We start from the raw sequence: 71,931 nt of genomic DNA, 5'->3' as shown, positions 1-71,931 counted from the left end.
AAAAATAAGTTTTAAATTTCCGATTATTGACTAATCTGGATCGAGACATAATCGTTCGAGAGAGAGTTGCGATGCATCTAAGAATCAAGTTTTTCTCCCACCCATATTTGACACACAGCCAAAACAGCTCATGCCTCCACTTTAACCTTTAAAAAATGATAATGGACACCTTGTCAGGAATCATCACATACTTAAGGGCTCGTATGACCTGCAGACATTTGTCACTTTAACAAGTGAAAGAGAGAAAAGGTTTAAGATGCAACAACACATCAGATGGTATCAGTTCTCACATGCACTAGAACCAAAATCATGTTTCACGCTGCAGAGCAACATTGGCAAACTGAGGTGGACAAAACAGTAGGGTTCATAAACGGTCGTCATTTGATCATCTGATATTGATCCACTGAAATATGACACATCAGCCTGATCTGTACCGCCTCCTTCTCTCCTTCCCATCTCCCTCCTTCTCGTCTTCAGCTTCATTTCAATTTGTTTTTCAAACCACTCATGTTCCCTCTTCTGCCTCCTCTCTGGCACAAGCTTCAAACCAAATCCTCCATTTTCTCTCCTTCCTTTGATCAGTAGACTTCCATTCTCCTCCTCCTCCTCCTCCTCTTCCTCTCGCTGCCTCTTGTTTCACCCTGTTCCCCTCCTCTACACCTGCTTCCATCTCATCCTCTTCTTTTTTTTCCTAGTCCTTGTTTCCCCTCTCTACCCTGTCTTATTCCTCCTCATGTTTTCCCCCACTCCCCACAACCTGCTCATCTTCCTTTCCGTCATATTTCTCCTGCCTCCTTCACCAACATCTCCTCCTCACAGCCTTTGTCTCCTTATTCCAAAATAATGCCCTTGCTTTGCTCCTTAGAATCCTCCCCTCACCTCCTCCTCCATCTCACACATTGTTTCATTCATCCCCCTCTTATTTTCTATCTTCTCAGTTCACTCCTCCTCCATCTGTTCTCCACTGTCCTCCTTCACCTCCTCCTCCTCCTTCATCATCCTCTGCTCTGCACCAAAGACAGCTGTGATATTTAGTGAGCATTCATCAGCAGTAAACCCGTCCCTCTTCAGGGCTTGTTAGAAATCTGTGGTATTGTTCAGTTTGTGCACCACGCTGTGAAGCAAGTCGCCTCTCTGCTTGGGGTGACATTTGAGAGGAAAGCAACTTCAAAGCTTTCTTGATTCAGAGAATGTCTCCCACTGTCTGTGTTTACTTCTCCTGACCCATTCACAAATGTACGTCTTCTTGTTTACGTCCAGATGAGATCTCCATCAGGGAACATGTGAGGTCTGTTGGAATGCAGCCTCATCTTCCCTCCTTTATCATGAGGTCTCACCTGTAGGGTGTAATTTCACTAGCAGATGGAGGTGACAAGTCTACTGACCTTTAGTTTCAAGTTCATTTGTTTTTTTGTTTTGTTTTTTACTCAGCGTACAATCACAAGGAACTAGTCCATACCCGTTGAGTGCACAGTTGCCCACGTACAGTTTCACATGGTGTGTGTTTGGGATACAGCTCATAGGAAACTGCAGATTAAATAGTCAACTGAACCCATTAAGAAGAGCAATGTATTCAGACAGAGTGTTTGTGAATTTGATAGTACGATTGCTTTATTGAAAGTACAGCAGTACCATTGCCAATAGTGGGATAGTTAGTGGGCTAAAACTGCACATTAGTAGTTGAGGTAGCACGTTGAAAGGCAGATAGTTAAAGTGTTTATATGTTGCATTGACTTAAAAGTGCACTGGTAGTTCACATGGGAAAGGTGCAGCTAGCCCTTGTTGCAGCAGCATACCATACCATGACTTAGTCATAGCAAACATTAGACATTGGTCCACAGGGGGAGCCACAGCGATCGGTCGCATTTTAGCCATTTTGAAGCATTTTTCTGTTGTTATAGCGCCACCCAGTTGCCAATTAGAGTTAAATTTCTCCAGTCACCTTGAGGCGTCCTGTTCTACATATCTACCAAGTTTAGTAAAAATCCATATGGCGGTTAGGCCTAGATAAGAAATGAGCTCTCTAGCGCCCCCATTTTGTTTGATGGGGTCAATAATGGAGGGGTCCCCTCAGATTATGTGTGGTCATATGCCTACAAAGTTGCATGGTGATGGGTGAAACCCTTGAGATGTTCTACACCTTTATGTGATGAGCCACGCCCTCCGCAATATTCATTGCCTTATAGAAGCTCAGTTTTAGGAAGTTTTCCAACTTTTGCCAAGAGGGAACTTTAGATATTGCTCCCTAGATTATGTTCACCCAGTTTCATGCAGATCGCTCAAACTTCCTAGGAAGAGATCCATTTGAAGTGTTTTTCAAACAATTCAAAATGGCGGAAAATCTATATAAGCGGAAGTTATGGGTTCTTGAGGCAAATGTGTTCCTCATGAGGAGAGGCATCTCTGTGCAAAGTTTCATGTCTCTTGAAATCAGCGAGTGAAACCAAGGATTCACCTCTCAGGGTACAAACAGGCTGCACTTTGTTGTTGGGGTGGAGCCTCAGAGTTAAAAAAAATAAAAGTCATTAAGGTCAGTGCTCTTTGTGCCCAACTTGATGATATGATATGAATGTAATGATGAAATGATATATTTTGGTGGTTTGAGTTGAAGGTGTGAGAAAGAATAGTATCAGTAACATTGTTAACACTGTGCTACATTACAGAGAAATACAAACCGTACTAATGAACCTTCATTAATATAGGCCTATATTTTATCTCCAAGTGCACGTCACACACTGAGCGAGCCGCCTGTTAATGACGCTGTGGGCTAATGGGCATGTAGCTACTTCCATGTTTCACATGATACGTCATGTTTGTAGTCGACCAATGAAGATGAGTTTACATATCACCTTGGGTTCATCCTTCACCTTCTCAAAATGATCCCACACTTTGGATTTCCTGCCCGACATGTTATTAACTAGCCTGTGGAATAATCGCAGGTACCAGCCCTGGAGATTAACCTGACTCCTGTCTGACTGCTGAGCGTGGACACTTCCTGTGTCTGTCCTTTCAAAGTAAACTCACACATGGTCCACTCATATAGGTTTGGGCTTATTTTGACAAGGTGCAGCTCCTGATAGTTTCACTATTGTTTGTTTTTCTGCGACTAAGTGACCAATGAAATCTTGCCGACTAATGACCTTTCTGGTCGACTAATGCTTGGTCGACTATCAGGGAGCAGCCCTAGCTTAAAGTCCTGCATATTAAAGGGCGTGGCTGCTTTGAGTGACAGGCTGTCTGTGAGGTGGCACCACAGTCTGAGTCAGATCCACCCCTCACTCCTCCACAGCTCCACCCTCTGGCCCAAGTATGGTCACTTTTGACAGTGATGACCGAAAATACCAAACACGAGGCTTCAAAACAGAAGTCCAGAAACCAGTCGGTGACTTCACAGTGGTTATATTCATTATTTTTATCTAGTCTGTGGTTCTGGCCTGCAGGTTGTGGAACAGCTTGACTGGTTATTTCAAACAAGGTTTTTTTTTAACCACTTTTATGAAACTGTGAGTGAAGCAGCAGACTCACAAGACTTGTTAGAGAGAGTGGAAGCATTCAGATATTTCATTAGAGCTCAAAGAGGCACTATTACATGAAATATTCATTTGAATATTTCATTTAATTTAAAAGCTGTGTAACTGGTAATATTAATTCAAAACACTTTGCTTTTATAAAAGACGAGAGAGCAGCAGCAGTGTCTCTGTGTTTCATTTCTTAATGTCGTGTCCACTATGGACACTCTATATTTCCACTCTCATCGTGGTCATTTGTGGAGGAAATCTGGAATTGCTCACTCCTCTCATTGATTTGAACCTCTTAATGGATTTCATTGGACCACCCATGATTCCACATTAATATTTCATCATCCCTCCATTTCCTGCCTATATGGCTGTCAAAACCTCAGCCCCACCACCACCGCTGCTCATGCTGCTGTCAGATTACTGCAAACAGTAAGGCTGTGTGTGTTAGAGAGACTACGCTGTAACACAGAGGAGGGGAGAGATGGAGAAAGATAATGAGAGGGAAAGGCAGATAGTTTTCATAACCAAAGACCACACACCGCGGAAACTCTCAATCACCCATTGAGCCTCTAATGAGGTGAATTTAGTCCACCAGATCCTGGTTCTTCACTGCAGGGACAAGCTGGATAACACACTAACACAAAGTCGGTCAGGAAAAATCTGCGATCACAAGAAATCTTGTTGCTTAACTGTGAAAAAGAAGGCGCCACGTCGCAACCCTTGGTCCTCCACCTGGGTTTTAGACGCCTCCTGCACTTTTCATTTCAACATGGCTGCCTCTGAAGGAAGACTGGCTGAGCAGGTTCACCTGTGCCAACTCTTCAGTGAGAGACCACGGGGACAGTCAGATATTAAAGTCTTGGAAAAACTACTATTACCCAGGAATTTATTTTTCCTGTTCTTCCATTAACACTCGTTGCCTTTTTCCTCACGCACAGAATATTGTTTGTACGCCACCTGGCATTTCAGAGCATAGTGCAACAAACAATGTGTTCTGCATAAACGCCTCTGTGCATGCTCATAGCTCATGTGCCCTCTACTGACGCCCGAGCCACAGTGTCTGGCATGAGTATAGGCAAAGCTTTATTAAAAGCTGCCCTTCCTGTAGAGAAAACATGATGATGTGCTCTCTATGCTGTCCTTCCTGTGGAGAAAACACTATGAAGTACCCACTACAGTGCCTTTCCAGTGGAGAAAACCTGATGCATTGTCCTTTGTAGTGTCCTTACAGTTAAGAAAACATGACGATAGGTCCTCTAGGGTGTCCTTCCAGTGGAGATAATGTAAAGTGCCCTTTGGGGTATCCTTCCAGTCAAGAAAACATGATGTAGTGGCCTATGGGATGTCCCTCTAGTGATGAAATGTGATTAAATTTCCTCTAGGGTGTCCTTCCAGTGGAGAAAACATGATGTCCTTCACGTCAAGTAAACATGATGAAAGGTCCTACATGGCTTCCTCCAGGCAAGAAAACATGACACAGTGCCTTCTAGTGTGTCTCTCCCAGTGTTGTGCTAGTTACTGAAAAATAGTAACTAGTTACCGTTACTAGTTACTTCATTAAAAAGTAACTCAGTAACTCAATTACTTAAAAAGTAATGCTTTGATGGTGTTCATTATGTCTTTAGTTAATGATAATGACTTTAATTGTTCTTTTATCTCAGACATGTTAGGATGTTACATACTCCAACTTGTTGGTTCAGGAAAGGGGTGTGCCCCAAGGATCAACCTTGGGACCCCTTCTTTTTTCTTTATACGTTAATGATTTGCCTTCCATCCTCATTAACTCCTGTGCACAACTGTATGCAGATGACACCATCATTTACACATCGAAATCTGACTTATCTGAAGCTCAAGCCACCCTTCAATATGACTTCAATATTCTTGAAGATTGGCTCTTGTACAACAAACTACTTCTCAACAAAAACAAATCTTTCACCATGATCTTTGGCACAAATTCCAAATTGAAATCCACTGCAGGCCCTTGTGTCATATCTTGTAAAGACGGTACTCCTCTGCAGAAGGTTGATAAAATCAAATATCTTGGTGTATGGCTAGATCCCACCTTATCATTTAAAACGCACATTGATCATTCTGTACGTAAGGTTAATTGTCGAATTAATATACTACATAGGTCAAGAAACTGCTTTACTCGTAGTGTCCGAAAGAAACTTGTTAATCAACTTATTCTTCCAATATTAGATTACTGTGATGTTGTGTGTATTTCTGCATCTAAATGTGTGCTAGCTCCCCTTTTCAAAGTGTATAATAGAATCTGTAGATTTATACTTGAATGTCCCTATCATACTCATCATTGTTCAATGTACCAGGCTCTTCAATTTCCATCTTTACATATAAGATGACAGATTCACTGGCTGCAATTTATATTTAAATGTATTTACTTCAACTACCCCCCTTATCTTAAACAATATTTTGTCCAACTTACCTCTAATTATCAAACCAGACACTCCACTCAACCTTATTTTTCTGTTCCACGTACTAGTAAATCAATCGGTAGAAAAGCATTTATGTTTAAAGCTCCAAATGATTGGAATCACTTACCTGTGGTTATTAGATCTTCTTCACCCCTAAGCTAAACAAGCCCCGTCTTTCTATTTGGAAACAACTTGTTCATGCTTTCGTTGAATCTGTCACCATATCTTATTCAACATCTGTCCAAACTGTGGTTGCAACTTGTTTGAATGACTTATGTTTGTTTGTCCTGTCTTGTTATATTATTTTCCACTGCACTGTTTGTATTTTATTTTATTGTATTGTGTTGTCTCTTATTCTGTTGTGCTGTGCTGAGTTGTGTTGTATTGTTTAAATGATGTGTGTGGGACCCCCTCCAAAACGAGTTGTGACAACTCAAGGGGTTTAGCCCATGAATAAACAAACTTCAAACCAAAGTGATGTATTAGCTGGTGAGTAGATAATGGCTTCGAAACAACTTTTTATGTCGGGGCTTCAGGACACTTGGATCACTACAACAATATCTCCAACAATATTTCTTGTCACCCCTGTTCCCCTGATATCTCATGGTCCTCCATTCCCAGAATATTCATATGATTTTACTGAATCATATTTTAACTCCTCCACCACATTCACCCCATGTTTAAACAATGTTTGAATATAAATGGAACTGTTGCAATGTCCTGATGAACACCATCAGTCTACATCAGCAATGATTCAGTACGTGTAATATGTGAAGGAACAGGAAGTAGCAGAGGAAGTGTAACAAACCTCCACCCCTCACAAGACTCACCCGCGACAAACCAGGAAACCGAAAGTTATTCTTCCTCACTGCAGAGAGACACACAGACTGAAGAACAGACGATCAGATTCACCTTTAGACCAAACTAACAACTTCCTCTAAGTGAGTTCAGCTAAAACTCCAACACTGCTGCTTCAACCTGCTGACACTCCACACACTGAAGGTGAGTTTGACTTAGAGCTTAGATTCTCTGCCTGAGCCCGAGCCCGGCCCGCGGGCCCAAGCCGGTTCAGGCCGGGGTTTTTTTTAAAGCTATGATTTGATAATGTTATAGGCTATGTATTGTAGCGACCCTGCAGTAATGTCAATGTTCTGTGAGTTAATGGCATGTTTGGGATTGAATGAGGTGCGGGGTGCGAGTGTGAGGGGGATGAGGCGGGCTGTGTGAGTGCGCGTGCTGGTGTGTGTATGAGCGAGCTCGAGGAGAGAGCAGAGGGGTATTCCAGAAAGCGGTTATGTGAAAACTCAGAGTAAGTTAACCCTGAGATGAGGGAAACTCTGAGTTATCCGTTCCAGACAGAGAAGTAACTGAAACTCTGAGTCAGTCACCATGGTAACAGACTCTGTGAACATAACCTGCTCGCTGACAGGTTTTCTTCAATAAACCCTGAGTGTTTCTCTGTCTCCTCCCTCTTACACGCTGTTTCATTTCCTCATTCATTCAGTCCGTGTCAAAGCTTGTATCGAAGCGCATTCATTAGCGGAGATTTACCGTCTGTCACAGTCTAAATCCTGCTGGATATTAGTTTGTTACTCAGGACTGTCTGAAGTTACTGAATTTATGCACATCAGTCATTTCTTTGGACATCAGCTTTTGTCTTTACATTCAAATATTACACAGCGAGAATTCACCCTCAGCTCAGAATCAAACCTCTGTCCTTTTTATATTTATTATTTTTATAACACTGTGCACAAGGATCAGACTGTCAGTCTGTCAGAGCAGCTCCCACATGTTTATTGCACATAATGTGTAGGTCTAATTATTTAAATGTTAAAATGGGTATGAAGCTTTAGACACGTAGTATCAGTGACTAATGATCTCTGTCACTGATGTCACTGGTCGCACTGATGGAACATAACTCCTATAGCCTAATATTGGGGATTATATGTTCATATTTCTGAGTGAGCAATGGTGCAGCATTTCACTGTCTTTACATTTACTACATTTGTAGCTGAAATAAAGTCACTGAGTGCTGTTGAGTCAAGATACAAATAGATGTGCAACATTTTCAAATATACTGTATTTTAACCTCAACGTCTTTTCAGGTGCAAATCACCAAACATATTATTACTGGGTCAGACTGTGAGTTTACAGTCATGTCTTTATGTCTTTGATCTATAGCCTAGCCTATATGTTTGAAATCTTCTGCCTCCTGTGTTTTTCCCCATCAGATTAAACCTGAACAAATATATTATGATATATTATATTAATAATGTAATGTATCTACAGCCTGATACACAGTCAGATTCCACCACTTTATCTTCATTAAGGAAATGTAAGTCTGATAAATGATGAATAAACTTTTTTATTAACTTTATGGTTAACTTATTGACACTTTCCTCGCTCTGACTCAGGCTCTTCTTTTAAAGATAAACGTGCACCGTCTGCCACACATGCATTAATATCTCTACATCCACTGGATTAAAATGGAGGCGCTGTCTTTTATTTACCTGTTGCCATGGTGAATCGTGGAGTCGGAGCTCCATTGATGATGGCTTTTTATTGTCGGCTTAACTCAGAGTGAACATACTCAGAGTTGACTGAACTAACTCAGATCAGCTGTTCTGGAACCGGATACTCAGAGTTTCCCATCTCAGGGTAAATCAACTCAGAGTTCAGGGTTAGACTCAGAGTTTGTTGAACCTCCTGCCTGGAATACCCCTCTGGAGTGCACAGATGGAGTTACAGCTAAGTTGTTGTTTGTTGGTTGTTTTGGCGTGGTAACGGCCAACAGTAACGTGTAGCCTACTGTTCAGTAATAAACGGTGGTTTAATTGCCGAATAACTGCGTCATCCTTTCCACACGTCCAATGTTGCAACATTGTGCGCGCACAGCCCTTCACCACCTGGATCCTAAAATAAACACCTGTGTTATTACATAATCATGCTTCTGTGTTGTGCCATTTATTAAGATCCTATATTTCTGTCATTCAAATAACAAGAATTGTGGTTTAATACTCTTAATTAGGGTGAATATGGTTAAAGTGGGACAATGGGCAAACTGGGGCAGTTAAGCTCAATCATATTTATCTTTACATGTGTATACTTGTAGTACTAAAAATCATCATTGAGCTCATCATAGGTAAGTATGAGATTAAAAAACATTGGTTCTGTGTCGATGACATCACTTCTGGGGGCGTGGCTCACCATATTCAACTCTGCAGTGAACCAAGATGGTAAGTAAAATGACATAGCGTTCTCAGGTTAAAGATGTTAGTGTTCTAGAAATAAGAAAACTGGTGGATAGTTTGTTATTGTGATATATTTTGTTAAGGGGTGTAATGGTGATTCATAATTTTCAAAAATCACATCCATGTGAATCTTACTCTTTTTTTAAAATGCCATTTTGTTGCTGTCCCACTTTAACAATATGCTAATGTTAAAGTGGGACAGTGTGTTATTGGCAAACTGGGACAACCATTCAAGTCATTCTAAAGGTGGAAATAAGTTCCCTTTTTATTCATCCCTCATAAATTTAGCTATAGCTAGCTAGATATATCAACAAATTTACTTAAATTGCACAAATTAAGGTAGTTTGTGTAATTGTGATGCTTATGCTAGCTAGCAAGCTCTTGCCCTGCCACCCTACACATTTTGCATACTACTGTTTAAATTGATCTAAAACAAAAACTACAGTAGCTAGAACATTATTTTTTTTGTAGGTGAAAGCTAAGACTTATGTCTTTTACATTATTATGTTGCACACTTAGAGTAGGCCTACCAGTGATTATATTAATGATGTTGCAAGTGTCCCAGTTTGCCAATAGCGCCTGGAAATTTTGGTTGTGGGTCAGTGTGTTTTTGGTGAAGGGTCATCCATCCTGTGTTTATTGTTTCTTTGTTTTTTCTTCTACATAGTATAGTAGAGATCACAAGCTATTGAGAATGGTATGATATGATGGGCTAAGACATTTGGTTCATAACTAGAAATTATGTTGAAGGTAAATTTTCAGAAAGTGTCCCAATTTACCCATATTCACCCCTATAACAGCCAACTTATTGAAAAATGTTGGGTTTAAATCGGGCCCATAATTACAGTTAATTGGACGGGACGGGACGGGCCACATAACGTGCACAGGCTTGGGCTGGGTCGGGCTGGATTTTTTGGGCCCGATCTAAGCTCTAGTTTGACTAAAAACACCACTCAAAGTCAAAGTACATTTCAGTGAAGTTAGTAGAGGAGGGAGGGGAGCCATGACTGACTGTACTTTCTGTCTGCTGTGTTTTCAGCTTCACTCAGAGACTAAATGGCTTCCAGATCAGAGGAGGATCTCTGCTGTCCGGTCTGTCAGGACGTCTTTAGAGATCCTGTTGTTCTGTCATGTAGCCACAGCTTCTGTAAAGACTGTCTGAAGAGATGGTGGAGACAGAAACCAACACGTGAGTGTCCAGTTTGTAAGACAGTATCTTCAACTGCAAAGCCACCTGTTAGTCTGGTGTTAAAGAACCTGTGTGAGGCCTTCTTATTGGAGAGAGATCAGAGAGCTTCAGAGGCTCTCTGCAGTCTGCACTCTGAGAAACTCAAACTCTTCTGTCTGGACCATCAGCAGCCAGTGTGTGTCATCTGCAGAGATTCAGAAAAACACACCAAGCACAGATTCAGACCCGTCGATGAAGCTGCACGACAACACAAGAAGGAACTTGAGGAAACTCTGAAGCCCTTAAAGGAGAAGTTAAAGGTTTGTAAACAAGTTAAAGTGAAGTGTGAACAAACAGCACAACACATGAAGGTCCAGGCCCGACGCACAAAGAGGCAGATTAAGAAGCAGTTTAAGAAGCTTCACCAGTTTCTAGAAGAGGAAGAGGAGGCCAGGATGGCTGCACTGAGGGAGGAAGAGGAGCAGAAGAGTCAGATGATGAAGGTGAAGATGGAGGCTCTGAGCAGAGAGATAGCAGCTCTTTCAGACACAGTCAGAGCCACAGAGGACGAGCTGAGAGCTGAAGACGTCTCATTCCTGCTCAACTACAAGGCTGCAGTGGACAGAGTCCAGCAGCGCCCCCTGCTGGATGATCCACAGCTGCTCTCAGGAGCTCTGATAGACGAGGCCAAACACCTGGGCAACCTGACCTTCAGCATCTGGAACAAGATGAAGGACATGGTCTCCTACACTCCTCTGATTCTGGACCCAAACACTGCTCATCCAAACCTCATCCTGTCTGAAGATCTGACCAGTGTGAGACGAGTACAGGAGCAGCAGCTTCCTGATAATCCAGAGAGGTTTGATTCTTACTTCTCTGTCCTGGGCTCTGAGGGCTTTAACTCAGGGACTCACAGCTGGGATGTCGAGGTTGGAGACAGTACAGTCTGGTTTCTGGGTGTGTTAGCAGAGTCTGTCCAGAGGAAGGGAGACATAAAGTCTGGATTATGGGTAATATGGTTCCATGAAGATAAATACTCAGCACTGTCACCATCAGCTCCAAGTACTGATCTCAAAGTGCAGAAGAAGCTCCAGAGGATCAGAGTGAATCTGGACTGGAACAGAGGAAAGCTGTCGTTCTCTGATCCTGATACTAACACACACATACACACCTTCACACACACTTTCACTGAGAGAGTGTTTCCATACATTAGGACTGTTGCTAAAGTGCAGATATTACCACTGAAGGTGTGTGTGACAGTGGAACAGAGCAGTTAGAGATAAAGAGGATGATTATATTTATGATGTTTATTTCTTAAAGAGAAAAGTCACTCTCCTCTTAAACTGGGAATAAAAAATAACAGCACAGTGTCAAAGTGACGTATTAGCTGGAGACACAGGCTGAGACAGAGAGGCTGACGACTTTAACATGAAAACATCTTTTTAATTGAAGTGATATTCTTGAATGTTTCCAGACTGAGTCATATCACACATCTGACAAACTGAAACTTATTGTGACTTTACTTCAAACTGTGTAACTCCTGTTAGCAGAGACAGAAATATACTCACTATAATCCATAAGTGATGATGAGAAGTGGCATGACTTTAGATTCAAATCTTCATTTTCAGCAGGTAAACTGCATCCAGAGTCTTTTTTTAATGTCATGTGATTTGAGGAACTTCCAGCAGGACTTTTTACTGATGCTTTAGCGCCCTCTGCTGATCAAAGTGTGTTCAACTCAACAGGATTAAACTGTTTCATATCAATAACTTCATTAATATTTTTACATTAAATCCACTCCAATCATAGCACCATTGTGGCTACTTATATTATTAATATAGAGTTATGATTCCACATTATGCTTAATTAAAATCATTTTGTACATACTAATCCATATATAAATGCATATTCCAAATATACTGTAACTACTGTGTAACTTTGATTTGGATTATCAGAAAACAGCACTGTTGGTTTTACATTACATCACATTTATGAACTTTACTGTGTTTAGCTTTATAGTGATGATCTGTTGTAAATATTGTTTTCACATGGGATTTAAACCTCGTTCTCCTGGGTCAAAGTTTGTGTTGTTTGTCTCTTCCACCACTACCAGCCACCCTACATGTAGATTTTATCACTCTATATCCTACTATGATCACGGCCTCTGCTTCTGTTCTTTAGTTTGGCAGCACAGCATTTTGCAAACGAGCCTGATATTAGAAGGTGGAATTGCTGTATCTGTGGTCTGATGCAGCGGAGCTGTAACAGGTACAGTGAGGCAGGGATGGGCAGTATTTCCATAACTTGTATTTAAAATACGCATTTCAGTTACATTTGAGTATTTTGTAATTTGTATTTGATAAGGCCGATAAAAAGCAAATGTAATTTGTAACAAAATACTTTTGAGTGGAGTACTTTTGTATTAAAATACTCAGAATACTTTCTCCACGAATCAAAAAACCAAAAATAATAGGCTACACATTCTTATAATACTGGATGTAGCAATATTTTATATATATATTTACATACATATATATTTTTATCTATATGTTTTTTTTAAACTTGGGCCATTCACTGACCTAGTGGTCTGTTTTACTGGACTGTGCATAACATAGGAAATTGTAGGGAAAGTCGAGCCTGCACTATCACCTGCGTAGCAGTGAGTAAGGGATAGATTTGTAGGGTGTATATTATTCTGCATAAAGGTATTGGTATTTCTGTATATAGGTACTGGCTGTAGTCTCAAGCTGAGATATAGTACTTTGTAGTATTTCTACTTTATTTCCTCTCTTTGTGTATTATTGTTTGCTCATATGTAAGTAGATTTTGCTATAATATTCATGCATTGAAATTTTGAAGGTTTTAACTTTATACCATGGTTGATACATATTTTTCAGTTTCATGATTGATGTAATTGTATTGTTTTTGTATACTATGATATGTTTTCTGTTTGAGTCTTGCTTAGAGAGAACAAATGAAATTGGTTATGTGACCAGCAAGCATTTAAACACACCTGTGAACGCTCAGGTCAGACCTGAGGTGAACCTGATGACGCTGGACGCTAAACGCGTTGTTCCCTCAAATAAAGTAGAGTAAAGAGTAAAGAGTCAGTGTGCGGAGGATTTGTTTGTCAAGCTGATGACACACGTTCCTGCTGCCTACCAGCACCTGACTACCTGTGGCTGCGCAAGGAGATTTCATTGATTCCACAGGAAATTGTATATTGTTGTGGTTGATGCTTGGGATGAGTATGCTGCAAATGAATTGCCTCATGTGGGATCAATAAAGTTTTCTGAATCTAAATATGAATCAATAAATAATATTTTAGGGTAGCCTACATGTCCCTAGATTTTTTTCTCTTTGTCATTTGAAAGAAAGTTGAACACAGGGCTCCAAAGGCTCCGAGTTAAACAGCAAACAAGTTAACTAGCTACAGTATCTTGCTGCTGTGTAGCGAGACCGTTGGTGGACAGTTCACAGCACAGCTAGACTTGCCTTGCCAGGTCACGTGAAGATATCTTTCCCTTCTTCAGTAAATATCAGTTTGTGATAAATACAGAAAAGTTGATGGTGTTAGTGCAGGGCTACCCAGAGCTTTACATCTGTCCCACGGACGATAGGCCTACACACTTATAAACAGCTCCTGGAAGAAGATCAGCGCTGCACTCAGAAGCAACCTGCAGCCACACTCTTGAAAGCTGGCACAGAAAAGGCACTGACCTCACATTTTCCAAGCAGTTAAAGATGCGGCATGTGCACGGCCCCTAAAGCGTGGGCAGGGGGCACCGTGTTTCTGCATGTTGACGCGGCTAACAGAGAATAAAATAAAAGGCAAAACATTTACATCACAAAAAATTCAACTGTGGTACTAAAGTTCAAACTGAGTCATAGGGCGCTGAACCAACAGGGAAGGCTTGTTTTTTTTCCTGTAAAAAAATGGTTTAGTGATTAATGTGTCGGGCTATCAAAAGCTAAATTCACTGAAACAGACATCCCTAAAAAACATTCAACGTTTTCATAGAAGTCCAGTGTTTCTGTAGATTGTGAACAAGAATGCAACAGTACAAAGAGTGCTGGAATAAAAATTAAATGGGTAATGTAACAGATTTTATGCATGAAGTAGGTGGATATATGCAGTAAATAGATGTTTTCATGTTTGTATACAGTTGCTATGGGGACTGTTGTGTTAAAATGCTCATTAGCTCATAGCTGCCAAAACATAACAGGGTATAACCTAAGAGTGACTGTTGAAGAATGTGAGTGTGTGAAGATGGGGAGAAGTACAGAGAGCCATGAGAAACCAGGTGACCAGGTGTGCTGCAGCCTGTGTCTCCACCTTATTCATAAACATCACCTGTTTCTGACAAACCATCACATTCAAGTTTAAACTTCAATGCAACCAGTTTGTCCTCGGTCTCATGTACGTGACGTCGCCCCCTGATGAACTGGGAGACTCTTGTTTGCAAGCACTGAAGACTTTTGGAATTGAGAGACAAAAACAGACACTGTGTTTGAATATTTAACTTCAGCTCAACAACGTATCCTCATACAAATGTTCATATGATATCCTACGAAATAACACCCAATAATAACGTTAAATACTTAGTGTACAGTTATGGACTCAACATAAAAATAACAAAGGTTAGGCCTAAGCAAAATGAGTTGTTTGGTCACTTTCATGAAATGTTAGAAATGTAGGTAAATCTGTGAGTGGATTAGTGGTTGATAATAAAAACCTACACCAGATTCATGATTGTGCATCTGTCTGTCTGTCTGTCTGTCTAGATATATAAAATCCCCCTCTAACCGGGGTTTGATTCCCAGTTAGAGGGGGGCAACACATATCCAGTCTGGACCCTGAGGAAAGGTTCTTAATGCTGCTAACCTGCCTCAGAATGAGTGAAACCACAAACACAAGAGTCATACCGGCTTACGTCATTTTTGAAACTGGAAAAGATCAAATTTTGTGTGCGTGGCTCAGCTGAGAAGTTCTACAAACACTGGCAGCCTCTTATCTCCCACTTTGAAACAATGTGATTTATTTCAGTCGACTAGAGTACGGGAAGTATGACCGGAGAAAGATAACTGTCGATCATTTGGGGTATGTAGTTTGTGCACACAGTGACATGCATATTGTGTATTTATTGTGTAGTATTTGTGGAGATGTAACAGTGTTGCTACACACATGTTGGATTGTGATCTTGTAAGGTTGTAAAGTTAGGTTGGCATGATGATCTTGGATATTACCAGCTGACTTTTAATTATTTATTGATTTATTATTATCATTATTTACTTCTTCATTTTTTCATCTGTTTCTTTATTTATTTCAATTAGTCGCACACCTACTTTGTGTCTATGTATGTTATTTTGTAACAGTGGGCATTTGTGGTAGTGCTCTGGAGTGGTTTAGGTCTTACCTGGCAGACAGAACTATGTGTGTAAGCATTGGCGGCTCTGAGTCCTGCTCTGCTCCTGCGTCGTATGGGGTTCCACAGGGTTCAATTTGAGGGCCCCTGCTTTTCTAACTGTATTTACTGCCTCTGGGTTCCATCCTTAGAAAGCACGGTATTTCTTTCCATTGTTATGCTGACGATAGTCAGATATTTGTGCCACAAGAAGAAAGATGCTTTCTTGCTTAAATCACTTCTGTTGACTTGGGCCCCTTGGCACTATATGTGAAGCCAACAGTTTCAAACTTGGGTTTTAAGATGCACAGTGATTTTAAATTGGATTGGCAAATTGGTGCAGTGGTTAAGTCCAGCTTTTCCAGGCAGCTGGCAAAGGTTAAGCACTTTCTAGCTCAACGGCACTTTGAAACTGTAATCCATGCCTTCATCACGTCTCGGCTGGATTACGGTAACATGCTTTATTTTGGAGTCAGCCAGTCCTCCCTCGTACGTCTCCAGTTGGTTCAAAATGCTGCTGCTCGTCTCTTAACTTGAGCACGCAAGAGGGAGCACGTAACTCCCATTGTGGCTTCCCTCTACTGGCTGCCTGTGCACTTTAGAGTTCATTTTAAGATTCTTTTATTTGTTTTTAAATCTTTAAATGGTCTCGCCCCATCTTACCTCTCTGAGCTGCTCCAGCCCTACGCTCCTGCTCGACAACTCAGGTCAGCTGATCAGCTGTACCGAGGTCCAAGCAGAAGCTCAGAGGGGAAAGAGCTTTTTCTGTTGCTGCTCCCAAACTTTGGAACGACCTACCTTTGCACATCAGACAAGCCCTCTCACTGTCCATTTTTAAAACTCGTCTTAAAACCATTTTTGTTCCTTGGCTTTCAACTCAGCTCGAGACTCTGCTCTTGTTTTAGTGTTTTTATTATTTGTTTTATGTCTTAAGTTTTTATGTTTATGTACAGCACTTTGTTTCGGCTGTTGTTGTTTTCAAAGTGCTCTATAAATAAAGCTGAGTTGAGTTATCTTTTGTTTGTTGATTTTATTTATTTATCATTACTTTGCTCTTATGAGCTGGGAGAGGATCTTTGGGGGGCTAGGTGGTGGTGGGGATTGGTGGGTAAAAGGATTAATATTTCTGTTTGTTTTTTTTAAAAACATGATACTGTGCTACTTTGTCTGTACATATGCAAAATGTTGAATAAAATTTGGTCAAAAAAAAAGCAAAGAAAAAAAAAGAAAGCGTCATACCAGCTTGGATGTCGCTTCAATCAACAAGGTCTGTGTAAGATGTTGAGGAACCAGGTGACATGAGGAGAAATGGGCAACTGGAACTTTAAGTGGTTGGTGTTCTATTTGAAACCTCAAAGCCTCCATTTATACGAGCTCCAGGTAGAGACAGTGCTGATACTACCTTTCCTAGCACATTCACCATACTCTATTTCACACGCTACATAGCATAACTACAATATAAGCTAAAGTTAAAGGAGCTAAATAAACTTACAGGATCAGCAAACACACTCACCTTGCAGCATGGTCTCAAACAAAAGGGATTCAAATAGGCCACTCCTACACTTAAATAATATTCCTCTTCCTGGATTTCCTCCTGAAAGGAAGTGGATCTCTCCACCTGATCTCAAGGACTTATGTACTCTGCTTAGTAGTTCTGCTACTAAGTGCTAAGTATTAAGTGCTAAGTGCTCCCCGCACCAACCCAATAACCTCCTTTACCTTACTTACGCATGGCTTTCTCAGCCCAAACAGCACTGCCACCTTCAACAAACCCAGGCTCCGTACATGCGAGCTCCAGGTAGGCTATATATATATAAAACTATTAAATAAAATAATTCATTATTTTCTATGATATTTTTGTCACATACAGGTACGCAATGATGAGTGCTGGATAACATGTATATTAATGTTGTCTACTATCAAGTCTCTATTTGATCATGTGACTAGACGAGACGATCCAGGAGCTAGTTTGGGCACAAAATCTGTCGAGACTGATGAGCTGAGCGCATCTACGAGTTCAGGCAAAATCTTCACTGGAAAAACAGCGTCAAGTCGCTACAGAACACCCACGTTTGGTGGCTAAAGAGCCGCTGGAAACTCAGCAATGACTCGCTACAACACAACCTGTTGTCTGCAGTTTGGCAGACGTCTTGCTTAGGTGTCACGACATCCACCATCCCCTCCACCTCCAGATGACAAAGTCTGCTAAAACACTACGTCACTTTAGAGACGTTGATGTTATAGGTATGAAATGTGCAAATGTAACATATTGGTGGTTTGCAGATACGTACAGTACAACATTATTTTCTTGTGACTGCATTAAAATTACTTCCACACATTATTCTATGACACCCATTTCCTGAACATACTGTCCATCGCCAACATTATTTCTTGTCATCCTTTTCCCTCGATGTTCCATGGTTCTCCCTTCCCAAATTATTCCTGGGATTTTAATAAATTATATTTCAACTTCTTTATTACATTCACCCTGCGTTCAAACTATTTTTAATACTGCTGCAACGTCCTGCTGAACAACATATCCATCAGTGACTCAATACTTTGGAATGAAACACACCCCTGTGTAACATGTGAAGCGAAAGCATTCAGCAGAGGAGGTGCAACAAAGCTCAAACTCTCACCTGACTCACCTGACACAAACCAGGAATCCGAAAGTTATTCTTCCTCACTGCAGAGAGACACACAGACTGAAGAACAGACGATCAGATTCACCTTCAGACCAAACTAACAACTTCCTGTGAGTGAGTTCAGCTAAAACTCCAACACTGCTGCTTCAACCTGCTGACACTCCACACACTGAAGGTGAGTTTGACTAAAAACACCACTCAAAGTCAAAGTACATTTCAGTGAAGTTAGTAGAGGAGGGAGGGGAGCCATGACTGACTGTACTTTCTGTCTGCTGTGTTTTCAGCTTCACTCAGAGACTAAATGGCTTCCAGATCAGAGGAGGATCTCTGCTGTCCGGTCTGTCAGGACGTCTTTAGACATCCTGTTGTTCTGTCATGTAGCCACAGCTTCTGTAAAGACTGTCTGAAGAGCTGGTGGAAAGACAAACAAACAAAGGAGTGTCCAGTTTGTAAGACAGTATCTTCAACTGCAAAGCCACCTTAGAGATCCTGTTGTTCTGTCATGTAGCCACAGCTTCTGTAAAGACTGTCTGAAGAGCTGGTGGAAAGACAAACAAACACAGGAGTGTCCAGTTTGTAAGAGAAGATCTTTGTTTGAACCACCTTGTAACCTGGTGTTAAAGAACCTGTGTGAGGCCTTCTTATTGGAGAGAGATCAGAGAGCTTCAGAGGCTCTCTGCAGTCTGCACTCTGAGAAACTCAAACTCTTCTGTCTGGACCATCAGCAGCCAGTGTGTGTCGTCTGCAGAGATTCAGAAAAACACACCAAGCACAGATTCAGACCCGTCGATGAAGCTGCACGACAACACAAGAAGGAACTTGAGGAAACTCTGGAGCCCTTAAAGGAGAAGTTAAAGGTTTGTGAACAAGTTAAAGTGAAGTGTGAACAAACAGCACAACACATGAAGGTCCAGGCCCGACGCACAGAGAGGCAGATTAAGGAGCAGTTTAAGAAGCTTCACCAGTTTCTAGAAGAGGAAGAGGAGGCCAGGATGGCTGCACTGTGGGAGGAAGAGGAGCAGAAGAGTCAGATGATGAAGGAGAAGATGGAGGCTCTGAGCAGAGAGATAGCAGCTCTTTCAGACACAGTCAGAGCCACAGAGGACGAGCTGAGAGCTGAAGACGTCTCATTCCTGCTCAACTACAAGGCTGCAGTGGACAGAGTCCAGCAGCGCCCCCTGCTGGATGATCCACAGCTGCTCTCAGGAACTCTGATAGACGAGGCCAAACACCTGGGCAACCTGACCTTCAACATCTGGAACAAGATGAAGGACATGGTCTCCTACACTCCTCTGATCCTGGACCCAAACACTGCTCATCCAAACCTCATCCTGTCTGAAGATCTGACCAGTGTGAGACGAGGACAGAGACAGCAGCTTCCTGATAATCCAGAGAGGTTTGATTATTACTGGTCTGTCCTGGGCTCTGAGGGCTTTAACTCAGGGACTCACAGCTGGGATGTCGAGGTTGGAGACAGTACAGTCTGGTTTCTGGGTGTGTTAGCAGAGTCTGTCCAGAGGAAGGGACGCATACAGTCTGGATTATGGGTAATATGGTTCCATGAAGGTAAATATTTAGCATGGTCACCATCAGCTCCACCCACTGACCTCAAAGTGCAGAAGAAGCTCCAGAGGATCAGAGTGAATCTGGACTGGAACAGAGGAAAGCTGTCGTTCTCTGATCCTGATACTAACACACACATACACACCTTCACACACACTTTCACTGAGAGGATGTTTCCAATAATTAGGACTGTTGCTAAAGTGAAGATATTACCATTGAAGGTCTGTGTGACAGTGGAACAGAGCAGTTAGAGATAAAGAGGGTGATTATATTTACAAATTAATGTCATGTGATCTGAGGAACTTCCTGCAGGACTTCAAGGCTATTCAAGAGAAGGCTGAGACACAGGGTCAAACATGGGGGAATTGCACATGCGCAGTGTAACTTGAGCTGCGATGCTGGAGGGTGACAGCAGGGGTGCTAGATAAAAAGCGCAGGATCCACTCAGGGGATCAAGGAGTGCGCTTGGTGCGGTCTACTTGGATTTTTGGACGGCGGCTGCCTGAAGTTGTTGGAACTGCATCTCTGTCATTCTGACCCACAACGCAGGCCACCAGTGACAGTCCAGTAATAAGCTGTGAAAATGACACGCATGCACATCCCCCATATTCCGCGGTGTCACGCCATCTACTGAGCGTGTGAGGAAGTGCAGACCAGATTTTACTGCACATGTGCAATCCTCCAATGTTTGACCCCGTGTCTCAGCCTTCTCTTGAATAGTCTTGCAGGACATTTTACTGATGCTTTAGCGCCCTCTGCTGATCAAAGTGTGTTCAACTCAACAGGATTAAACTGTTTCATATCAATAATTTCATTAATATTTTTATATTAAATCCAGACGTGTCACGTCAATAGAAACCGAGGGGGCACGTGCCCCCTCGGATTTGAGGGATGATTTTTTTTTTCAACCAATTTTATTTTACTTACTTTACCTTACTTATTATTTTACCATCTAGCTATGATCAGTGGTCATATTGAGTGAAATGTATTCTAAATAATCTCCTTCATCTCAGGCCCATTTAGTGGCCGTAACTTGCATAAAATGCTTAAATGGTAATTTACGCATTATTTATTAGGATTTAGGGGAGATTTCCTGTTAGTAGTGATCACACACAGCAACAGAGCAACCATCTCGATAATAAACGATCTTTGGCCGATCATGTGACCGCTCACAGCTTTCCCATTGGATTTTATGATTATTGTCACACATGTATACTGCCAGATATTAATACATACTTCCAACATATTGTACCGCAGTAGCCAGAACTATAACTATAATATTATTACTTTCATTAATGTTGTTGTAAGCTACTGTCATTACCTGCATCTCTCTCTCTCTCTCTCTCTCTCTCTCTCTCTCTCTCTCTCTCTCCCTGTGTCATATGGATTACTGTTAATTTATTATGCTGATCTGTTCTGTACGACATCTATTGCACGTCTGTCCGTCCTGGAAGAGGGATCCCTCCTCAGTTGCTCTTCCTGAGGTTTCTACCGTTTTTTCCCCGTTAAAGGGTTTTTTTGGGGAGTTTTTCCTGATCCGCTGTGAGGGTCATAAGGACAGAGGGATGTCATGCTGTAAAGCCCTGTGAGGCAAATTGTGATTTGTGATATTGGGCTTTATAAATAAAATTGAATTGAATTGAACTGAATTTTAGCCACCCGGGTCTCCCATTGGACAGCCGATCTTACGGAAGTAAATAGTGATCAACTTCCGTTTTTTTTGTGCGTGACTTCCGGTCAGCCGCTTTCCCTCATGCTTTCCCTTACCGGAGCTAACGGTGCAAGCTAATTTTTTTTCAATTTTCAGTTGTTTATGTTAGTCAATCAGTTAGTTAGTTAGTTAGTCTGTGTATTTTGTATAGATAACTGTGCCCACGTTTCCCTTATAACGGAAATTTATACCCTCTAAATGCGAATAAATCGCACGTCAATCATAAACTATGAACCAAAAAAACACAATCTATCCCCAGTGAGACAAACTGCTTGATCCCCGTCTCCAGTGTACCAGCAGAGAACCTGCAGAACCGAATCAGCGAAAAAACACACCGGGCTACACAGCCTCTCTACCTGAGCAGCTGAAGCTGCGGCTCGTACCCTCGACACACAGACAGTGCTTCTGCATGCCAGCCACACGTGTGCTCAACTGTGAGAAATAAATATGTGAGGTGTACGCTGCTTTTCTATCTTTTTTTCCCCTTTTCTTTCTTTCTTTCTTTCTTTCTGTCAGCGACATACACTCCTAACACAGGACGGGTTGTTTTTATTGACTGAGTTTATTATTAAGCCATAGTGATGCGCGGATCGGCTCTGATAGCACCTGAATCAGCATGTACGCATCAACCATCCAGCCGTTACAACATGATTGAGCTAGCAAAGCAGTTTTGTGTTGCTATGTGTGGTATTTATTCAGTTTTGGGAAATCACGATGTCTAGAAAGCATCAGTGGCTGCAGCTGACAGGTACAGCTAACGTTAACACTAGCAGCAAAGCTAACATCAGGATCGTCATCCGTTAAATGTCTCCTGTTGTCAGATACGACATGAAACTACTCCAGTTAGCTCAATCATGTTGTAACTAAGACATCCGCTGGAGAATTTTTTTTTTCACGGGCCACTTTGTGAGTTTAGTGAGTTATTACAGACACGGCTAACGGCTAACAGCTAACGGTTAGCCCAGCTAATCTACGATAACCATGTTATTAATTACACACAGAGAAAATACTAATGTTTGTTCAGTTATTGTGTTTATAGACTTTACAAACATCAGATTAGTGTAAACGGTGATATAGTGACGTGAAAAATGTGATATATATATATATATATATATATATATATAGCTAAACTCAGCAAGGTAAACAACAAGGTGATTCCCATTTACACAGTGGTAAGAGTGCTGGACCTGAAGTGTCGCACAAAAAAACGGAAGCTGGCTGCGTTCTGTTTTGCCTCCGTGTTTCCGTGAAAAATAAGGTTGATAAACACACCGATGGGATCGATGTAAAGGCTGAAGTGTCCTGCTTTCATTAAAAAAAGAATTACGTCGCTCTTATTTTCCATTCCGGAAATAGACGCGAAAGAGTACGACTATATTCACATATTATTCCATGACATGTTTCCCTTTCCTGCAGTATTCCAAGCTACGCTTTCGCTGCAACATTTTGTGGTTCATTTTACAAATAATATTCAATGCCACCTATTTACTGTACATACTGCCACTCTCTAACAATACTCCTCCTTACCCTGTCCCTTGCTATTTCATGGTCGTCTATTCCCAGAATATTCACAGGATTTTACTGACTCATATTTTAACTCCTCCACTGCATTCAACCTTCATCTAAACTACTTTTGAACTGTTGCATCAGTCTGCTGCACACTATCAGTCTTTATATTAGATTATTGTAATGCTCTTTTTACCTGTTTAAACCAAACCACTTTGAACCGGCTCCAAATTGTCACATATCACGCCAATTTTATCCTCTCTGCACTGGCTACTGATCAAATTCCGCATTAATTTTAAAATTTTGGTTTTAACTTTTAGAGCTTTACATGGTCAGATGCCACAGTACATTGCCGACCTCTTTCTCCCGTACTCGCCAAATCTGACTCTTAGGTCCTCTGACCAGATTTTACTCACCATCCCTAGGACCCATTTTAAAACCCGAGGCGTGCTTTACAAGCTGTTGCTCCCAAACTCTGGAACGCTCTCCCCTTCTCTCTGAGATCCACAGATTCCTGTACTATTTTTATGAAGCAACTTCAGACATTTTTATTCAGACAGGCCTTTGGCTGACTGATTAAAGGTTTTTACCTCCTTTTATTGCTTCTTATGGGTTTGTTTTATTTGTGACCATTTTTTTTTAAAAAAAATTGTATTTTCATTGTATTATTGTCTGTGTTTTTGCTTTTATTGTGAAGCACTTTGTGATTTTATATCTGTGAAAGGTGCTTTATAAATAAACTTTACTTACTTACTTATATCCAGCAATAAGTCAGTACTTTGGAACGGGGCTGGGTTGTGGTGGGGATTGGAGGGTAAAGGGATTAATATTTCTGTTTTTTAAAAAAAACATGACACTGTGCTTCTGTGTCAATTTTGGGGACACAAATACAACAAATCAATTTTTCCATGTTGCCACAAGGGTTAGGGTTATTGTCTGTCTGTCAGACATATTTAGGCTCCATGTTTCAGCCGTGGACGCTCTCTGTCTTCTCTCCAGCTGTCTGTGGAAACATTAAATGCCTGCAGCTGCTTTCCTTTTCTTTGTCTGCGCTGCCCCCCTGTGTTCACACATGTGCTGCACTGGAGTCAGTTATAAGTCAGAGATCAAAGAGTGAGGAACAGATGGGGGTGGACAAAATAATGTGAACACCGGTGCAGGATAATGCAATCCACTGCAACACTACAAACTGCATTCTTAAAAGAACCACTGAGTTGATTCGACTTTCTGACAGACGTGCTTTCTGTTACGCAGCTTCTACATCAGATTGCATTATAGACAGGTAGGAGTGTGTGTGTGTGTGTGTGTGTGTGTGTGTCAAACATATGTTAAGTTTCCTTTTCACATAACAGATCATTCATTTTTAAATCCAGCTTGTTTAGATCTCAGACTCTGTGTGACACACAGTGCATACAGTGTTGTTACAACGAGGCCTGACCTAAATAAGCAAAGGTGTGTTTGGTTCGCTCCTGACACACTTGGCAGGGCGACTGGCCGTGATCTGAGGCCTGTGCTACGAAGCAGGATTTGAAGTTAGCGAGGTAACTTCAGGGTTAAATCTGGGTTTTCAGTGCTACAAACCTGGTTCTCTTTTTACCGGGATAAATCACCATGGCAACTGATGCTGAACAGCTAACCTGCTCCGGAGCTGGTTATGTATCACACTTGATCACATTCAGTCACAGTAACAACGCACATCTCAAAAATAAATAGTATATGGAAATATATAAACAAATATAATATACAGTAACATGAAGATGACACACAAATATGTGCTCTGTTAAAAAACAGTGAAGAAGACAATTTGAATCATCTTTTATCCTGTCTGTGAACATAAAGTGTCCCAAAACTTTCTCCAGTTAAATCACAGTAAATCAGATACACTCCTCTTCTGTCCTCCTGTGTGCAACAGTCAAACCTGCAGCCAAAAACCTTGGTGTGATGTTTGACAGTGACTCTGACACTGTTTTATTGAGTAATTTTTTCTGTTTTTCTGGGTAATTTTTTTCTGTTTTTCGAGGTAATTTTTTTTTCAGTTTTTCTGGGTAATTTTTTTCTGTTTTTCGGGGTAATTTTTTTCTGTTTTTCTGGGTAATTTTTTCTGTTTTTCGAGGTAATATTTTTTCTGTTTTTCAAGGTAATTTTTTTTCAGTTTTTCTGGGTAATTTTTTTCTGTTTTTTGGGGTAATTTTTTTCTGTTTTTTTGGGGTGATTTTTTTTCTGTTTTTCTGGGTAATTTTTTTTTGTTTTTCGGGGTAATTTTTTCTGTTTTTTGGGGTAATTTTTTTTTCTGTTTTTCGGGGTAATTTTTTTTGTTTTTCGTGGCAATTTTTTTTTTCTGTTTTTCGGGGTAATTTTTTTCTATTTTTCGGGGTAATTTTTTTCTGTTTTTCGGGGTAATTTTTTTTTACTGTTTTTCTGGGTATTTTTTTCTGTTTTTCATTGCATTTTTTTCTGTTTTTCGGGGTAATTTTTTTTCTGTTTTTCTGGGTAATTTTTTTTTCTGTTTTTCGGGGTAATTTTTCTGTTTTTCGGGGTATTTTTTTCTGTTTTTTGGGGTAATTTTTTGGGGGGGTTTTCAGGGTAATTTTTTTTTCTGTTTTTCAGGGTATTTTTTTCTGTTTTTTGAGGTAATTTTTTTTCTGTTTTTCAGGGTATTTTTTTTCTGTTTTTCGAGGTAATTTTTTCTGTTTTCGGGGTAATTTTTTTTTCTGTTTTTCGGGGTAATTTTTTCTGTTTTTCGGGGTATTTTTTCTCTGTTTTTCAAGGTAATTTTTTTCTGTTTTTTGAGGTAATTTTTTTTCTGTTTTTCAGGGTAATTTTTTCTGTTTTTCTGAGTATTTTTTTCTGAGTTAAGAGAGCAATAGAACAACAGACGCTTTCATTCTTTTCTTGAGAGCTCGATATAATGGAAGCAAACATGACCCGCTTGTTTAGTTTAATCCAGTTTTACTTTGTTTTGGGTTTGAGACACTGGGAGATACTTTTGTCTTTAAGTCATATAGATGGTGTTATCATTAGTTTGTCGACTTTACACAGGCACCTTACAAAACAAAAAGGAAAAAAAAAATTTACCATGAAAAACAGAAAAAATTACTCAATAAAACAGATTTTTTTAATTTGTCAAGTGAATGAGTGAATCAGTCAATCAGTTAAGAATCATCTCTAAAATCAGGTCCTTTCTCTCTCAGCTCGATCTTGAGAAGGTCTTCTACACTTTCATTTCTTCACAGCCAGGTTACTGTAACTCACTACATTCAGGGTCGAGCCAAAAAGACGTCTCACGGCTTCAGCTGGTGCAAAATCAGCTGCTTGGCTTCTAACAAACACGAGAAATCACGAGCACATCAGCCCTGCTTCAGCCTCTTCACTGGTTACCAGTCAGCTGTAGAACTGATTTTAAGATTTTACTGCTCACTTTTAAAACACTTCATATTGAGATGCCTCTCCATAGGAGCCGGGTCGCGGCCTCAGATCCTAAGACCAAAGGGGACAGAGCTTTTACAATCAGGGCCCGAGGCTCTGGAACGACCTGCCTGAGGATCTGAGATGCTGAATCAGTGACACCTTTTAAATCACTTCTTAAAACTTCTCTTTGAAAAAGCTTTTTTTTAATTAATTTCAGCACACTGTTAATTTCATTTATGTTTTATTGTATTATATCATTTTTGTATTATTCCATTTCCTTGATTTGCTGTACGTCAGTGCAACCTACAGGGCAATTAGTTGCCAACTTTGCTTCTCTGCTTCTGTCATGTCATTTCTTGAATGCCTCGCGTTATTTGCTTGAATCTGTTTTAAATTCAGGATCAACAATGTGAGGCACTTTGTAACTTAGTTTTGCAAAGCACTTTATAAATAAGGTTTATTATTATTACAGTAGCGTACTACAGCAGGTACAGATCAGCAGTGAGATCTTACATTTTCACTTCATATCAAAGGGTATGCATGTATCAAACACATGACTGACATTGTTATTTATATGCATTAAACACAAATATCAGCCAGACCTGTTCTGGCTCATTAAAGGTCACTTCTCTCTATAAACGACTCCACAGTTTAAATAAACAAACACTGATGAACACTGACCTTCTGTCAGACAGCAAGGGGTTAAATATACAGCACACTGTGACACAATAAACAACCTACAGTATGTGATATATATGACTGGTGTGTTTGTTTGTTAGGGAAACAAACAAACAAAGACAACAGGGTGTTGTGTCTGTCTACATTTATCCACTGAATCCACTGCAGCTAAATTCAGCTGTAACAAACACGGGAGCTAACATCATTAGCATCAGGCTAACTCTCCCGGATGTTTACATTAAATGTTGTTGGCTGTGTTGAAGTTTGACTGACTGACGTCACGTCATCTCTTCAGAGTTTCTTTCAGCAGCTGCAGTTTGTTTCCACACTGCTGGATAATTAATAACTTTACAATCAGAGGATGCACACCTCACCTGACCTCACCTGTCTGCAGACTCCAGGTCTGACCACCATCACCTGCCGTTACAATCCAGAGGGGGCGCTGTTTCACACACTGGAGGAAGCTCAGTAGAACACGGGGAAGATTGGGGAGTGTTCGTTACTAATGAGGGGGGAGGAGGTGCAAAAAGGGGGAGGCGTTAAACTAATTTTTTTAATCAAATCAAATCAACTTTATTTATATAGCACGTTTAAAAGCAGCCACATTTGACCAAAGTACAAAATTTAAAGAATGACACACACATATAGCAATAAAACATGTACACAAATATAAAACAGAACAACACCAGTAAGAACAATTACTCACATAAAAAAGATAAAGATAAACTACTAAAATATTAAAACCACTACAAACAACCAGAGGCCATTGAAAACATGTACGTTTTAAGATTTGTCTCATCACACCAGTTTCAGCCTCGTTACATCGGCTCCACGTTTGTTTTAGGACTGACTCTGACTCTTCACGGCTCCAGAATACATTTCAGACCTGTTAGTCTCTTATGAACCTCTGTGTAGTTTGAGAGGTCCTCTGTCTGTCCCAGAGTCCAGACTGAAGACCAAAGGGGACAGAGCTTTTACAATCAGGGCCCGAGGCTCTGGAACGACCTGCCCGAGGACATAAGGCTGTCTGAGTCACTGTCTTTGTTTAAGTCTCTCCTAAAAATGTATTTCTGTCTGACAGCATATCCTGATTTTATCTGAGCTATTTTATTGCCATCTTCTTCTTCTTTTTTGGATTTTATGTCCCAGTTATTATCTTATTTTATTTTATCTCTTACTAGATGACATGTTATGACATGTTATTTGTTTTATTCTCTGTGTGTTTTAAATTTGTTCAGTTTTATTGTACAATAAAACTAGTCATTTTGTAACTGTGCTTTATAAATAAGGTTTATGATTATGATAAAATGTTTCACGTCTGTCATACATTATGGCCATTATTTAACATAGCTTTTTTTATTAGGAGTTATGGATGTAAAAAAAAAAAAGGTCTGTAAACATACAGTATAAACAAGTTGTGTTGTACAGCAACAAAAACGACAAACATTTCTTGAAGAAATTGCAGAGTGAATGCTGGATGCTGAAGAGCTGGCTTTTCACTGAACTGCTTGTTTAAATGTTTAATGAAGTGAAGGAGTAGGAAGAGTTAGGAAAGTGGGAATGGATTCAATTTGTATGAATGTCATTAAAAAGTTGAATAACACCAATAATGTAAGAGATTACCACAATCAAACATTAGGATGGAAGATTCAAAATCAAAACATTCTCCTGTATTTCAAACTCTTATGTATTCAATCATACTTTACATGAGAAAATGTTTAAAATGTTCCACGTCTTTCATACATTATGGGTATTACTGATCTTTTAAAGCTAGCAGTGCAGTGTAGCGTCAGATTTGCAAAAGAAAATGTAAAATATTGCAGATCTCTTACATGACTGGTTTACATTTTTCTTTTGCAAATCTGATGCTACACTGCACTGCTGACTTCAAACGCTGAATAAGACCCATGATGTATGAAAGATGTGGAACATTTTAAAGTTTCTCGCTGAAAGTATGAGTGAACACGCAAGAGTTTAAAAATCATGAAAATCTTTCCATTTTGAATATTCCATCCATTTATTTGACCGTGGTATTTTTTCTGAAAACCCTGAATATTTACTCAAAGTATAAAACCTATGAGTGATAAAATTAGTAGCCGGGATTTCGTGACTGAGCTGAATGTTTTTATGTTAATGTTAAATAAAGTTTCTACATTAAAAATGAGGAAGGAGAAGAGCACCAAAAAACAAGGCAGAATAATAATAATAAACCATTTTCAGCATCAATCTGGATTTTGAATTTTTTTCAGCGTACACCCAAACACACATCACCACTTGTTTCACGCATCTTTTAAGTAGCAGTTATAGATTCAAAAAATATGTACATATACAGTATATATTACAAGTAAGGAAGACATAAGTTCCTAATTTCATCTGTACAGGTGAATATATGACAGCACATGTTAGACCATGTACTGTGTATTCGTATAACAAATTGTAAAAAGTATGAAAGACAACACCACGTCGTGCAGTCTTGGAAAGAGCATAAAATGTTTATTACATTTTCTTTCAATACAGAATACATGTTTCTATGTCGACACGAAAACAAAACCAAAGAGGGAGTCTGTGTACAAAACCGATTGTCGTCATGGATTTGAACTCCGCCTGGTCTGTGTAACATCATCATCATCATCGGTCATAACACAGCAACACCATCAGTTTAGAGGAGACAGGAAGAGGGAAGTGTATTCACGACGTGTCCTTCATCGGGGGAGCTTGATATAAAAAGTATTTTTTATTTTCTTTAACAGCATATTGTACAAAACTGGTACATTTATACGATTGGTGCCGGGATGAACATTCAGCGACGTGTTATGTTACATGAACACATTTATTTTGAAGTCTTTGTTTTTTCTTTCTGTTTCAGGAGAATGAGGAGCTTTTCTGGCTGATTATCATCAGTTTCAAACTCTCCACGTGAACATATCTGTTTTTATTATTCAAAAACATTCGAGCTGTTACTGCTGGATGGAGCAACGTTCAGACCAATAACAAGGCAACACAAATGAAAAGCTGCATGTGTGGTGGTGGCTTAAACAAAAAGAAAAAAGAAAATCAAAGGTACTTTTAAGACAGTAGGTGAAAATGGAAAAAAATAGAATTTAAAATGGTAGTTCGGAGGTGAAGGAAGCAGTAACAGGATGCTACAACGTAAAAATAAAGTGAAAGCCCTAAAATTTTACTTAAAAGTACAAAAGTATTGGCAGCAAATTATACTTAAAATATCAGAAGTGCTCATGAAGAGAATGGTCCCTTTTGTAGTGTTATATATATATTTTAGGAATATCATCACAGATGTCGAGGCGGAACTGATTTTAACTATTCTATAAAGTGTTGGGCTTTTTAATCTGCAAAACCTCACTCTTACAAAATCATTTCTGTTTGTGATTCAGTCCTAACACCTGATTTTGCAGTGAGAATATTTCAACCCAATTTCAATCAACTTGTTTTATAAATGTTCAACAAAGCAGTGTCTGTGTCTTCAATCAATCCAGAGCGAACAAAGCAGATTGCTGCATTAAAGGTTTGGAAAAATTTGATTTTCACTTAATTAGTGAAATTAGCCAGCTGGCACCGGACGACCATACGATGTCAGAAAGACGTTGGACAGATGTTAAATTTGGGTTGGAATGAAAATCGGGTTGATATTTTAAATATGTCACAGTAACAATGTCGCGATTTGCAGACGTTGTGTTTTGTTCTCTCATAGCTTACGACTAAATGTCATTACGTCATGGTGACGCCGGCATTTGACGTTTGATTTTAGTTAATTAACGCCGCGACTTAATACCAACAAAATATCATCATCATCTGTCGTCAGTGTTCTACATCAAACTGACGATGTTGTCCTGACACTGAGTTTGGTCACTGATGAAACAACCTCGATTCAACCAAATATCAACGTCTAATGACGAGGGTTGCAGAGATGTACGGGGTTTTTAAGGTACACCGTGATATAAAAGCTGATATTATCATACTGTGTACATTTGCTTATCTACGATATTGAAAAAAAAAATTATACTTAATGTTGAATCTCCCTTTTATTTTAGTTTTTTTCAAAGGGGAGACTTTTTACACAAACACAAAATGGTTTGAACCCTTCTGCTTTCATTCCTTTCAGGCTCATTCTGACTGATAATAAGATAAATTCTTTAATACCGGGATACCGTGAAACCACAATATTTTCTGAGCCTATAAAAATTTAGTGTTGCAACCCTGCTAATGACGCTGTCAGCCAGCTGGGAGATGAATTCTACTGAAAACAGATTAAAGTGCTACAGATGCTGCAGATGTTTCACTTTTTACATGAAAGGAAAACTTTATCGACTCATTTCCAGACGAATATTACTTTATAACCAGGGCACTTTTTTCACTGAAAATCACACTGTTTTACCAGCAAGTGTTTGTAAGTCAAATAATCTGTAAAAGCAGAGTACGAAGTACAAATGTAACAGAGGCGTAAATGGAAATACTCAAGTACAAATACTATTAAAATAGTTACTTTCCAGCACTGGCAGTTCCTTTGCGTTCACATGGGATCAGGCAGACGGTCGACAGGAAACAGGATGTCATTTCAGAGCAGAGCAGTAAAATAATGAAAGGTGGCAGAAAATACCAACAATGGTATCAAAGGTTTAAATATCTTAGCTCTTTGCCGTCCACCCATGACAGGATTTACATCTGGATGTTGCGTAGCTCCTGGACACTTACTGGAGTAATTACATCAAATAATAAACCCAAAATAGTTTCATTTAATATATTTTATTCCATTCTTTGTCAACAACTCGGCATCACCATCGCAACAATTTGTCATGCATGTTTAGTTTTACTGTCCTGACATTATATCGTTTGTTTTTCCTGTGCCGTCCAAAAGCTGCTTTCTGTCTACTGTCTGCCTGACAGAACCAAAGAATGAAAACTAGGCTCCACATTAAGATGTCCATTTACAACAGAGACACTGCCTCTTGCAGTGCGCCTAAATTACTTCAAATTTGGGACTTTTTTTTGTTCTCTGAACTCCTTTCTTGTCTTAAGTAAAGCATTTTGAATTATACCTCAGACATGCAGACTGTGGGGGTCAAAATGTAGTTTTACCTGACATTTTATAGATGATTAATTAATTTAAAGATAATTAAAGATGAATCTATATTAGTAATAGTTAGCTGCAGCCCTGTCTTTTCTACTTGCAAATGCTCTTCAACATCATGTTCTTTTAAGGGATAGTTCAGATTTTTTGAAGTGGGGTTGTGTGGGGGGGGTACTTATTCATAGTCGGTGTATCATATACAGTAGATGTCAGATGGTGCACCCCCAGTTTGGAGAAGCAGGCTGGAGTCGGACATGGAAGCTAATCAATCTACTGCTGTGAAGGGGTCAGCAAGAAAATCAGTTTTAGCCACCTAAAAAAGTCCCACCTCAAAAAAAAAATCAATATCAGTTTAAGTGTACGTTATATTTAGAGTATTTTCATTGACTTACATTATTGTCAGACAGTGATCTGGAAAATGAAGCGGTTACATCACTTTCTACAAAGCCAGACTCCATTGAAAAAAACAGCGATTTAACATTTGCTGAACACGGGAGCTGCTGCTCTACTGCTGCCTCTAACAGGTGTTCTGTTTGTGTTGTTGTGTGGCTTTGGCATTCAAAACGGTTAGTTCACATTCACCAACGTCACACAATTACACCAACGAACTAACTGATAGAGGCAGCAGTCGACCAGCGGCTCGTGTGTTCAGTGAGCTAAAATTACTGTTTTTCTCAATGGAGTCTGGTGGCTTTGACAAGTAGATACGAAACTGAAGCCATTAACGCCTCCCTGTCAGAACAGGCTGTCTGACACAAGTGTACACTTAAACTGATATATATTTTCTAGGTGGCTAAAACACGTTTTGTTGCTGACCCATCCACAGCAGCAGACTGATAAGCTTCCATGTTGACTCCAGTCTGCTTCTCCAAACTGGGGGCGTGCTGAATAACATCTACTGTATGTGATACACTGACTGTGGGTAAGCACCCCTCATTCAACCCCACTTCAAACTATCCCTTTAAGATCTAGATGTGTTTTGTGTCCTCTTAACTTTTACACAGTAAGCTGCTTGTGCTGTAAACAAACAAACATGTCAATCTTTAGTCTGACATGTCGTCTAGTTCTTCAGTCCTCGCTTCACTGAGCAGACGCAGTGTTTACTGCTCCTTTTCAAAGTAAAACGACGACAGTGTTAAAATCTGAACACCATCAGGTTTAATTTCCTCATGACGTGACAGAATGGGAAACATTTTCAGGCTCTAACCAACCTTGATCTGGCGTCAGTAAAACACCAGATGGAGTAAACGTAGCCGACGTGCAGCACAGAGCTGAGATGATGAGAGACGTCACCAACACCACCCAGACTACATGAGGTATCACACGTCTTCTATAGGAGCTATACATTCTCATTTGGTTGGTGCAAACAGCAACGAACACACAGATAAACAATGTAGAGGTGAAGAGCTGCCTGTTTCCGTGACAACTAGCCATCACACACTAACAACACTTCATTTCCATGACAACAGAGTAAGTGCCGTCTGCCATCTTAGGTGAGCAGAACTATTTCCGCATTTTTTTTTATTTCTCTGCCCTCTAAGGTTTCATTCATCATCATCGGGGTGGGACAAGTGTTTTTCCTCTGACACATCATCTTGGCACAAACATTCACTCAACATTAATGGTAAAAAATTAAGTCAGCGCCGGTTCAGTTACAAAAATCCCAAGAGATTAATGCTGAAGACATGAAGACATATCTCTGCAGCTGTTGGAAAAGATTTAGCCTGAGGTGAGTCTGACTGAAATCAGCACGCATGTGTTGCTTGTATATTTCTAGAGATAATTAAAGAGCTTTGAGGGAAATTTAAAGGGACAGTTGGAATTTTTTTAACTGGGTTGTATAAGGTACTATAACAGTCAGAGTATTACCTAGAGTAGATGTCAGTCGACACGCCCAGAGTTTAGAGAAGCAGGCTGCTGCACCACCGTGGGAGCTCAGCGAGGTGCTGCTGTGGACGGGCGCAGCAACAAAACATATTTAGCCACCTAAAAAACAAATCAGTGTCACGTTACATGTAAGCTACACTTCAGCACTTTACCTCGCTGTCAGACAGAGATTCTGACGGAGACTGAAGCTGTTTTGTATCCGTCTATGCTCTCTCTTTACAGCCGCCAGACTCCTCATCACTGGTCTACCTCTGACTCCACTGGCAAAGAAGCCTCCTAGTTTTTGCTTTGACACCAACTTCTCCACCATTGTCTTGTCTGTCAACTGTCTTTACGTGAGAAAATCTCACTCATAATGTTAATACGACAGCCTGGGCGTTTGGCAATTAATGTAAGCTGTGTATGCCCAAACACCATGTAACACCAGTCACAGCCAGCCTAGGTTACTGCTATCACTGCAAAATGTGTCAGCATTATGTCATTGGGCCCCTTTTGCCTGGTTAGCCTCTCCTGACGGGACATCTGTGTGTGCCGTGTGTCTCTGGTGTTTAATAGGTTAGTTTGGATTCACCAAAGTCACACAACACAAACTATCGAGGCAGCGACAGGCGAGCATGTCCCGTGTCCAGTCTACAGTGAGGAAAAATGTTTTTGTCAATGGCGTCTGGTGGTTTAAAAAAGAGCAATGTAACAGCGTCAGCTCCTCGTCAAAGAGGCTGTCTGATGCCAAGATAGAGTGATGAATATATTTTAAACAGAGCGTACATTTAAACTGATACTGATTTTTTTTCAGTGTCTAGAGTATGTTTAGCTGCTGCCCCCGTCCACAGCAGTACATCGCTTAGCATCTGTGGCTGCACACCTGTCTGCTTCTCCAAACTGACCACCATCTACAAAGGCAACACCCTTTTAAAAACACAGGTGAACCAACTACAAATAGGCTGTAGACTCTTTTCCTGTTGCCAGCACACGAGAGCGGCTCTGCAGCAGACGAGTCCGCCCTTCTGTGTGTGTTTTTTTTTTTTGGGTGTGTCATGTGTCATGTTCAACGTCACGGACAGGCCGGAGAACAGGTAAACAGTAGTAGGTTACTTGTTTCTATACATCTCTTCGTGATTCAGTCTCTCTTTCAAACTCGGTGCAGACCCATTTGGATTGATGTTTTTAGAGCAGCATGTGTGGAGATAGACGGTGTTTTGTTGCATCTCACCAGTAGAGGAGCTGAAATTAGCACGTTTGCGTGATTCCTATTAGGGAGCGTATCTATGTTTCCCAGGTTCTATGTTGCCTGCTCAACCAAGCGGGAAACATAGAGCCCTTTTTGGTTGAGTGGGGAACATAGAACCCGGGAAACATAGGGATGACCCCTCCTAATAATGCTGTTCGGAGTCTGAGGCGACACGTGTCTGCTGCAGTGATTCGACCCCGGTGTGAATGCCGATTAAAACCTTTCTGCATTAAAAAGCCAGATATTGGCAGGTTTGTCGTGCAGTGGGACAGCGGCTTCACACAATGACTATGGAGAAATACCTCACACAACCCCGCTTCAAAAAAATCCAAACACTCCCTTTAAAGTCGGTGCAATCACTTTAAGCATCAACTGTTCTGGTTTCTACACCAAAATTCCCCGTAAATGACGTTCGCACTAAGAGACCAGGTAGACGTGAGTGAAGCTACAGTGACGGCAGATGAAAAGAGACAGGAGCATGGATGGATGACAGATGGATGGATTCATGTATTAAAACTGAATAAAAGCCGTTATATAATATAAAATCCGAACTAGTAACATGAACAGACCTCGCACCAGTATGACAGCGGAACACGAATCTCCAGCAAACTGAAACATCTCAAGTGACGACAGGTTTCTGAAAGACAGACAAGATATAGCTTCTTTTTTTTTCTCTTTTCCTGCATGCAACGACAGACCAAACCGACACGCTCACAACTCTCAAAACAAAAAGGAAACTGGAATGGTTCAATTGATAAAACACTACCTATGTAAAATACACAGTCACAGGGACGGGTCAGGAAATTCACTTTTGTCTCTACTGGCTGTGGCGGCTGGTGCTTTTAACAAAAAGAAATAAAACCACGTCACAACAGTCTCAACCTGCGAGTAGAAGCCAGTAGAGCACACAAACTGGAGTAGCCTGAGCCAGACTCAGCTGGCATCACTTTCCCACTCAGTTTACAGTACAATCACTTGGTATAAAACCTCCCAGTCCCACATATACTGGATATACAGAATAACTTCTGATAAAAGGAACACAAATAAAGTAAACAAGCATATAAACAAACCCTCAGATTTAGTGTCGTATGTTACAGCTTAGAGTATAAAAGCAACAGTGCTGCCAGTGTGTGCGGCAAGCCTTTCATTAACGTCCCCTCTCCTTTAAGTGTTTTTCATCACAGACCGTTTTAACGTTTAATTCCCCCGGTGATGTAACATCGTCCTTAACTGCCTGTAAATGTGACGACCAGTCAATCGTCAGCGTGAGGGAGACATGAAGTAATAAATGAGGAAGAGTAGAAGAGAGACGCGTAGTGTACGTTGCTGTGTTTCATTATTAAGATACTGGATAAAACAATAAAATGCATCTTTGTGAAATCAACATGGAAGTATTTGTCATCAGGCGAGTTTCCTCTCAGCTCGCTGTGTATGTGTGTGTGTGTGTGTGTGCATGCCTTTAGTGTCTGTACATGTATGTTCTCCTCAGTGTTAAAATCAATTAGTGTCATTGACGATCACAATAACCATGTGCTCCTCGTCCAGATTACCCACAGTCCTTTTGGCGGCCTGCAGGTACTGTTGTGAGAACACTCCAGGTGGGAAGGCGTACAGCATGGCCCCAGGCCCCCCCTCTTTTGCAGCAGGCAGGCTCACGACTCCAGCGGCCTCCTTGTTCCGCAGGTAGGTCACCAGGTGGCGGAGCAAGCGTGCCTGCAGGCCTGGCTCGGGGGTCGGGGCCTGGCGGTCGATGGGGCCCTGGAGAGCCAAAAGGATGGCGAACCCATCAGGCCGCCCGAGTTTAATGCGCCGCGACACCTCGTCAAGTCGGGTCTGGTCCATGCGGAGCCTCTGGGCGATCTTCAGCTGGCTGGGCTGGTTCTGGCTCTGCAGCTTCAGGGTGTCCTTCATCACCGTGTTGAAGAACGCGGAGCCCCCCTCCAGCATGTACAGGTCTGTGGGGAAACTGCTGTTCTTCAGAGCAAAGAAGCCGTGCCACGATTTGGAGAGCGACGCCTGGGCGAACTCTGACAGCGTGCTGGGGGAGGAGGAGGTGTGGGTGTCCGTGTGGATCGCAGGGGAGACGGCGGCGATGACCTCGCTGTTTCGATGGTGATGATTGTTGAGATGCTCGCTGGACCTCTTGCTGTGGTGGCGGCCAAATGGTGGATCTTCTTCGTTGCTGGCGGAGTGTCGCCCTCCTCCTCCGTTCTCGGGGGAGTGGTCTCTGGGCTCTGTGGTGGAGTCAGGAGCTCGAACCCGCGCTCTGTCTGGGCTCGCGTCAGGAGAGACAGCCCCACCCAGACCTCGAACCCTCGACCTCCCCCTCTCCTTCTCCCTGTCTCTCTCCCTCTCCTCTGTCAGCCTGTCAGTGGACACACTCCTGCTCCTCCTCCTGCTCCTCCTCTCCTCCCTTTCCTTCAGCCACCTCTCCCTGCTCCTGCTGCGGCTCCTTGCTGCTCTCCCACTCCTCCCAAATGCTTCCACTCCTCCCATTCTCCTCTCCAGGCTACGGGTGGGGCTGGTGGGGTAGTTTCTCTCCAGCAGGGCCCTCTCCCTCTCCCTCTGGGAGAGGAGGCTGTGGGAGGGCGGCGACGAGCGGTCCCTGACTCCCCTCAGCTCCCGCTCCAGGCTGCGATGACGGCTGTAGGCCTCCCCGAGGAGATCATAGTGGGAGGGTACCGCGACAGGAGGCTGGTAACCAGGAGGAAATGGCCGGGAGGGGCTCTCCTCAACTTTAGCAAAGTCCACCCTCAGTCGCCGCTCCGGACCACCTAACGGAAACCCCCTCATCTGGGTGCAGGCGGCTTGGGCAGCGTCCAGACTTTCATACTGAATGTAAGCAAAACTGTCCCCCTTCACATAGTCGATATTCCTTATACTTCCAAAGCGGTCAAACTCCCGAGCGAGGGCAGCCAGGGAGTTTCCAGGCCCAAGGCCGCCCACCCAGAGCCGTGTGGTGGGGTTAGCTTTGCCATAGCCAATCTTTATTGGATTTCCGCCCATAAGCCGCCCCTGCATGGCCACCTTGGCCTGGTGGGCCATGTCCAGGTTCTGAAACTTCACAAAAGCATACGCCCCACCCTGTCCACGGGCTGGGCGTTTAATCACAACATCCTCTATGATGCCATACTTGTCAAACCCCCTCCTTAGTTCCACTTCTGTAACATTACCGTCCAAATTGCCAATAAAAAGGTTGCTGGTCGCCCTCTGATCATCCTCAGGTTTTAAATCCTCCACCACTGGCATTGGAGGGAAGCCATAGGGCCGGCCCCTCTCATCCAGCATACCATAATAATCCAAGAGCCTCTCCCTCTCCCTGCTGATACCCAGGGTCTCCAAGGCGTAATGTCTCGCCCTGATGTCTCTGATGTTACTCACCCCGGGACCGGGCGGGGACAGGGAGCGCTGTCTGTAGGGGTACGGCGCGTGCAGAGGCAAATATCCAGCATCTGGCGGCGTGACGCTCCGCCTCCTGACGTACATGGGTTCAATTTTAAGCTGTCGGTCACCCAAAACTAACCTGGAGGATTTGGCGTGTCTGGCCTCTTTGGCGTCCTCCGGGTGCCGAAAATTCACGTAGGCGATCCGGCCCAGCTCCGGTGTGTGCGACAGCTTCACGCTGACGTCCCCGAACTTTTTGAACTCGTGAAACAGCGCGTCCTCCACGTCCTCGTCCGTGACCTGCGAGCCGAGGTTGCTGATGAGCAGCGTTTTGTACTCCAGAGTGCCCGGTCTGGCGGCGGGGAGCTCCACCGCCGTGGTCCGTAGCGGCGGACGGCCGAGGAGGCTGAGCTCGTGTCGGTGGTGGAGCTCCAGGGCGGCCGCTCGCTCCTCCCTCAGCCGCGGCTTCTCCCGCTCCCTGCTTCGGCTCCGTCGGTGGTATCCCCGGCTCTCCGCCAGCAGCAGAGCCAGCGGCGGCGGCGGCAGCTCCTCCCTCCGTGCACTCTCTCGTTCCCTTTCCCGTATCCGTTTAGCGACGGCCCTGGACGGACTAGTCTCTCTCCCGGCCTGCCTCTTCATCTTCAAAGGATGATGGAGCCCAAACTTTTCGGTGCCTGCAGCGGGAATCCGGCCTGGGGGGCGAGCTGCAGGGGTGTTAGCAGAAACAACGTGGCAGACGACGGCTTCGACAAACACACGCTTCCAGTCCGAGCCCCGGGTTGTTGCATATATGTCGGGATAAAGGCATAAAAACGTTTAAAAACATGTCAGCCGCGGAGGGTCTGCACCTACGCCGCCATCTTGGACAATAGGAATGTGTGCTTTCCCTGAGAAGGGCGGAGACTGCGATGACGCACCGTCGGCGGCCGTCATGACGTAGCACGCTTTATTTTGGACACTAAAATAATTTTCGGACTGAAACCTGAAAATAAAAACGGTTCACTTTCAAATAAAGACCAAATAACTTTGTTTTGTATTATTTTATTAATTTATGTTTTATTTATTTTCATCTTTATTTATTTATTTATTTTTTCTGTTAACTATTTTATTTTGTCCCTTATTTGGGGCTGACATTCTTTTTTTCGTTTTCTGTTTTTTCTTTTCTACCCAGTTTCATGCCAGTTTACTTTGATAATATTTATCTTATCTTATTGTTGTAAATCTAAATTGTTCAGTAAAGTTTCTTAAGTGATAATTGTCGGACTGGAACTTTGAGAAATATTGTGACACCCACAAAATCAGAAGTCTCACTTAAAATTATACATTTACATTTATACATTATTCTGTAAAGCAGGTGCTCTCTAGATTCAGAGGTGAACTGATGGAAAATGTGCGTTTTGTAATTATGAAATTGAAATTATTTGTAACATTTATTTTGTATATATCTAGAACATTTCTTTAAGATGTTGACTGGTTCAAATATTTGATTATTTTTTTTAAAAAGAGACACTGTATTTCTTTTTCATGATACGTGTTTTATTGATTGCAAAAAAATGTTTCTTTTGAACCTCTTTATTTTATTTGGAACATTTTATATTCACAAATGTAAATGGCCTAAAACAAAGCCACACATACATAAACTGAAAAGAGAATTTTGACACTATGTTGAAACATTACACAGACTGAAGAATGGTAAAGCAATGAAAACAGAATGTGTAAAGCCTTAAATATTATATAAATTATATAGATTAAATATGATATTAAATATTGTGTAATTTGTTGTTGGTTTGTCTTGGGTATGTATTTTGTAAGCATTTAAATTCTATGCTCAACTAAGGGTCATTTACACACAAAACATTTGTTAATGAAAACAAAAAGTCAGCATTTTGTTTAACGTCTACTTAAGATACTTTAAATGTTAGGTTTTATATAATGAGTGCAAATGGTCTCAAAGAAAACTCACATGGGGGCTGGGACATTCATTTTAAATACTACACCATTAGGACTCTGATTATCTACCATGACTTGAAATCCTCCTTTCAGTCAGAATAGCAGCAGCTCTACTCTGAGCTCCCTCCACATGTCCGAGCTCCTCACCCTATCTCTAAGGCCAAGCCCAGACACCCTTCTAAGTGAACTAATTTCAACCGCTTATATCTGCGATCTGATTCTTTCAGTCACTACCCAGAGCTCATGACCATAGGTGAGGGTTGGCATGTAGCTGGACCAGTAAAGCTTTGCCTTCTGGCTCAGGTTTCTCTTCACCACGACAGTCCGGCGTGGCACCAAACAGCCTGTCCATTTCACTCCACCCTCACTTGTGAACAAGACCCTGAGATACTTTAACTCCTTTGCTTGGGACAGTAACTCTCCCCAAACCCAGAGGGAGCAATTGTCTTGCAGGAGAGAACCATGACCTCAGGTTTGGAGGTGCTGACTCTCATCCCAACCGCTCCCCACTTACTGTAAACCGTCCCAGGTCACGCTGGAGGTCACAGTGTGATGAAGCCAACAGAACCACATCATCTGCAAAAAGCAGGGATGCAATTCTGAGATCCCCAAACCGGACCCCTTCCTCCTCCTGGCTGCACCTTGAGATCTTGTCCATGAAGATTACAAACAGGATCGGTGACAAAAGACAACCCTGGTGGAGGCCAACACCCACTGAGAACGTGTAATAAAGAAAACATGCTTATATCATGCTCCATTTCTGCCTGTTTCCCCCTAAATCAAATCCTTCACACTGGACCTTTAAATACAGAACATTTGTGCACATTATATACCTGAACTGTCCTTCAGATGTAGTTTAGAAACAGTTTTAAGACAATATTTGATTCACTAAGTACAAAGTATAAACATTTTATTACAACTAACCCGTCTCACTACTGAAATATTTAAAAAATCATTAAACAACAGGTTTCTTTTTCATATTTTAATGAAAAAGTAGAATAGTACAGTTGTAACAAATGACTGGGCCTTAAATGAAAAGGTCAATGTGAAACAACAGCATATTTTAAGTTTTCATTTCCCATATCAAGTCTCATCGAGCCTCACAAACCTTTGTCCTGTTTCTTTTTTAAGTACACATTAGCTCACAACTAACAATAAAACATCTATCCCTTTGGAAAGACACGAGTCTGCGATATTCTTACACAGCTGAATTTGTGAGAGGGGTGGGTGAGTGGGGTCAGACATTTTCAACGTTTGTTACCACCCAAAACAATTTTCTTATTATTATTTTAAATGTCCTACTATCCAATTCCTGATTAGATGGTACTGCAGCTGATCCCAGCGCTGCCTGGAAGTGGAAGGTGGACAGCAGGAGGCGTTATTTCATGATTTACAAGGTTCACAACACTAACATCAGCACTACAGAAACCGTCTGGGATGCATCAGTCAAATTAAAGAAAGCCAGGAAACAACAGTCAAGAAATGAAAGAAGATAATCTTAAAAAAAAAAAAGAAATCCTCAATAAATATCTTACCTAAATATTTCTTACGTCGCTGCCAGAAGGGCTGGTGTACCCTCACGTGTCAAAGACTAGCTAAATGTACTTTAACATATGTCACCCATACTCCGTGCCGTACCTCCTAATAAACCACTGACACAAACACTTGTTATGTTGCGCCTCACGTGTTATTGGTTGAATCATTTCCATAAAAATGTGGATTACTGGCGAGGCCACGTGGTGCTGCTGTCATGAATGAAACACAGAAAACAAGTTTATTAAAAACAAACAAACAAAAAAAAAAACAATGGCACAATTTGTTGGAATACAGGTGACGTCAACTGAAAATTAAAAAAAAGACTAAGTCGGAGGTTAAAAAGGGAGAGTGCTGCAGGTCTGGATGTCTCTACAGTAGAGTGGTCATGGGCCTCAAAGGACAGGTTCACTCTTCTTTCCAAGTCTATCTTAGCACAACACTCACATGCCTGTAAGTACACCGCAACTGTTGTTGGTTGCCGTAATCCTCCTGTTCACACTGGGGACAAAACACACAGCTCTCATTTTATGTCAAAATGTGTTCTTACGTTTAGCTGAAGCTTCAAATTCACCCCAGATAAACTTTAAATTAGATTCTGCACAGAGCAGGACAGTGGGTTTTGATCACATCAGACTCCTCGAGGAGCCGTATCAACAAGAGGAGTCACAGCTACAGATTATTCTTTTAACAGTACAGTGTGTCGGTTTGTTTTAAGACAGGCTTCCCTTTAAGCATCAGTATGGGGTTCATCAACATCAGTGTTCCTCATCCTCCTCGACAGGATGGCATGGAAATCAGGGAAAAGTCGGAGGAAATGAAACACATTCTTTAAAACATGACAACTTTCCAAAAAGCATCTCAGACTGTATAAAACAAGCGGACGCAGCCACTGTGACGTCACCTGGACTACTGTTTTGAAGCCTTTTGGCCATCACCATCTTTGTTTTTCTTTTCTGGGCCAGAAGTGACCATATTTGGACCATGGATGTATTACTAGAACTGGATGCTGAACCTAAGGATGGAGCCTTTTCAGTCCAGTGAGAATTGCTTGCGTATATTAGGCCCCCCAGGAAGTGCAACGGTGATCCTGAGTTCGTCACGTGATGTCATTGGTCCCTGAACGACTTTTCCTCTTAGCCCTACATTGGAAAAGAGACGTCTGTAAATTGATAGATCCTTTTTTTTAAAGCCTCACAACCCCTGTGAAGTGGCTTGTTACACTTTCATTTGATCCATTTGGGAGGTCTAGAAGAGCCACAAGATTAATCAAGTCAGCGTAGCGCTAAACCAGAAGTAGCTGTGAAAGTCTTTAGTGCACAAGCTGTATATGCCCAGTGATGCAGAAGTAGCGCCGGTCATCTGGTTCAGAGATTTTTGGCTTCATGCACCACTGAGCAACTTTTACAGGAATGAATGAGGGCCTGCCGCCAACGCTGTATCAGGTACATCCACGGCATATATGCCAAAGGTTTCTAGCTTCTTGTTTTACAACCCACTGAATATGCGCAGTAGTGTTTCTCCCGCCTGCTCCGCCCACGAGTTCCCACTCTGCCCACAGACTCTGCACTGTGATGACATCATAAATTTTAGCCTGGAAGAAAATTTTAAAAATATAAAACCTCCATGGATGAAAAATGTATAATAAAAAGAGTCATAATTGATCTATTTTGCAGTTCAAGGCGTCCTGTCGATGGTTTTACAGACGGCTCTTTTACAACGGTGGCCTAAAGGCTGCAGGGGATTTTCTTGCTGCAATACCGCGAGTGGCCACTGGAGGAAAACAGAAGCAAGGCTGAGCAGCGTTCCCGGGCGCCTTACTTGGACGAGAGGGTGAAACCGGGGAAGAAAATTATTGTAACAGCTCTATCCTGATTGACTCACCATGGTAGTCACTTGTCAATCACAGGTGAGCCACGCCCTGAAGCATAGCCCAGCGCAATCGTCCATTTGACTCTACGTGGGACCATAATTTATAAAACGAACATCAAGCTGTGTTGAAGAAGGCTTGGAACTAGTAATTGAGACCATAAACTCTTTGGGAAAATGTTTACTGAGGTAACAAACAGGTGAGACGTAGACGCCTTTTCTCATAGACGTCTATACAATTGGACTGGAGTCGCCCCCTGCTGGCAATTAGAGTGTCTGCAGGTTTAAGGCACTTCTGCTTCACTTCACAGACCCAGAGGCTACGTCCACGTCTTTTATACAGTCTTAACTCGGCATCAAGATCTTGTCGGGTGGTGTCGGCAGAGGCTGAAAAAGGGGTGGAAACTGTACAGTGACTAATAAACATGCTCAAGCTGCCACTTAACCTCCAACTGCTCCGGCACAGCTGCTCACTGCTCTATGACTTGATTCCACTAACAACTATCAATTTGTGTGTACTGACCCTGTTGGAGGATCAGTCACGTTTTAAGCCAGCGTACTGTGTAAGCAGAAAACCTGTTCCCATTAATCAGTGCTCCTGTTGTATGAATTCCTCCCCAACCTTAAATCTGACGACTGTTGCAAACACTGTTCAGTGGCCTCACGTGTACACACCAATATCTATACTTCTGAATCAGTGTAGCGTTACCAGATGAGTGAACACCGCCCAAAACCCAAAAGACTGAGACAAACATGTCAGACAAAACTCCCCTCCTCCTCTCCTGGTCCCCCCTCCTCCTCCTCCTCCTCCTCCTCCTCCTCCTCACTGGATAGCAGTCTGGTCCAAGTCAAGTCCAAAGCTGTGTGAATGTGTTTTTGTTCCTCATTACAGTTCTGTCCGTGCTTTGGCAGCCGCAGGAGCGTACTTGGGCATGAGCTCTGTGATTTTGCGGATGAAGTCGGTCTTTTCGGCGCAGCCTTTGCAGGACTCGCCCCACTCCTCCAGAATCTTCTTCAGGTCCTTTACTTTAAGCTTTTTCAGGTCGACTGTGGTCAGGTCCAGCTGTTTGTCTACGTGGGAAACACAGGAAAAGACACAAAATGACGCCTTTACAGCTGTAATCTTTAAACGGTGCCCCGTAGAGTTTTCAACCTCTAGCTGTTTGTCTCGTGCAGTCAGATCTCAAGATTCACACGATGCGTTCTACTGGGTGACACCAAATGTTACTGAGGGTAGCTTTCAATGCATTCGCTCATCTGTCTTCTATCAATGATATGGCACAAGCAGAAGAAAGTCCCAGGATATGAAGAAGAGACAGCAAGGTGGTATTTTCCACAGTTTCTCATCGCCTTCATTATTCATGCTTGGTGCTTATGAATTTTAGCAGCCAAATTTAATATTCTTACTGCCAGCTCAGCTCGTATTAATTAATTTTTTATTATTGCCTTGCATTCATAAATGCATTTGGAGAAATACAACTGCTGGGTTTAATACATTATTCATCTATGATAGAACACCTACACAGAGACATTTGTTGCTGTCATACACTCACATGACTTCTACCACTGCTACGCTGCTGCTGCCGCCCACACATCAGTGCGTTCCTGGTTGAAATCTCAGAGTGGATATTAAGGCACCACCTAAAGCTCAAGACTGACCCTGTGTTCCTCCAAGGGGAAACGTCCCCTAAACTAGACCTGCCCAACACCATGATGTTGGCGAACTGTCAGCCCCCTGTCAGTCGCCTCTACAACACCAAGATTAATCTATAACCTGTAATCACCAGGGAGGCAGCCCAGGTGATTATCCAGGTGCTTGCGAGCTTGAACTCAGTTGATTTTATTTATTTTAACCTGCTGAACTGACTTTTGTCATTATGAAACGTTCTGTTAAAGTAGCCTTGATCAGCAGCCTGTGCTGACAGCATCATGGAGCTAAATCCACCTTGTATTACATTGGTCATGAGCAACACGACAAAATGATTCACCCAATATTATTGTGATAAGAGCAGTGTAGGTCATCTGGAGACCAGCTGCACAGAATGATCACGTAGCAGTGAAGGTACAGTGGAGTTTGCGGTCTGTGCAGAAATAAATGCTGAAGCTCCTGGAGACCAGCAGAAGTCCTGTGTCTTATTTCCCGACAGCTGAGAGGAGTGACGGGGGTTTGCTCCAGAGTGAATATCGACTCTGGCTCTGGCGATAAAAACAGAGCGTCTCCGCTGTGCGATCACCGTTGGGAAGCTGGAGCCCGAAAAAGCTAACATTGTGTTTGTTAATAAACGGACTTACAGAGCAACTCCTGTCTGACAGGCTGTGCACAATTTCCTGCAGAGCCAAAAACAACACGAAGATCAGATTTCAATAGAATTGGGAAGATGCGCACGGTGCACGCTGTGTTAGTTTACTTGAAAAATCACATTTTTTTGGGGTGATGAGACAATAAGAACGCTCTCTTTCATACAGCCTGTTCAAGGTGGGAATGCTACACTTCATTCTGCCTCACCATTCTCTGCTTTTCTCACATTAAGCCAGCCGCAGAGGATGTGACAGAAGCCCCTGTTCATGGCGGGAATACTGAGCCTTTATGCTGCCTTGCTATTCTGCATAAAAATTAAGAATGCAGCAGGGAGACAGAGTTGTCTCGCCTTAAAGCCAGCGGTGGAGGTGTTGCCAGTGCTGAATTGACGTCTGTGTAAAAGGGTCGGCCGGCAGGGTGGGACCATGGACAGGATGGGTGTGAAGTTTTGACAATGTGTTATGTGTGTGACCCTCTGCCAGGAGATATAAGAAGCAGCTAGCAGCAGTTAGCAGCTATCTTAAAAAAGAACAGCAGCCCAAAATGTCCAAAAATTGAGAAAACAAGAGGTCTGGGAGCTCCTTAAGACCCTGACGCACCAAGCCGACGGACGGCCGAGACCAAAGTCGGGCCGTCAGTGAGCGTCTGCCGGTCTAGTTTTTGCGGTGTGTCCCGCACCGTCGGCACTTCGGCGTCTGCGGCTTTTCGGCCAATTGAGCATGTTGAATCCGTGGCGGAGCTCGTCAGTGAGAGAGATCACTCTGATTGGCTGTTCAGGTTTTATTTCCTCACCCCTGTAGCGAGTGAATCTGCCTGTAGTGAAACCGGGGCTAACCGGTGCTTCCTCCTCAGGCTCCACTTCACTCAGCTGCCCCACAGACCTGCTGCTTCTTCCCACTTTAACCTGAATAACAAACCGGAGCTAGCTGGGAGCGGCTAGCGGAGCGTTAGCCGCAGCATGACCGGAGGGAAGCACAGCCAGTTAGCCTCCGCTAGTCTCTGAGCTAGCCCCGGCTCTCCGTTTGGATCCAACCGGAGCACCGAGCCCTGGTTTGTTATTCAGGTTAAAGTGGGAAGAAGCAGCGGGTTTATCGGGCAGCTGAGTGAAGTGGAGCCTGCGGAGGAAACACCGGGACCGTCTGGATGTAATAGTCCGTGGAGGTGCTGCGGTGCTCGGCTGCACAGATAGGAAACCCCTCGGCTGACAGGATGTACCACTCTCTCACTCCGCTCTCTCTCACGCAGGCGCAGAACGTACGTGCTACTTGGCCGTCGGATGTAGTCCGTGTAGTGTGTTCAAATGCAACTGACACAGGGCGACGTGGGGCGACGTAGACGACGCAACAGGTGGCTTTCAACGTCACTAGTTCTTTGATGTCGATTTGGTGTGTCCGCACCTTTACCCTCCAAGCAGAAGATGAGATCAGCCACCATGTAACATGGACAGTAAATGATTGTAAGTGACACGTTATGCTGTTTTTATCGTTTAGACAACACTGCCGATGTCACACGATTGTCTCTGTTCAGGCTCCACAGTGGAAGATTGAACTCCCCACTGAAATCAGGACATCAGAGTCACTGCCCATCTTCCCCCTCAGGCTACAGACCACCTTTTCAGACTGCGTCTCAATGAGATTTACTCACTTATGTCTTGTTTCAAAAAACTACAAACATCTCTCAGGGCTGATATTTCAGTTAGCTCTAGCTTCTGCTACCACCTGGTTCCACTACACTTACTGTAAGTCACTTTGGACAAAAGTGTCTGCCAAACTAAAGCAACATAACGCATGTGCAACTCAACTCTTCCTCCTCTGCTCTCCTTACCGTATTTCAGTTCACAGATCTGACTGTCCTTCTTCTTCAGTTTCTCACAGATCTTTTCCACTGGGACGTGGTAGCTGAGAGGTTTGGTCACCTCGTTGATCATCTTGGTGGCTGCGTCACTTGTTGCCCCGATGTAGTAACACTAGACACATGAAACAGAGACAAAGAAATCTCATTTGACTGTTTGTAAAGGGTTCACAATGTGTACACGGTCTCAGAGTTTTCACTCAGTCTCATAACCAAACAGTACGGAGGCTTTCACGCCTGTAGCACGGTTCATTTGGTCCTTACATTCTGGCCTGTTTCACATTCACACTTTTTTCCAACAAACCAAAAAAGAGTAAACATGACAATAAAGCTAATGATTGGACTGTTTGGTGAGGTCATCGTGCCTCATCAACGCTACATGGACCCATGTGGGAAATCTAATTCTGGAGACTGACTACAGGTCACAGTATTGATCTTAGTTCCTCTGTGGTCGCTGCTTTTCACTCACTTTTTATGAGGTGAATTGCTTAAGAACACAAAACAGGAAACAAGCTCAACACGGTGTGACACCACCTTAAAACTGATCTTACTTCATATACGAACATTTAACATTTCATTTCGCAATTTTGTCCTTAAATGAATAAAAAAATACATCAGTTAACAAAAATCTAATAATATGGAGTTTACTTCTATCACTCTACACATCTACGTCCAACACACACACACACACACACACACACACACACACACACGCGCGCGCGCGCGACTAAAGGACTAATTCAATCTGTAATTTACTTACAAAGCGGTTTTCTTTGCTTTTAGCATCTTTGCAGCTCTTTATGAGGAATTTCTCGATGTCTCCGCTGTTGAAGTTTATGTTGTTGTCCTGTAGTGACTGGTAAAACTTCCCGAGGAAGGTCATACACACTGAAACAAAGAGGACACACGTATTAAACACCTTTTCACAGGAAGCCACGGAGAGGGATTTAACATGGTGACAAATAAACAACCCATTAGTCAAACACTGTGTGATTTCTGCTGAGTGGTGGTTTGTTAAATATCCACTTCAGACTAATACTTGGATGGGCGAGGGTGTTTGTTTCCGGACATGAATACATAACCAGATTTATACTTTACGTGTTGATGCCGACAAACGGGCTCTACTTGTTGCAGCAATTACACTTTTCTGCAGAGTGACAGATGCTTGATAAAAGAGTAATTAACAGAAAAATGCAAACTGTCAACATCAGCACGTGATACTCTTTTCCCTCAGTTAGATATTCTCTTGTTTACTACAAGGAACATCTCCTCTTTTTACTCTTGTAGAAATAAAGTCCACAAAATATCTAGTTTTCAAACCGTGGTTTAACAAACTTTAACACGTCAAAAAGTGGGTTTGAAACTGGGAAATAGATCAATATAATATAGAGAGCTGAAACAATAAGCAATCAGAAATTAATCTGCACCCATTTTGATTGTTGATAAATGATTTCAGTCTATTTTCCAGCAAAAATGCCAAACATTCACTGCCTCTATCAGCTAACGTTACAGCTGCACAATGAATTGAATAACAATCAAAACCGTTAACACTGGATCTAGATTGGGACATTCACATTTTTGCATTGGCCACTGAAGTTATCAGCCCCTCTGCTACGAGCAGCATCAGATAAACAGACCTTTTAAACAGGAAACTGCGTCAGTGTTTTTATCGGTTTTATATCGAGCTGTTTGTTTCAGAGAGGAAGAGACCTCTGCTGATTGTTCGGCTCTCGCTAAAAACCACCTGAATGTCAGAAAAAGGTGAGCACACGTTAAGTTATGTGAGAGAACAGGTGAGCACATTAAGGCTGCAGCTAACAATTATTTTCATTGTCGACTAATCTGTTGATTATTTCTTCGATTAGTCGACTAATTGTTTTATCGAAAAACGTGTTAAAATGTTGAAAAATGTTGGTCTGTCTCTCCCAAACCCCAAAATTATGTCATCTAATGTCTTGTTTCGTACTCACGCCAAAGGGTTTTAGTTCACCGTCATGAAAGAGTGTGTAAAGCTGCCAATATCTGAACGTAAGAAGCTGCAGTAAGAGTATTCTGAGGTACTTTTATATGAAAAATGACTCAAACCGATTAGTTGACTACTAAAACAGTCACAGATTATTTTAATAGTCGATTAGTCGACTAATCGTTGCAGCCCTAGAGCACATATTTGCAGGGGCTGAGCTATAGAGGCCTGTATCTGACATGCCAAACAGCTAGGGATGTCCCGATCCTATCGGCTCCGATCACGTTATCTTTACAAAATCAGAATCGGTAATAAAAGATCAGAGGAATCAAAACAATAAAAATGGCCAGGTTTTTCATCTATGTTGTTCTTTGTTGCCTCCGTTTTGCAATGTATAAAGATATAGGCCTATTTTGTTTGTTGAAGACAAGAAGATATTGAATTTGTTTACATTTTGTGCTGCTGAACCACCGATAAGCTTTTTGGATACTATTTAAATAAAAAACAAACCTTATGGGACAACTTGGATGCATTTCTTTTTTTTTTTTCTTACTTAATGCTTTGCAAAGTATCGGATCGGATGCAAAAAAAATGTGATCAGGACATCCCTACAAACAGCATCATAGAAACACTGATTTGTAACATGCTAGTCATCACAGCACTGTCACTTTACCGTGTGTACCTACACGTTATGTAATGGATCCTCTAACTTAAATTTAAATGTATGGGTTATTTTTACATACGTCCTATGACATAATGTCTAAGTAATTCTCATTTTCTTTTTTAATTTATTATCATTATATTATTGCCGCTAATTTCCTGATATTGTATATACTTTTATTTGTTTGTTTTATGTATATATGTGTAGTTTCCCCCTTTTACCTTATTTACCTCATTTTATGTTTAAAATGTTTATCTCTAGGGTCCACTGCTTTACTCCTAAATGTTCCTCATGTGTCCCATAGAAGACCTGGTGAGAGCGCTTTCTGTTTTTACGCCCCCCAGATTGTGATATTCAGTACCACTGAATATTAGAACAGTAAAGTTTCTCTGTATTTTTAAACGTAAATTAAAGACCTGCCTTTTTAATCTGGCTTTTAATGTGGAGTAACATCACTGTCTTGACTTTTAAGTTTTAACCACTGGTTTTTACCTTCCTTTATCTCTCCTGTTGATTTTTATTTTATTTATTTACTTGCTGTGTTTTTATTCTATCGAGTTTCAATCATCTTTTTTTTGGCTGGTTTGCTTTTTTAATATTTTATTGTTTTGTGTGTCATCCCAGTTTTGCCATGTTAAGCACTTTGGGCTGCATGTATATATGAAAAGTGCTGTATAAATAAAGTTATTTTTTGGTCTCTGCATGTGTTAAATAATCCTCATAAATGGAAAAAAAATCAACTCCTATTTTAGTTTATGAACCCACTTTTATTTCTGTTGTTTTATGTTGTTATTTGTATTTATTAAAAAGGTTTATCTTATCTTAAGTTCATGCATCTGTGTAAAAACGATCATTATTAATGTAAAAAATAAATAAATAAAAATTAATTTTGTGTTTACTGATTGATTCAGGTGTGACTGTGGCAGTTTTGTTGGCGGTGAGCTGATCTGAGGCTCATTTTACCAGGTTTATTTATATCAAAACTCGCTTTGTGAGCAACAAACAGGTAGAAAATTATTTTACCTTTTGAGACTACTGCAGGTAAATGTGACAGCATCACTAACAGATGTTACACCACCGTTTCAAACTCTCCCCCATCATCACCACATCTCTCTACAGTCCACAGAGAGCTCGGGACTCCTGTTAAAGGAGGTTTGTGCTTCCTGTTTTATTTCATTTTAAAGTTGCCATTGAGCTGATGCTGCGGCTAACAGCAGCTAGCACACAGACCTTACCTTCACACTCTCCTTCCTTCAGGGCTTCAGAGGAACCGGGAACCAGAGCGAGCGCGAGAGCCACCGACAACCCGCCTAAAGTCAACATTTCGACCCGATTGACCGACACGTTTGTCGCCTTTAACCGCTGCTGGAGCAAAAACGTTCAGCTGTGTGTGAGGTTCACTCTCATGAGTCGCTACAGACGCCGGTAAAGTGAGCACGCAAGCGTTCCTGATTGTACGGGCTTTCCGGTGCTACGTCACACTATGCGGCCACCTTATTGGCCGAGAGGTCTGACTCTTCCTGTGCTCTTCCACGCATTTTGTTCTGATTGGACGAAGGCAGAACATTCCGGGAACAACGTCCAGTTGGCGCCGTCTGATTGGACCACGGCCGCCCCGTGCTCTCATAATGTCATTTCACATTCTAGGAAAATTAGAAAATCAAAACTTATATAAACACACACACATACATGTTCATAAATATATATTATTTTTTCTATATGTGCATTAATGCAGGTGTATATAGTGTAGATAGTGTTGAGTGTAACGTTGTGTCTACATTTAGCACTTTATCTTACTATATAATGACAAACTCTGTGTGTGTGTGTGTGTGTGTGTGTGTGTGTGTGTGTGTGTGTGTGTGTGTTCCACGTTTTTCTCCTCACTGACTTGGTCAATCCATGTGAAATTTGGCACAGTGGTAGAGGGTCATGGGAGGATGCCAATGAAGCAATATTACATCAATTGGCCAAAGGGGGGCGCTATAGCAACCCATTGAAATGTCAAACTTTGAATGGGCATATCTCATGCCCCGTATGTCGTAGAGACATGAAACTTTGCACAGAGATGCCTCTCCTCATGAGGAACACATTTGCCTCAAGAACCCATAACTTCCGCTTATATAGATTTTCCACCATTTTGAATGTTTTGAAAAACACTTCAAATGGATCTCTTCCTAGGAAGTTTGAGCGATCTGCATGAAACTGGGTGAACATAATCTAGGGACCAATATCTAAAGTTCCCTCTTGGCAAAAGTTGGAAAACTTCCTAAAACTGAGCTTCTATAAGGCAATGAATATTGTGGAGGGCGTGGCTCATCACATAAAGGTGTAGAACATCTCAAGGGTTTCACCCATCACCACGCAACTTTGTAGGCATATGACCACACATAATCTGAGGGGACCCCTCCATTATTGACCCCATCAAACAAAATGGGGGCGCTAGAGAGCTCATTTCTTATCTAGGCCTAACCGCCATATGGATTTTTACTAAACTTGGTAGATATGTAGAACTGGACGCCTCAAGGTGACGGGAGAAATTTAACTCTAATTGGCAACTGGGTGGCGCTATAACAACAGAAAAATGCTTCAAAATGGCTAAAATGCGACCGATCGCTGTGGCTCCCCCTGTGGACCAATGTTGGTGTTGTTTCTAATGTTTGGTATGACTAAGTCATGGTATGGTATGCTGTACATAATCATGGAAACTGTCAGTGTGTCATTCTGTCAGTCAGTCATTCTGTCTGTCCCACGTTTTTCTACTCACTGACGTGGTCAATCTATGTGAAACTGCACATAGGCATTGAGGATTGGCATAGGTAGAAGGTGACAAAGCTACCAATGGCTATGGACTAGTATTTTATATTTTTCTAATTCTGATATATGTCTTTTTGTATTTAATCTTTATTCGATGAGTATTTTATTGCCATTCAACTTGCTTTTCTATCTGTGCTATTTGAGCTGCTGCAACATGTGAATATCCCCAGTGTGGGGTCAGTAAAGTTTTATCTTATCTTAAATTAAGTGTTATATTTCCTTCTTTTTAACTGTAGGAAACAAAAGCCTACAGTTCATAACGGTGCTGCTTGTCTCATATATCAGAGACAGAGACAGAGGACACAATAAAACTAATAATTCAGAAAAAAATAATCAGTCATAAATACTTTATTGTTCTCCAGAGGGATAAATGTAAAACGTTACAGTCGCTCTGATGTGATAGAGTGGAGAATTATAGGAGGTTGAAATAAGAAGTATAAAGTACGAAGTAGAAGAAAATATTTATGTTTATTATTTAATGTTTATTTGTATAAGCATAGCATACATAAATGCCGCACACGCTCTTCCCGTTTTCTGTTTTCTTTCTATTTTCTCCATTATTTATTTATTTATTCCTCCTTGTTTTGAATCTGAGTTATGTATGAATTACTCTTCACCGGTCCTATCACTTGATGGTGCTGTTGCCCTTTTTTGTTTTGCTCTTGACTTTACAATGTAACAAAACTGTACTTAGGTACAGTACTTGGGTGAATACATTTTAGTTAGTTATGTCTATCAGTAGACTTTTTACTTAGGTAAAAGCAACAATATACCACAGGGTGCAGACACTCAAATTTTTACTTTAGTAATGTTAAAGTACTCATGGTGTGGAATAAGCCATTTCAGATTGTTATGTATCTTCTGAATTACAGTTTATAGTTTTTTGGGGGTTTTTTGTACAATAACAAAAAGGCAAGGAAAAAGAAAAATGCAGTACAGTGCAGAGAGAGGCGAAAACCCCAGAAGGCTGATTTGAAGCCTCCACCTAATACATTAAAAACTCAAAAGTACATAAAGATAAAGAACAGTACATTAATTAATACCAGTGATAACAAACTACAAATAACAAAATATGCTTGATTGCAAAAACAAACAAACCCCCAGAAATAACAGAATCCATTTAAGAGCAGAAAATTATACATACCTACACAATATATATTACTAATGATTTGCACTACCTAATATACTTCTTGGACGCATAATAACACATCATAGTTTATTAACTGATTTATATTCTGTATTTTATAGGGATAGTGCACCCAAAAATGAAAATTCAGCCATTATCTACTCACCCACATGCTGAGGGAGGCTCAGGTGAAGTTTTTTTTTTTTTTTTAAGATTTTTTTGGGCGTTTTAGCCTTTAATTGATAGGACAGCTTAAGTGTGAAGGGGGAGAGAGAGAGAGAGAGAGGGAGTGACATGCAGCAAAGGGCCACAGGCTGGAGTCGAACCCGGGCCGCTGCGGCAACAGCCTTGTACATGAGGTGTCTGCTCTACCACTAAGCCACCGACACCCCATCAGGTGAAGTTTTAGAGTCCTCACATCACTTGCAGAGATCCAAGGGGAGAGGAGGTAGCAACACAACTCCACCTAATGGAGGCTGACGGCGCCCCAGATTCAAACGTCCAAAAACACATAATTGAAACCACAAAATATCTCCATACTGCTCGTCCGTAGTGATCCAAGTGTCCTGAAGCCCCGACATAAAAAGTTGTTTGGAAAACGTCATTTGAACTCTGTTTTTAGCCTCATTGTAGCTCTGACTGCCTCTCTGGGCACCACGCTCACGTGCGCACAGACCGTGAGACATGGGTGGCGCGTTCATGTGTGTTCACGTGGTTTTGCTGGTCTTGCGCACGCACACGTGAACATGGTGCACAGAGGTGCACTTGGATCACTATAGATATAGATATAGATATAGATATTTTGTGGTTTCAATTATGTGGTTTTGGACGTTTGAATCTGGGGCGCCATCAGCCTCCATTAGGTGGAGTTGTGTTGCTACCTCCTCTCCCCTTGGATCTCTGCAAGTGATGTGCGGACTCTAAAACTTCACCTGAGCCTCCCTCGGCATATGGGTGAGTAGATAATGGCTGAATTTTCATTTTTGGGTGCACTATCCCTTTAACTTGTAAAATAGGTGCAACAAACAAATATAGTGCAGTAAAAAATACAATATTTTCCTCTGAAGTGAAGTAGAAGTATAAAGTACAATAACACAGAAATACTTAAGTACCTTTAAGATTTAAGTTGGCCAGCAGTACCTGTACTTAGCAATGTACTTAGTGACCTAACTAGCCCTGTCTCCTGCATATCCTGCACACACCTGTAGCCTACAGCTCTCTCTTTCTAAAAACAGTTAATATTTGTACATATTTATTAAAGCATCTTTTTCATATTTTTATTTTGCAGTGGGCTTCTTTTCCTTTCTTTATGTTAATATTTTTATTGTAGGCACCAAACACCAGGCAAATTCCCTCTAAGTGAACCTGTAGTTACCCTGATTCTGATCATCAATAGCAGATAATCAATATCTTATGGTGGCTGGTGGGCTACCTCACCCAGCTAGTGAGGCTGTGTTTACAGCTCTAATGAGTTTATGTTTTGATCTGTTGGCAGGAAGGAGACTCAGAGAGGAGAGGAGTTCTCACATGGATCTAATTAACTGTGCCAAGCTTTGTTCTCTCCTCCAGCAGCAGCAGCAGCAGCAGCACACGGCTGTCTGGGTGTCTGTTATATAACTGTGACGTAATAAACTCTGCTCCCGTTCAGTCAGTGGCTCTTTAACTATTAACCATCAATGTGAAAGGCTCATTATGTTATCATATCCTGAGCTGTGTGAAACATAAAGTTTGATATTTTCTTACCTGCCTACAAAGGGCAGAGAGTGACGTCAGGGTGAGTCTTTTTTTGGCTGGTTACGTCAGCAGCGCTGCGCGTTGTTGCAGAGTCACTGCGACTGGTTCGACTGTAAACAAGGGTGAGGAGAAAGAAGAGTCGCCATTTAAGCTAGGCCTTCAGCGGCTCTGATCTCTGTCGTTTCTAATAACTCTCAGTCTTTCGTGAGTGATTTCGTGATAAGAGTCTAAACATACATGCGAAGTGTTTTAAAGAAACACGCAGGTTGTTGTGTTTTCGCGGAGACAAGTCGCACAGAGCTAGCGCTTCAAGCTAGCGACAGTCAGTACGTTAGCTTGTGTTAGCTGTAGCTAGCCTCGCTGGCTAATCAACGTCCGAGGGCCTGTTGCGAGGGAAACACCTTATATGCCCTGGGTATATCTCTCTCTTCACTGTGACCAGGATATCCTGAACCGTGAGTATCACCTCTCGTGATTTAAAAGGTTTCTAAACTGTTAAAAATGACGCACTATGACCAGCTAGCCAGTTAGCTTTGCAGCCAAAGTAGCTTGCTAGCATTAGCCAGTAGGGTGGGAGTGCTTATGGAATCCACTGTTTACAAGCAGTGGTTGCCAATGTTGTTGATGTGGTTTTGTCGAGGTCCATGCAGACACGTGTGACACACTCTTAACATCTCAGTAATGTAGCTATAACTCACCTCACACCTTGTGTCTTTATGTTTGTGGCACTGTCAGCTTGTCAGTCACATGATGTGTGGTAAACAGGATCAGTGATACGTGAACAAACTGCGGATGAATATCCCAACAGCACCTCTGATTTAATGTTCTTTTTTACTGCACATATTAATACTTAGTGTCAGGATCCAGGGCTTTAATATCAGTTACTGCTGCTGCTATACTTTGGCTATGTGTCGTGGAAACCTGTCAGTTTGGGTTCCACATCAGGTGCCTGACATGTAACTGTTAAGCAAAGAATTTAAGCAGACTACTCAGTTTGATGTCTGTGAAGATTCTCAGTCATCTAGGTCATGGTAATCTAAGAGGCTTCTTCAGTTTGAACTGAATACTCATAAGTACATGAATAAAGACCAACATTTAACCAAACAACAAAGACAACAGTGAACACTGAAAACTCCACTAAAAATGTGTCTGGAATATCAGTTTTACAGTCATCAGTATAAAGTGAGCAGAATAGAGGAGAGCTCACACTGGGGTGCGCATGAGTCACTAACAGTGGGACTTGAATATGTCTGATGAACTTTCTGGACTCTGTTAGTAAGAAATGAATGGTACCACTGACTCAGGTGAAGATTAACCTTTAGTTGAATCCTCTTTGCCAATAAAAGCTCTGTCTGAATCCTGTTAAATGCTGATGTAAGAGAACCCTAGCTGTTGTTTTAGGCTCATGTAAAACCCACGATGATAATCCATGTTTCAGTGATGAATCACTGTTGTGTGTTTGTGTTGTAGCTGGGTGGCTGGTCAGAGCAGCCTCCTCCCACCATGGAGGCAGGAGGGAAGGACTGTGAGGAGGAAACACTGCAGACGGCGTTTAAGAAGCTGAGGGTTGATGCTGAGAGGTAAATAACAGCAACCTGCACGGACCGAATCTCTGGTTTCTTGACTCTTGTTTTTTTGCTGCTGTGGTGTAATGCTGGTTTGTTCTTATCACATACTGGCTACTGCCATCATGGCAGATGTAACTCACTCTAATAACATTACTCCGTGAGTATTTCTGGGTCTTCCACTGTGACACTCTTGGCATCTCTACACTGTCACTACAGTGTAAAGGCACCTTTTGTCTTTATTGACCGCATCACATTGTTTATTTGCAATAACCTCCACATAGAAAATACTTAGGTCACGTACATAAAATCTAACAGCACTGAGCAAATGCTGCGTTCGACCCCAATCACACAGAAAGGGTTTTGCAGGTTGCAAAACGCGAGGCGCAGCACACTAGTAAAAAAACACACTTGCTGTGCCTTTTTATGGTTGCCAAGCAACCACCACATCATGTCCTTACCCTAACCTTCCGGTGTAATCAGTCACCTGTTTATTTTACTTTATTTATATCCCAGTAATCATGCAGTTGCTGCCATGTTGAGGCAGAGGGTACTGTCTGTAGCTCTGGTTGAGGGTGAGAGGCTGTCAGCAGATAAACAGAGATCTGTGTGGGTACATGAGACCCTAAAAAAGAGGCTGGATCATGGGGAGTATCACCAGTTGGTCCAGGAGCTTCTCCTCCATCATGGACGTTTACAGGCAGATTTTAGGATGACTCAGGGGCAGTTTGACAACCTGCTGTCTGTTCTCAGCCCTAGCATAACAAAAATGGATCCGAACTACTGTGAGGTCATTGGTCCTGCCGAGCAACTGAGCACCACCAGTTTCTCCTCCATTGTTTACTAACTGTAAACTTGTTGTCGGGACCACCACAGAAGGCCCGCCTCTCAAATCATCCCATTGGACAATGGGAAAAAAGCAGAGATGACATGGGGCGCTTTTCTGCTCTGAGCTGAAGTTTTTTCAACTCCAGGAGTTCAGAGCGCTCCGGCAAAAACACCTGGCGCCTAGATCGCAGAAATGCGAGGCGTGTAGCAACGCCACAATCAGCGAGTGCAAAGCTTAATTCTGATTAAAAACAATTACAAATAGCTGCCTCCAGCTGCTTAAACACTTTCCGTGTGATCAGGGCCTGAGTTAGTTTTTAGCCACCCAAAAAAAAGGCCCACCAAAAACTCAATCATATCAAAGCCACCAAACTGCACTGACAAAAACAGTCATGTAACTTAGCAGAACACTGAGTTGGTGGTCTAACGTGGCCCTGACTGGTTAATGTGGAAGGTAAAGCGGAGGAAATATTCAAATATTGTGTACACTTACACTCATATAGATTTTTTTTTTTTAGGTGGCTAAAATGCGTTTTACCGCGGCCCCGTCCACAGCAGGACATTGCTCAGCTTCTGTGCTGGTAGATTTGGTTTATCAGAGATGATAGCAAAGCAACAAGTAAAGTTGTGACAACACAAATTCAAGAACTCCTAACGACTTGTTTAAAGGTACAGTTTCTGAATACTAACTGTAAGCACTTCTGTGGACTCAGAGTTTTGATACTTGCACAGTACTGATAGAGCACCTATACCTGCTTCATTTTTAGGAAAGACCTGGAAATCTGACTTTTTACAACCTTTAATTCAAAAGCATGTGTGATAATCAACTTCAGACTAGTTGACAGGCAACTGACGATGTTTAACATCCCAGACTTCTCTGCCTCATCAGTAATGGCAGCAATGCTTTGAGATGCTGTGATGAAGTTCCTGTAAGTTTACATGTTTCTCTCTTCTCTCCAGTTTACCCGGAGCTGTGAGTGTCTCGGAGGCGTTGGCTCCCAGAGTGCCATCCCGTGCTTGTCTTGACCCCAGTGGAGTGAAACCCAAACTCGGCTGCCCGAAGGACAACTGGCATGGGTAGGTGGAGGCGGTCACTGCTCAGACGGTTGATGTGAACAGAAGGTTTAATTTTTGGGCTGTGAAGAAGTGTTTCAAAACTGCAAGCCTGCTTCGTTATAATAAAATTAACTGTGGAAGGGAGGTGGCTTTTGTTATGTCACTGGCATTCAGTTTTTTTCATTCATTGTTAGTAACTGCATATCCTGGAGCATGGTCATGGGGGGGTGGAGCCTATCCCAGCTGACACAGGGCGAGAGGCCAATGTACATCCTGGACAGGTCACCAGACTATCACAGAGCTGACACATTCACACATACTGGCAATTAATAGTCACCTAGGGTGACCATATTTTGATTTCCAAAAAAGAGGACACTCGGCCGGCCACGACATAGCCTATTTAAATGATACTCGCAGTTTACTCAAAGATGCCTTATCATTTTAATATATTTAAAATTTATATGTATGGATAGAAAATTCAGTTATATTACAAAATAATATCTCTCAAAGACAGAAATCCAGATAGGCCCCAATAGGGGACACATACACACACTAGAGTGTGGCAATCCGAGCTCGACGGTACCCGACGGGTCGGGCCGGGTTCGGTCAAAAATGTAGCTATAAATTGTATTCGGGCTCGGGTCGGATTCGCTCAGCTTTCAGTGAAAATGTAGTGTAAAAATAAATAAAATCCTATTGTCTGTTCTGTTTATTGCTTGGGCACTGTTATTTACGTGACAACACCTGAATATAACACACACACACAGACACACACATTGGCTGTTTGTTTCTACCTCTGCCCTCGCTGGAAGTCTCGGACCTCCAGCCGCCCGCCTCCACCTTGATTAAACGCTGAAAATAAAATAAAGGAGGGAGACAGGTTTTTCCTATTTTATCTTATTTTGTTTTATTTCTCCCTCTCCTCTCGCTGGAAGCGTCGGACCTCCCGCCTCCCGCTCCCGTCTCGAACACGGAGGTCTCCCTCTCCGCTGAGCACGCCCGGCCTGTTAAATGCCCTGTAACCATAACAACTGTGTGACACAAACTCAGTGCTTTGGTCATTAAATAATGTCGGGTTCAGACAGAAATATGCGGCCCGTGCCGCACTCTAACACACACACACACACACAGAAAAACCGGACATTATCATCAGTTTATAAAAAAACCCCGGACGCGAAAAGTGGACATGTCCGGGCAAAAGAGGACGTTTGGTCAGCCTATAGTCACCAGTTAACCCAATCGGCATGTCTTTGGACTGTGGGAGGAAGCTGGAGAACCCATAGAAAGCCCATGCTGACATGCTGAGAACATGTAAACTCCATGCAGCGGGACCCAGTCGGTTTAAACCCAGAATCATCTTGCTGTGGGGCAACAATGCTAACCACTTCACCATTGTGTCACCCATTTACAGTTTGTATTTTGCCAGTTGAAATAGCTCAAGTCTGGAGGAGAACACAGTGAAGTCGTGGACTGAATCAGTGTGTTTACATGACACTAAAGAAAACTGATTTATTGTGTTAGTCTGGCTGAAATCTTACTAAATCAAATTTCTTAAAGTCGGACTAACACACCCAGATAATGTGATGGGGAGTGAATACTGTTGGACCCAAACTGGCCGTGGCGCTCTGAGCATGCTCCACAGTTTCCGCCCCGGGCTTTGACCCGGAAGTCCAATAGCATTAAATGTGTAAGAGAAGAAGAAGAAGCCGGTAACAACATGGAGAAATCTACATCCAGAGCCGTGACTTTTTGGACGGACCAAATGTACAGAGCTGTAAAGTTGTCCACCATGGTAGCAGTTAGCTGCTAGCTAACCGTAGCTAACTTGTTTGTCCATTGTTTGGTCTGTGACGTAATAGGTCAACAGGAAAAAGGTCCAATACTAACAAGCTGAAAGGGGGCATATCTCCACCTATCGTAGAGGAGTCGCACATACTTGGCTCAATAAATGGATTCCCCTCCCGTGCTTGTATACTGGGACAAGGACAGTAGGCCAGTTAGATGTCCTCGTAAAGCTGTGACCGTAACTCGACATAACTGTGCGTGTAAATGTACTGAGTATTATTTCGAGATTTGAACATACGTTAACATGTCTGATGTGACAGATTATGCCCAAGAAATTAATCTGAAATCTTTGGCAAAACACTATAAAAGCCAAAGTGTGTTTGTGAAGTTTTCTGAAGTACTTCACATAAATTAATAAATAAATGGACGTGCAAAGAGTCAGAACTGTTTCTGTTGTTGTTGTAACCAATAGTGATGTCTCCTTCTCCTCTGGCCTTCCTCTTTCTTTCTTCTGTCCATCTTTAGCTGCATGAGGAAAACTTCTAGAGGAGCATCCAGAACCCAGCGGCGTCGGAGATCCAAGTCCCCCATCCTCCACCCCCCGAAATTCACCTACTGCAGCACCACTGCAGCGTCAGCACTGTCGACCTCTAGTGGCTGCCTGAAGCACCAGCGCCTGGCCGTGCCTGAGCCTGTGGAGCCTCGTCCTGCAGTCGACGGGAGAACAACCTCCTCTGTCGCTGTCCCGGCCCAGAAAGAGCTCTCTTCCTCAGCCGCTCCCGGCCACAACTCCCCTCTGGTGTTTGGATCTTGTGCTGGGTATGAGACGCACGTTGGAGCTGTGGTTTCCCCGCCATCCTTACAGGAGATCCCCTCCGTTGTTACTACTGTTGTGACATCATCCGGGCAGGACGGAGGAAGCTCTGCAGAGTCATGCAAGGAGAGTGACCCAGAGAAAAGTGCCTGTGAGGGAGCAGAGTCTGGAGCAGGAGCAGCTCGGGTATCCGTACCTGCAGAAGCTGCTGACTTCAGAGCGTTATCAGAGCTCCACGGCAGCGCCTCCGCAGAAGGCCCCCACGTTCCCTGCTCCTGTGCCTGGAAGAGTAGTTCGGATTCCCAGGAGGAGAGCAGGCAGGGGGCTGAATCTGAGTGCCAGTGTCAGGGCTGGCAGGGCGTGGAGGTGTACTCCTTCACAGGGCTCCGCAACGTCATGTCAGAGTGCGAGAGGAGCCTGCCGAGCCGCGGGGACGCCCCCAGAACTCTCAGCACCAACAGTAATGCTGCCACAGCTTCGTCACCTTCATCATCGTCGCCAGCGTTGTCGTCGGGCTCCCCTCGCTCCTGTTCGGAGCAGGCACGGGCCTTCGTCGACGACATCACAATAGAGGACCTTTCTGGCTACATGGAGTATTATCTCTACATCCCCAAGAAGATGTCACACATGGCTGAGATGATGTACACTTAAGATGATTAAAAAAAGAAGCTATTATTATTATTATAATATCATACGGAAATCATAAAGTAAAGAGGTTTTTTCTGTTGTTGAGGGAAAAGGTGGCCTCGAAGGAATGTCAGTAGTGGGTAGAAGAATGGATCAGGCATGACAGTTGTAATTTAAATAAACAACGTTAATTGATTTTAACCCAGGTTGAAATGTCTCCATTGTCCCCTGCCCTCCGTTTGAGCCCCGCTCCTTTTTATTAAAACTGACAGAAACAAACAAACACCTGTTTCTCATTAGTTCTGTTTGTGCTGCATTTGATTCTAATTTCAGTTTACAGATGAAGTTGCCAAAGCTCTTGGTGCAGGGTCTTGCAGACTTGTGATGCCAAGTGTTTGTGGTGTTGTGACATGTCTGGATTTCATTTCACTCAATAAAGAAACAAACAGTTTTTGTCTGAAAACGTGTCGTTGTCGTCTCTTCAGTCAGAGTTAATGCACCAGTAATGAAACAACAGTGTTTATGCTGGTGTGTGTCTTAGTGCTTTACTTCCTGGGATACACACTGGTCATTAAAACTATGGGAAAATTCATTAAGTAACAACAGATAGATATAAAGATGTATAAGTAAACAGGAATAAATAAATAAAAGAATAAATACAAGCTGAAATAAATACTTTAATAAAAAAAAAAAAAACAAACGCAGAGGTTAGGACCTCTAATTACCACACACACACAAATACAGAGAAAAATAAATATAGTACAAAAATGAAGAAATACATTAAACAACTATATGTTTAACAACTTATTTATTTATGCATTTATATATTTACTCATCATCTGGATTTCAGTATGTGTTTATTCTGTATTTATTAATTTTGTTTTTTGAATATTTATTTAAATATTAATTCCTGTATTTATTTGTATATGTATTTATTATTGTATTTACTTATTGTGTATTTTTATTTAGTGTTTTTTATACAGTAGGTGTTTTATGCTATGTATGTTTTTATTGTCTTCTTTTGCACTGTGTGGGCTGAGCACCCATAATGTCGTTGTACCCTGTACAATGACAATAAGATCGATTCCATTCTATTTATTCATACATTAATTTATTTTTTCTGATCTATTATTATATTATTTTTATTCCAGTATTTATTTGTAATTTTTTAGGTATTTATTTATTTATTTATTTAATATTTTTATTTCTTCATTTATTTATACATTCATTTACTTAATTATCTAAAAAAATTATTACTGTTTATTCCTACTTATATATTTATTTATTTAAATATTTATATATTCTTGTATTTTTTTATACATTTACTTATTTCTTTATTTAGCTCTTTATTGTTTATTTCTTCATTCATTCATTCATTTCTATACATATTTTTTTTATTACTGTATATATTTATGAATGTATTTTACTGACACTTAAATCACTTATATCCTCCATATAAAACACACCAAGAGAATGGTGAAAAAATACATAGATGCCGATCATAGATCATAGATGTTACAGTCATATAGAGTTCACTTCTGTAAGCAAAAATGCAAAGATTGACCTTGAAAGCAGCAAAAACACCGTTCACCACAGGAGACCCAATTAGACGGGTGTTTTCTCTTATATGGGGCCCTAATATAATAAGACAATCAGATTGACAGCCACTGGTTTATTGTAGTTTATAGGATTATCGTGTCTTTTTTAAACATCATCTTAAAGTAAGCAGTAACTAAAGCCAACAGATGAAATAAACATTTCCATCTGAGCTGAAGTGGATCAGAATTATAAAGCAGCATAAACTGGAAAAACTCAAGTAAAAGTAAATGAGCTGAGTCACTGATGAAGTTACAAGAAAAGTGTTTGTGTCTTTGGGACTTTTCCTCTGAGGTTTCTCACAGCTGAGTCTGTGGCTCCTCTTCACAGCACTGAGCTCAGCTACAGCTTCAGTCACTGTCACAGTGTTTATCTGCTCTGTGTCAGAGAATCGATCACAGATTACGATGCTGATATTTCCCAGTTAAAGGTGTGTGTGTGTGTGTGTGTGTGTGTGTGAGTGACATGAAGAGCTCTCAGTCAGCCTGTTCTGATAAAATCATTAAAAAGTCTCAGTCATCACAAACACTGGCAGTGAATCATAAAACAGTCAACACTTGTCACACCAGTCTTTGCTGAAACAGCAATAATTCTTCTTCTCTGCAAAACACAAAATCAAATTATCTCAAAAAATAAAAATTCACACAGTGATCAGGTAACATAGTTTTAAAACCTGCCTGAGCCTTTAATATTATTGAACCAGTAAAGAGAAAAAGTTTGGACTTAAATTCAAGATGAAAGTCACTCTTACTCTAACTCACAAACTAAATAATAAAAGATATTAATCACATTTCTCAAAACTTAAAAATGTCAGATTGAAGATACAGAAACAGACGAGTTCTGGACTGTTCGTACAGAAAATCACTGTGATGAATGACGAGACAAGATTAAAAAGAAAACAGCAGCAAGGTGCAATAAATAAACAAATGAATCGATAAATAAATAATGATAATAGTAATGATAAATTATTTGAAGCACAAAAGGAGGGCCAATTAAGCATATTGTTTGCATTTTATTGGAACATTTGACAGTATGTCATTTAATTTAAGTTATTTCTTTTTTAAAAAATGTTTTGCAAACCACAAACAAAGCAGGGATTGATTCTGACTGCATTTAATTTATTGTCAGTGCAACATTAAATTCAGGTTATTATATAATTCCTCTGATGTACCTCGTCTTCCAGCAGCAGTTGTGTCCATCTCTTTCTTATTATTTCATCCTTAAATTATAAAGATATGACATGTTTGTACAGGTTTTAAAGAATAAAGAATATGGCAGACGGGGTTAAAAGCAAAGCTTGTTTAAATCTTCACAAGTTTAATAAAGTCAGACTTGATTTTAGCCTCCAGACCTCGTGTTGAACACATAGTTCATGTGAGGACAAAGTGTCAGCTTATGTTGCAAAACATATATATTATATATAACAATAAATATCGTAACTCCATGAAAATGTCATCTTGCACACTCCACACTACATCGTCTGCCTTTTTTTAAAAAAAAAGTTTGATGTGAACTTTCAGGTGCTTTTCTGTCCGTGTTTTCTGGAGAAACTTTGAGATGTCAATCGTCAGTCAGGAAATAACAGCTTCCTTTCCAGTGCATTCAAACCAACCACATCAGAGATGTGTTGTTTCAATGAGAAAATATCGCTTCACATTATGCTGATCTGTGCTCACCTTTTTCCTCCAGTAACTTAAGATCCAGACGTTCAGGAGGTTTTTATTGAGGGCTGAGTTATCCTCAGAGGTCTCTTCCTCTCCTAAACAAACAGACCAGCTGATTGAAACCAGTAAAAACACTGAATAAAGAAGTTTCAGTTAAAAATGAGTCGTTTTTCAGATGCTGCTTGTTGCAGAGGTGCAAACATGAAAGCACCAGTGGTGTGATGTCATGAAGTGATCCTATTTTATAACAGTTCTGAAGTATTTAATGAAAGTGTCTGTACTTGAGTTGATTATTTATATTTCTGTCAACTTTTACTTTAACTACATTTCCTAAATAAATGTGTTCTTCCACTCCAGGTTTCCCCTGAGCATTTTAATTACTTTTACAAAATAAGGAAGAAAGGAAGGAGGAAGTGACGGACAGACAAATGAAGGAATGGGAGGGAGAGACTTTGTTTTCTGAATCCTTACAGTTGATCTTGTTTTCCTTTAAGTGTAATTTACGCTTCATATTTAAAGGTGGTGTACATGTTAAGAAGAAATAAACTTCATAATTCTCAAAATTCTGACAGCTTGCTTTCACTTTTACTTTCAAGACTTAACTGCATTTAATATAATCAAAAACACTTTTGGTACTTAAGTCCAGTAAATATCAGGTACATTAAGACTTTTACCCAAGTAGCGACTTTAACTTCTACAAAAGTCATATTCACTTTTACTCAAGTGTGGCTTTCACGTACTTCATCAACCACTGGAAAACACAAGTGTCCCTGTATGGAGCCAGTGTTTGGTTTGTCCATTCTGGGCTACTGTAGAAACATGGTGGTGCAACATGGGGATCTCTGCAGAGAGGACCTGCTCCCTGTGTGGATGTGAACTGTTCATTGTAAGGTCATGAAAACACAACGATTCTTGTTTTCAGGTGATTATACACTAAAGAAAACAGCTTAATATTTTATATTACACTCTGCAAATATATCCCCCTGAATCCTCCACTGGACCTTTAAATGTATCCTTAGGTCTTATTTGTTGGTCTTCAGTTTGGGAGTCAAAGTTAAGGATTTTTATTTTCACTTAATGAGCTCTGATAAATTCAAGCCGCTCTCTGTCACAGTCACAAGCGGCCACCAGGAGGCAGCACTTCACTGTGTCTCTCTCCATGGATCACAGTGGTGTTGTTGCTCTGAGGGGATCCACAGTTGACTCACTGTGGGACCTGGAATGATTCATCAGGGTGTGTCAGTTCTCCTCAGTGCCCGGGGATGAAACAGATCTGTGGATCATTCAGGAGCCAAACAGAAAACAGTGAAAGGACCAACGCGGTCGGGCCAGTTCTGGACCAACGGAGCCGCAGAGAGGAAACACACAGCTGCTCTCACTCAGAGGACGCTGTGTTTGTTTACAGTCAGCGCTCAGTCTCTGGCGTTCTCTCTCTCTCTGTCACAGCCTGTGTCTCTCTTTGTCATCTCTTCTTTATTAACTAAACAGCTGAAATTCATTTGTGTTATTCTGAAAAATAAAAAATATAGTTTTATTCTCTAAATGTGTATATATATATATATATATATATATATATATAGCCTACATATGTTTACCTGTTAGGTACCAGCAGGTGCCCGTCCCAGTGCAGGACGCTGGTGTGACAAACCCAGAGACAATCATCATCAGCTGTGTTGACTGTTTGACACGCAGCACCTTCAGCTCCAGGACACTGGACTCCATAATCCTCTAGATGAGCAGCGGGTCTAGTCTTACGACCAGGACGTCGAAGAGTTGCATCTGATGGCTGAGAATCAATGATAACAGTCTGACTCCAGCCTGACTTCAGAAGGAGAGGTCGTATATCATGGGCATCAGCCCCTGAAATGTCCCTTTCGTATACAAAGGTTTATTTCCAAACTGAAGAACTTGTAGTTAAACAAAGAGGGGAGCAAACACACAGGAGTTCGTCATCGTCACATGCGGTGGCAGTGCTGATTCAAACCCATGTGTGGCTCATGCATTCTGACCAGAGCCCTCTCCTTCTGAACCTCGTCCTCCTCCTCCTTAACATGGGGGTAGAGAAGCTGTGGTTAATATTGTCCCGATGAGTTTAGACACTGGTGGAAGAAGTGAAGAGAGGGATGGCTGAAGGATGAGGATGATGAGCAGGACCAGGCAGTGATGAGCTGAAGACTGGAGGTGTTCGACCTACACAGACATGTGACAGCAGCAGAGAGGAGAACAGTTTTTAAAAACTTGACAGCAACGACACGACTGGCTCAGGGAGATCGTGGCAAAATGTGGTCGGATTATTTGGTGACGCCCAAAGCCAGCTGATGGAGTAGAAAGCGGAGAGGAGCAATAAAGTTATGAATGTAATAAGAAGAACTGAACTTTCGCTGAGCTTCATATCAAGCATTTCACAGACCTGACTCTGTTCCTGCAGATGTATTTTGGCATGGTTCGTTTAGTTTACAGAGAAATGAAACACTGAAGCCCAAATAATGACGGCCCTTCAAAAAACAGAAACCTGCTGATAACTCCTTATGTTTAGTCGTATATTTAATCTACAGATGCACCTCAATCCCTCATGCCACACGAGACTGCTGACCAGACAGGAAGGAGCGACCTTTGACCAGAAATCTACTGAGTCATCCCTGAAACTGTAGAAAATGGTGACATCACGTAATCACGGAAAGTTAAGAGGTGTTATATAACACAGTAGTTTTTAAAAAGAGGAACCAACACTTTCCTAAAAATCAGAAAGTAGGAACAAGAAGTTTCTGTTCTTTGGAAGTGAAGTGGATTTGCGGTGTGAGTTGGAGTCGGAGCTCCGGGAACAGATTTCATGGCAGAAAGCTGCTGCGGTTGCGGTTTGGTGACCCACATTTAACAATGACCACAAACAAATGGCTCCCAGAAAACAAACTCCATAAACAACAACCACAAGAGTTCTCCAAGTTCAGCCTGCAGAGAGCAGAGGAAGCCCTGCAGCGCTGCTCCTCACAGTCACAGTTACAGTCGGGTATTTATCATCATCTTCTCAAATATTCTGTCAGTGGGAGGAAAGAGCATTTCTCTTGTAGCTGTACACAGAGGTGTGATGAGAACAACCCAGTCACTGTTTCTGCAAACAATGAATATGTTACATTTGTGATGTATTTTGTAGCAGATATATTAAAACTTGTGGTCGTGTTTCGGCACAAAAACCACGTGGTTATGGTCTGGAAAAGATCATGCTTTTAGCTTATAATACCTGCCTTTGGGAGCAGAATCGCAGCTGGAAATACAACGTTGTCTCAGTAAAAATGATCCACTTTTCATTGTACTATGTCTGATGGAAAAACAGTGATGGGTCACCAAGGAAGATCCACGTTTGGTGGCTAAAAAAAACGCTTCAGTGACTCGCTAAAAAACAACCAGTGCTGTTGTTTGTATGTCTTGAACAGTGGTGTGCAGCTTGGCAGCTGTCTCTCCTCCGTGTCACTCCCTCCACCATCCCCCCACCTCCTGATGACAAAGTTAGCTCATACACTACGTCACCTTGGAAACGTTGATGTGATGCGCATGAAACATGCAAATGTAACATATTCATGGTTTGCTTAAATGTATGATGACAACATTTTCTTGGGCTGCTTTCATGCACGTTTTCTAAACATTACAAAATATGAATCAGAATAATTTTCACAACCAAATTTTAACACAAGATTTTTTTTGTGTCAGTTTATGACAAAGTTTCATTCAATCATATAAATTGCACTTTAACATGTTAACATCCTGTTAACTCACAAGTTCGTGTCTGATTATATATGAAGAGTCTGCAGCTCTGTGCTGAGCTTCCACAGCAGGTTACTGAGCTAAATGCTAACATCAGAATGCTAACATATTCACAATGACTTCAGATGATCAAAGTTTAGTTTTAGTTCAGGACAAGGCAATAACTTTGTCAAGGAATGATTTTTAAAAAAGTGTAAAAACAAAGTTATAGGTGCGCTCAGTAGAGAGCAGACTGTGTGGCTGCCCGGGGCCGAGACGGTTCTTGTAACTGCAGCAGATGCACTGCAGCGTGTTTCAGAAGTCACTCATAACTGGAGTTTGAATGGTATGAACTTTGTCTGTTGGCAACAGCAAACAAACAGCAAATTAGGAAATAACAACAACAAACATTGAATTAAAAGAGACAAAGAAAATAAATCCTTTAACTCCCTGCTTACTCGCTCAAAACAGAAGCATGAATATCAAGGAAAAATTAGGCAAAACCTTTCGTTTCTGAAACACTCCCGGTGTGAAATGACGCTGTGCGTTGGACAGAGCAAAACCAGGTTGTAGCTGCACCCTGTGGAATTGTCCCTCCCAGCTCCCTTAAAGTCAAGATGGCGGCAATGATAACAAAAATGAGGATTTATTCATCTGGCATTGAGCCTAACTTTAGTGGATCAGGTTTGGAGTTAATCTACAGATGCTCTGGTTCAAAATGCGACCAAACTTTTTTCCAGATGTGACAAACCCTGACAAACAGTAAGGCTCATTTCAAGTCAAGCCGATTTCTGGAAAACCTGTGTTTCAAAATACACTTCTGTTTTCACAGGAAATGTACAGTTTGCATACAGTCTCTTTCAAAATAAAAGCACTGCATCGGTACAAAACTGCAAATTGACCTCAATTTCCTTCAACATCACACGCACATGGTTGGGTTTAGAAACAAAAACAGGAAGTGAACATTGACCAATCGCTGATTTTCAACGACTTCAGAGTGAGATCAGGTTGTGTGGGCCCTACCAGCCGGTTAAGAGGAGTCAGCTGTCAGTGACGGTATAAAACAATTAAGAAGAGAGCAATTATGAACCACTGCAGCCCCAAGAGGTCCTTGAGCATACAGTCATAAATGTGCACACAAAACGTTAGGCTGATGGGTCCAGTAGTTTGCAAGATTAGCTGCAGATAAACAGACACACATTTACACACACACGACCAAATGCATGATCCCCTCTGGGCTCACGCCTGGTGGAGAAAAAGAAAAAGTAAGAATATTTGGTCATTTATAACAAATCAAGATAGAGGAGACTACTTCTATGTAATAATTGTACAATGTCCTGCTGTGTGATAACTTTAAATCTCCTGATGAAGCTCAGAATGTTATAACAATGTCCCACATACACATTATTATTTTATTTTCATAGATCATTTTACAGTAAATCATCAACCACATTCCTGTCTGCCAAATTTCACAAACATTTGCAATCAGGTATTTTCCTCTAACAATAAACCAGAAACAGGAAAATACCCGACTGTAAATGCCGCTGCAGTCGATTTCCTGTTTCTCTGATAAACCTGAGCGTGAAGA

The 71,931-nt window shown here is 41.6% G+C and overlaps 4 protein-coding genes across 6 annotated transcripts; 2 read left to right on the top strand and 2 right to left on the bottom strand.

The window, feature by feature from the left end:
- The first annotated feature begins 6,815 nt into the window (after positions 1-6,815).
- LOC125894792 (nuclear factor 7, brain-like) lies at positions 6,816-20,843 on the top strand. 3 transcript variants are annotated; one of them, XM_049586434.1, is made up of 3 exons: positions 6,816-6,952; positions 10,241-10,740; positions 19,328-20,843. In XM_049586434.1, exons 2-3 carry the CDS (start codon positions 10,258-10,260, stop codon positions 20,231-20,233), a joined length of 1,389 nt encoding a protein of 462 aa, XP_049442391.1. In that variant the 5' UTR covers positions 6,816-6,952; positions 10,241-10,257; the 3' UTR covers positions 20,234-20,843. The 3 variants fall into 3 exon arrangements, with proteins under 3 accessions (XP_049442391.1, XP_049442374.1, XP_049442382.1); XM_049586417.1 differs by having other exon boundaries at positions 10,241-10,872; positions 19,460-20,838; XM_049586425.1 differs by having other exon boundaries at positions 10,241-11,616; positions 20,204-20,777.
- An 8,908-nt stretch (positions 20,844-29,751) lies between these two features.
- Positions 29,752-39,859, bottom strand: rbm15b (RNA binding motif protein 15B). The gene has a single exon (XM_049586221.1). The coding sequence runs from the start codon at positions 39,507-39,509 to the stop codon at positions 36,984-36,986; it is 2,526 nt and encodes an 841-aa protein (XP_049442178.1). The 5' UTR covers positions 39,510-39,859; the 3' UTR covers positions 29,752-36,983.
- A 4,529-nt stretch (positions 39,860-44,388) lies between these two features.
- On the bottom strand, positions 44,389-52,447 carry manf (mesencephalic astrocyte-derived neurotrophic factor). The gene is made up of 4 exons (XM_049586754.1): positions 52,232-52,447; positions 49,133-49,260; positions 48,346-48,487; positions 44,389-45,293 (listed from the first exon to the last, which is right to left on the bottom strand). Exons 1-4 carry the CDS (start codon positions 52,317-52,319, stop codon positions 45,109-45,111), a joined length of 543 nt encoding a protein of 180 aa, XP_049442711.1. The 5' UTR covers positions 52,320-52,447; the 3' UTR covers positions 44,389-45,108.
- Positions 52,448-56,588: 4,141 nt separating this feature from the next.
- oser1 (oxidative stress responsive serine-rich 1) lies at positions 56,589-63,808 on the top strand. The gene is made up of 4 exons (XM_049586606.1): positions 56,589-57,125; positions 58,141-58,250; positions 60,024-60,140; positions 62,430-63,808. Exons 2-4 carry the CDS (start codon positions 58,174-58,176, stop codon positions 63,367-63,369), a joined length of 1,134 nt encoding a protein of 377 aa, XP_049442563.1. The 5' UTR covers positions 56,589-57,125; positions 58,141-58,173; the 3' UTR covers positions 63,370-63,808.
- The last annotated feature ends 8,123 nt before the right edge of the window (positions 63,809-71,931 follow it).

Source organism: Epinephelus fuscoguttatus, linkage group LG1, assembly GCF_011397635.1.
Source record: "Epinephelus fuscoguttatus linkage group LG1, E.fuscoguttatus.final_Chr_v1".
Classification (NCBI taxonomy): domain Eukaryota; kingdom Metazoa; phylum Chordata; class Actinopteri; order Perciformes; family Serranidae; genus Epinephelus; species Epinephelus fuscoguttatus.
This window is presented reverse-complemented; position numbering and strand designations above follow the sequence as displayed.

Coding starts and splice junctions, on each gene's coding strand:
- LOC125894792 (XM_049586434.1), top strand. CDS start 10,258: ATGGCTTCCAGATCAGAGGAGGATCTCTGCTGTCCGGTCTGTCAGGAC. Junction 10,741..19,327: donor AAACAGCACAACACATGAAG/GTCCAGGCCCGA, acceptor CAACACATGAAG/GTCCAGGCCCGACGCACAGA.
- rbm15b (XM_049586221.1), bottom strand. CDS start 39,509: ATGAAGAGGCAGGCCGGGAGAGAGACTAGTCCGTCCAGGGCCGTCGCT.
- manf (XM_049586754.1), bottom strand. CDS start 52,319: ATGTTGACTTTAGGCGGGTTGTCGGTGGCTCTCGCGCTCGCTCTGGTT. Junction 49,261..52,231: donor GAAGGAAGGAGAGTGTGAAG/GTAAGGTCTGTG, acceptor TCTTTGTTTCAG/TGTGTATGACCTTCCTCGGG. Junction 48,488..49,132: donor AAAGCAAAGAAAACCGCTTT/GTAAGTAAATTA, acceptor TCATGTGTCTAG/TGTTACTACATCGGGGCAAC.
- oser1 (XM_049586606.1), top strand. CDS start 58,174: ATGGAGGCAGGAGGGAAGGACTGTGAGGAGGAAACACTGCAGACGGCG. Junction 58,251..60,023: donor CTGAGGGTTGATGCTGAGAG/GTAAATAACAGC, acceptor TCTTCTCTCCAG/TTTACCCGGAGCTGTGAGTG. Junction 60,141..62,429: donor CCGAAGGACAACTGGCATGG/GTAGGTGGAGGC, acceptor GTCCATCTTTAG/CTGCATGAGGAAAACTTCTA.